Source organism: Leopardus geoffroyi, chromosome A1 (assembly GCF_018350155.1).
Source record: "Leopardus geoffroyi isolate Oge1 chromosome A1, O.geoffroyi_Oge1_pat1.0, whole genome shotgun sequence".
NCBI lineage: Eukaryota > Metazoa > Chordata > Mammalia > Carnivora > Felidae > Leopardus > Leopardus geoffroyi.
The window spans coordinates 238,666,335-238,727,282 of NC_059326.1; the positions used below are offsets into that span (position 1 = coordinate 238,666,335).

At 59.9% G+C, this 60,948-nt stretch overlaps 1 protein-coding gene and 1 long non-coding RNA gene across 3 annotated transcripts; one reads left to right on the forward strand and one right to left on the reverse strand.

The window, feature by feature from the left end:
* The first annotated feature begins 6,054 nt into the window (after positions 1-6,054).
* On the forward strand, positions 6,055-52,392 carry LPCAT1 (lysophosphatidylcholine acyltransferase 1). 2 transcript variants are annotated; one of them, XM_045442972.1, is made up of 14 exons: positions 6,055-6,300; positions 23,100-23,242; positions 28,778-28,992; positions 32,178-32,290; positions 34,550-34,610; positions 35,159-35,217; positions 37,010-37,044; positions 38,196-38,250; positions 40,184-40,266; positions 44,019-44,144; positions 44,677-44,830; positions 47,075-47,173; positions 48,423-48,561; positions 50,418-52,392. In XM_045442972.1, exons 1-14 carry the CDS (start codon positions 6,166-6,168, stop codon positions 50,600-50,602), a joined length of 1,602 nt encoding a protein of 533 aa, XP_045298928.1. In that variant the 5' UTR covers positions 6,055-6,165; the 3' UTR covers positions 50,603-52,392. The 2 variants fall into 2 exon arrangements, with proteins under 2 accessions (XP_045298928.1, XP_045298932.1); XM_045442976.1 differs by lacking the exon at positions 6,055-6,300 and adding an exon at positions 8,142-8,198.
* On the reverse strand, positions 33,520-33,859 carry LOC123579264. The gene is made up of 3 exons (XR_006702709.1): positions 33,761-33,859; positions 33,651-33,716; positions 33,520-33,601 (listed from the first exon to the last, which is right to left on the reverse strand). It is a non-coding gene; the product is annotated as an uncharacterized LOC123579264 (long non-coding RNA).
* Positions 52,393-60,948: the final 8,556 nt, after the last annotated feature.

Sequence of the window (60,948 nt, forward strand, 5' to 3'; positions counted from 1 at the left end):
CCCCACCCCCCAGGGCTGCAGCAGAACCCGTGCCCACGGCCCCAGGCCACCACCTTCTCGGGTCACAGGATGGAACCCGCGTAGGGAAGAAAGACCGTGGCCTGTGTGAAACCCTGGTCACAAGCACGGTGCTGGTTACGAGAAGCTTTCTGGGGCAGTCCTATGAATTCTGAGCACAGAGGGAAGGAAGATCGCCGAAAACACTGTCAGGAATCATTACCTATGGGGAGTTTTGTCCAAAAGGACAACTGAGCCAGACTGAGCTTAAACGTGTTTGCCGTGTTGGTAGGACCCACCCTCCGTGGCGGGGCCCACGCTCTGCGGACCCCCATCGAATATTCCTCTCCAGCTGGGAACAAGGACCAGGGTCGCCTCGAGTTATCAACACATGTTCTAACTGGGGATCGTTCCCCAAAACCACATGATGAACAAAACACATCCCGTGTCCGTTTTGACTGAGCAAACAGCCCAGGGCTCAAGGACGCACCCCCCCCCCCACCATGTCCTGCCTCAAGCACAAACACCCGCTTCCTTGTTTTAAGATACGCTCTCTCCCGCAAGGCTTCAACGTTGAGTGGCTTATCAAAGGCCTCCGATCCAATAAGAGAGTTCTTGGCCTCATCAAATGTTGAAAATATGTACAAGGATCCTCTTATGGCCAATATCCTGACGTGAAGAAGTCAGATCAGGTGATTTCCAGCCTCTGTGATGAGAGACCAAATGCTCTCGCCCGGGATGGTTTCCCTGTTTGCTAAAGCACGAGCCACTTGTGAAAAGCACACCTCCTAGGGGCCCGGGTCACCGCGGCTTGGGCGACAGTGCACGCGAGGTGATGGGAAGAGGGCAGGTGTGCAGGCAGGTGCAGTTTTGCATTCACGTGCCAGTGCCCACGCACGTGACGGCTGGACACCGTGGCTCCCCTGCCCGGCCCACCCCCACCTGCTGTGCCCACTCACCTCTGAGGGCGACTGAGGCACATGACACCACCCAGCTGTGTGACAGGCTCTGTCCAGGAGCCTGCAGCCGGCAAGATAGGGAGGGGAGGAGGGAGGAGGGGAGGGAGCGGCTGGATGGGAGGGGGCAGGGAGCCGGTCCGGCTCCACGTAAGGCGCCACCCGCCCAACCGGGCCCGGGTCTGGGTTGTAGGAGCCTCGCCTGCACTGGGGCGGCGGACGTTCCCACCTCCTCGTGCATCGCTATCTCCCGGCCTCGTTCCGGGTCTCGGGTCCTCCTGCCCGGGACCCCTCTGGTCCCACCAGCAGGAGCTGTTCCTCTCTGCAAAGCGCCAGGACTTGGTGGCAGGCCCCCGGCTAGGTGCCAGGCAGGCCGGGCAGGCTGGCTTCACCCTGGGGGGCCATGTGCTTCTCTATCGATAAGGAGGCATCGCAGGGAGGAGAGCCAGCGGGTTCCAGGGCCCGGACCACTGCCCCCGCCTCACGGCGAATCTCCCCCCTTGGAAACTCGCCCTCCCCCCAACTAAACAAGATCGCTGTCTCTGCAAATTGGCAGAAATAATTCAACACAGCATTTTTCAAAGCCAACTAGAAAGAATTTACTGTAAGCGATTGTTTTTCATGCGGGATGGCTCCTTTGAGAATAACTGTTTTCATATTTGTGGGGTTTTTGACATTTGGGGAAGCGGAATTACATGTAAACATTTGTTCTGCAAGCCCAAAGTGTGAAGAAAGATGTGCTCAAGCACCAAAAAAAAAAAAATGCTTCCATGCCTCTGAGTTTCAAAACCCTCTTAAATTTTGATAAAGACCCATGGAAGAGATCATCACTTCAGATCATGTTTTACATGAGGATCGGTTTTTTTAACGTCAAGGAAAATAAAACAGACGACGTGGCTAAGAAGGGTGCCGTGTGGGTGAGTTTTGTAATCTCCGGGGCCCTTTAAAAGTGCACCTCCATGATGGTCAAAACCTACACATAAAATATAACATCAAGCATTTGCGTCCCTATTTGATGTCAGATGTCTGCATATTTGAGGGAAGTGGTTCTATCTGGAATCCAAGTGTTGTAACAATAGGACCGCTCTGTGGAAAGCTGCCTGCGGAAATGCATGACCATGGGACAGTGCCCACCGGGGAGTCCTGACATGTGGGCAGAAAGAAACACCCCTGGAAATGAGGCCAGAGCCTTCTGTGGCCCTGGCTATGATCTTGGTCCCTCAGTCTGTTACGCCTCAGTTTGACTACCTATAAAATGGCCCTATTTCACTCACAGAAGGTGTCTTGGAAACTATCCTGTTCCAAACAAATGAACTTCACGTAAAATGCACGTGGGCTGCACGGGTGTACTGAGAGCCATACGCACACGAGGGGCCGGGCTAACAGGACCCCAGGTCTTACCAGCCAGACCGGAAGGAAGTGCGGAGCTTTGAACGAAGGTGTCCAGGCACAGGGGACAGCAGAGGGGAGAAACCTGAGGCCACCTGCCGGCAGGGCTGGGAGGCTGCTCCGGGAGGGGCCGTGCCCGAGGGGCCGGGCGGAGGGGCTCCCACCTTCCCAGTGATGGGGGAGGCATTGCCAGTGAACAAGGAGTCGGTCCGTCCCGCCGGCCTGTGGAAGGACCCCTCTGGACGCAGGCCCCGAAGGTCTGCCTTACACAGGCCTTTCCATTTCTGCGTTTTGACACCGGGCCTGCTGACCCTGGAGGGTGGCCCTTCCCGGAGCTAGTAACTCGCCTCTCACGTGCAAACCAACTCACCCCTCCTCTCTGTGGGCTCTCTACCTGCCCCCCGCCCTGCTCACCCGGCCTCCTCTGCGTCCCCCGGGGAAGCCGCAGTGAAGGGCGTTGCCCCCTTCGCCCCGCTGCCTCCTGACGGCCCCTGGTGCCTCCCGGGGAGCACCCCATCCCCATGCCTAGGGAAGCACGAGGAAAACTTCATCCTCTGTCCCACGTCCACGTCTGTGTGTCTTAGAGCACCAACCTGAAACAGACTCCAGGTACCCTTACAACACATTGTCGTGAAGTGTGCACTTAGCACATTCCAGAACAAGGCTTCCAGTGGACTTTTTAGCGAAATAGGACAGACTTAAAAAGAGGCGGCAACAGGAACTCACCCTACCGGTCACCAGCGCACACGATTCCAGAGGCGCAGCGGTTAGAAGAGTGTGGTGCCACCAGGAACTAACAAACCGTGAAACGGAGCATCGGAAATGGCTTCACAAGCACTTGTGTTCGTGCGCAGAGGAGCCACAGGCCGGGGAGGCGAGCGGATGATGGTGTCGACTACGGGGTCTCGGTGTAGAGGAGAAAACGTGCGGATGGGTTGGAAACAACATGAAAGGCAGAACTGAAAAGAATTATCAGAAGGAAATGGAGGAGAACGTCTTGAAATCTGTAAATAACTCTAAAACTCCGCAAACAGACCCAGAACACCCAGCCCCACGCCCGCGAGCATGTCCTGTGCTCTCGGTCCATCTGTGGAAACATTTCTCTCTGAACTGCCTTCCTCAGACAGAAGCGGAGTAGGAACAAGGAGCCACAGGGACACCGCTAGCGCTTCCCAGAGCCTGGCCCGCAGCTCTGTGCGCCAGGGTGTGTTCCAGAAGGTTCCTGGAGAATGCCGCGGGATTTGCCTTCCGAGTCTGGGTCCGAGGGCCCAGCTGGCAGTTTCTCCAAACTAAGAAACTAAGTCCCAGAGATGAATGTCTTTTTCCTTTCACTGAAAGAAAACGGCATATAACCCCTTGCCCAAGCCCAACTTCTCCTAGTCAAGCCTCCAGAACACTCTGGGACTTCTAGAATATTCCATCACAGGATTAAAACTGAAGCAAAGAAAGTATGAAGCAGTGCGAGACAATGAACTTCCCTGGACTCATCCCCTTGGGCCCTCCACTCCTCACCCTACTTGTTCATGGACCCACCCTCCTGGGCCCTCCACTCCTCACCCTTCCTGTTCATGGACCCACCCTCCTGGCCCTCCACTCCTCACCCCTGCTCTCCATAGACCCACCCTCCTGGGCCCTCCACTCTTCACCCTTGCTCTCCATAGACTCACCTTTCTTGGCCCTCCACTCCTCACCTCTGCTCTCCATAGACCCACCTTTCTGGGCTCTCCACTCCTCACCCTTCTTGTTCATGGACCCACCCTTCAGGGCCCTCCACTCCTCACTTTTGCCCTTGCTCTCCATGGACCCACCTCCTGGGCCCTCCACTCCTCACCCCTGCTCTCCATAGACTCACCCTTCTTGGCCCTCCACTCCTCACCTCTGCTCTCCACAGACTCACTCTTCTGGGCCCTGGACTCCTCACCTTCCCTGTCCACAGACCCACCCATCTGGGCCCTCCACTCCTTACCCCTGCTCTCCTGGCTGTTTTCTCCCCTTGTTGGCCTTTGGGGTTTCTCCATGGATCTGCTTGTTGGGAAGGAGTGGAAAAGCCCTCTCCTTGTTGCCTGTCCCTGGATAGCTTCTCACACTGTCCCACCAGCTCCCAGCTGGGCTCTTGTGTCTGTGATCAGGGCAGTTGGCAATTGAATGCTCAGAGGTCAGCAGTGTGCCCACGGCCACGCAGGCAATGGAAACAGCGCCCACTGCAGCCCGCAAGGGCTACCCTGCCATCACGCACAGCAGAAATGTGGGCACTGCACCAGTGTTCTTCTCCAGATTTGAGAAGTGAGGTTTGGAGGAGAGGTCACCTGCCCCAGTCCAGCGTGAGGCTTCGAAAGGGTTTGGGGACCTCGCCCCACTCTTTCGCCTCTGTATAAGTGAGGCTGTGGAGGGTGTCATGGACCACCGCAGAGTCACCGGCCTCTCTTTTGTCCTGTGTTCCTCTCTCCATCTAAACACAGGAGGGCCCCCAGCAAGGTCACACTTCACCGTATCAGCTGGCCAGGGTATGAGCTAGATTATCAGAGGGTTGATCGCTTCCTGACCTGCTGCCCAAGCAGGGACAGGGCTGGGGAGCCTCACAGGGCATGGACACACCCAGGACCCCATGGCCAGGCAGTCCTACAGTAGGGCCTGGCCTTCCCCTAGTCCCAGAGCAATGCAGGGAGCATTTAGACTACTTCCTCATGATTTCAGGCATCATGTGAACCGGGGGGCTGCTGGACTGTGTCCAAGTTGCCCTCCCTCACCCATGCCCGCTGCCTGCTTCAGGGGTCACCTCCTGCCCGTCAGGGTCACAAGGACAGTCACGCACAGAAACTTAGCCCTGCTCACCACGTAGAGTTTGCAGTAAATTTTAGAAATTCATAAAGTTTGATACCTTTTGCCCAGTTAATACTGTGCCACAAATGAGGGATCCCCAAATGCCTCCCCTTTGTGCAAGGGAGTAATTCCATGAACTGGAGTAACGAGCCAACAAGAAAGAATCCTTTGATTCACGACCCCGTTGAACCACTGGGTCCCATCAGCAAATGCCTCTGTGCACCCCTCCAGCGGATGGCACTGCCCGGGTGGGAGACCGTGCGTCTCGGGGCAGGCCAGCTCTCGGGGTGCAGCTCGCGACCAGGACCGGCACAGACCGACCCAGCAGCAGCGCCCGGAAACCTCCTTTCCCTCCCGCCGCCGCCCACGGAGGTCAGGTCCCAGCGAGGGCAGACAAGCAGGAAAAGCGGCGGGAGCTGGGTCTGGGCCCGTCCCTGTGGAGCTTCGACAGAGTCGGCGCGGGCCTCTGCACGTGCGGCCCGGCTCGTCGTGTCCCTCGGGATTTGGGCTGGGGCTGGGGGTCGTCGGGGGCTGCCGCGGGACGGGGCGACGTGGCGGGCCTCGCTGCGCGGGGGGGCCAGGCCCGGCCTGAGGGTCCCCGCCGTCTGGCCACTGCGGGAGGGGCGCCGCCGGAGCCTGGGCGCCCTTCAGGACCGACGGTCCGGGACGCCCCGCCATCCCCTGCGGGTGGGGGCGGGTGGGCGGGGGGGGGAGGGCGGGAGCCGAGGTCAGGCGCAGGGCGCGGGCGGGGCCGCCCTCCGAGCCCTCGGGGGCGGGGCTCTCGGGAAGCCCCGCCTCCGTCCGCCCAGGCCTCGCCCCGCCGGCGCCCCCCGCCCGCCCGCCCCGCCCCCCGCGTCACGCCGCCGCCGGCCTGCGCCTGCGCGTCCGCCCGCCCCGGCCGCCGCGCATCCTCGGCCCGCGCCCCGCGCCCCGCGCCCGCTCTGCGTCCCGCTCCGCGCCCGCTCTGCGCCCGGCGCCCGGCTCCCTGCGGCGGGCGGCGGTCATGAGGCTGCGGGCGCGCGGTCCCCGGGTCGCCCCCGCCTCCGGCGCGGGGGCCGGCGACGCGCGGCGGCTGGCGCCCCCGGGGCGGAACCCCTTCGTGCACGAGCTGCGCCTCGGCGCCCTGCGGAAGGCCCAGGTGGGTGCGCTCCCGAGCCCCTGCGGCCGGGGAGGGGGTCTCGCCGGCCTGGCCCCGCGGCCACCCCGCCGCCCCCCGCGGCCCGCGACCCCCACGCGGCCCTGCCGCTGGCCGCGCTCACCCCGTCCCCGTCCCTTCTGGCTCGCCACCCCCCCCTCCCCCCGGGCCGGGCCCCACATCCCTTCTCCCCACGCCCCCTTCCCGCCATCCCTGCATCCCCGTCGCTCTGCGCCGCGCGGTCCCCCGGTCCCGCGTCCCTTCCCGCCGCTCGCAGGCCCCACGAGGGACAGGCGCGGTCCCCCCGCCCCCGGGATGGGACTTTGTCGCTTGATGAGCTTCTTGTGTGGGGACCTCGTGGCTCGTTCGAGTCCGCGCGAGGTGCCTTGAAGGGAGCGGCAGGATGTCCGCCTCTGCGTTTGCAAGTTGTGTTCTGCGGAGCGTGCAGGGGGGTCCCTCCGGGTTCGTCTGTAACGGAATCGGCTTTATGTACTCTCGGTTCCGTGACGGGAGGAAACAGTGTGCAGTTTTGTTCGTGGCGCCCTCTGGTCCTGGCTGAGGATGGGGCCTGCAGGAGGCAGTGGGGCCCCACACTGGTCCTTTTCCTTCACATCGATCCAGGGTTTCCAAGGTGGGCTCCATTCCCTGACCCGGTGGGGTGCGCCCTCCCTGACCCGGTGGGGGTGCGCCCCCCTGGCCCGGCGGGGTGCGTCCCCCAGTGGGGTGCGCCCACCTTGATCCGGTGGGGGTGCGCCTCCCCCTGACCCGGTGGGGGCTGGCACCCTGACCCGGTGGGGTGCACTTCCTGGCAGTGTTGGGCCTCTGGTTGTTCACTGTGTTCGCGTTTCTGTAAGACTCCTCTCAGTACAGCCTTTGCTTTAGCTCCAAAAGCGTAATAGAAACAGGTACAGATTTAGGACTTTAGCTGTTGTCCAGTTGACGGAGAGTATATTTTCCGCTGTGACAGAACTTTTTCGGGTGACACTTAGATTTCTTTAATGCAAAAAGTTATTCACTTGGAACAATATCAAAGTGAAAAGTTCTTGAACCCAGTCTGAAGTTGTCGTGGGCTGCCTGCTTTTTCTCGAAGCATCCTCTAGGTGGACTTGGTTATTGTGGTGGGAGAGGGAAGGGTGGGCACAAGATTGAGGACAGAGGAGAGAAGGTCGGGTGGCATCCCTTCTGGGGACGGGAGAAAGCAGGGCCATCCCAGTCGGCTCCTGGGCCTTGTCCCTGTGTCTGTCTGGAGCCAGACGCCAGTCGCTGCCTGCCCGTGTGGTCTTTGGTCCCCCTCTGCTGCGTTCCTTGGCTCACGGACTCGAACTCCTCGCCTGCGGTGCCCTACCCAGCTGTGAGGGGGTTAGGAGCGCAGCAGCTTCCTCTGGGCTCCTGAATGGCCCCCCCACCGGCCGACCCCCCTCGCGCCTGTGATCCGTGGCTCTGAACCCTCTGAGGGCGACCCTGGGACTGAGCCCTGACTCTTCTTCCGGGTGGCTTCCAAGGCCCTGCCCCACCTGCAGCCTGACCCCTGGGCGCCAGCTGCTGCAAGCCTGCATCTTCCTGCCTGTGCCTCCTACCTCTGCGTCCCTGTCACTTTTGCAGCCTCGCCCCCGTTACTGTGGACGGACAGGGGCCAGGTCTGTCCTGTCCCACGCTACGTGCTTACTGCTTAGGCGAGGTGCACTGTAGACACTCAGCTAGCTGTAGAGTGAGTGAACGAGCGAAGGGGGCCGGATGTAAGAGCCGGGCCAGAACTCCCCCACACCCCTCAGGCCCCGGTCGCAGGGTCGTGGAGCCTCCGGGGTTTGGAGCAGCTCTAGGAGCTGTTCTTTAGCGCCAGGCAGAGATACTGGTTTTAGATGTTGGCTCACAGCTTCTGGAACACACTCAAGAAAGAACAGGTGAGCGGACTGTTTCAGCCCCTCAGGAAGGGAAGGTTACTTTGTATACACCCGGTTGCGCTCTTTCAGAGGCCGTGTCAGAATATTCGCCAGAATCATCGTGGTGTATTTATACGTTGGTGGCAAAGCTGTGGTTACTGTTCAGCTGTCCCCAGTGTGGTCCGGAGTATGTAACTTGTAAATGCTAACTTCCGAGTTTCGCTTTGCAGAAACATTTTGCTTTTCACAAAGCAGTGCTTTGCGAAGCTTTTTACTTCTCTGTGAAGCTTTTCACTTCTCTGCACCGTATTATGCAAAGGTTTCCACAGAGGAAACTAGCCTGTGCAAGCATACAAAGCCTGCCTCCCGAATTAGTAAATAAACCGATCCAGCAGTGACTGAGACAGCCAAGGGCTGCTCAGAGACTCACCTAAATTCCGAGTGAAGGGAAGGCGGTGAGGGCGCCTGCCCTCACCTGTGCCGCTGGGGAGGGGCTGTTAGTCACCTGCAGGCTAATGACCAGGCCATCTGTCATTTAGTAGCAGATTTAGCAAGGAGCTTAAGTATCTCTTTGGGCAGAAAATAAGTCGTTAAGACATGAAAACTGAATAGCACGGAATTGGTTAGCCTCGTGGTGATTTGCTGTTTTGGGAGTCCCAAAGCGGTGTCTGTCACCTGGGTGTTGGGGGTTACTTCCTGTTGGAACCCCCAGGTGCGAGTGCACCCCACTTCCAGCTCTGATGTTTCCTCATTTCTGAACTCCTGTGACCTGGGCCAGGGTTAGGGTTAGAATGTACTTCCCAGAAAGCAGTCTGGCTTCCTTTACACCTTGGAACGGAGTCCTTTATGTGAGGACACTGCGGGGTTCACCCTCTCCCAGTTAGATCCACAGAGAGCATTGCCATGAAGGCTGAACGCAGGGACAGGCTCCGACCCAGCACATTTGCAGGGAGGCCTGTGTGCAGTTTTAATTTCCCACAGGCAGGTGATCTTTGTCTCCAAGTTCTGTCCAAATACATGAGTTTTGATGAAGGAAGGAAGGAAGGAAGGAAGGAAGGAAGGAAGGGGAAAGAAAGAAAGAAAGAAAGAAAGATGGGAAGAAAGAAAGAAAGAAAGAAAAAGAAAGAAGGAAAGAAAGAAAGAGAAAAGGGAAGGGAGGAAAGAAAGAAAAGAAGGAGGGAAGAAAAAAAAAAAAGGAAAGAAAAGAAGGAAGGAAGGAAGGAAAGAAGAGGGAGGGAGGGAGGCAGGCAGGCAGGCAAGCAGCAGGTGCCCCTGGTTTCAGCCTGCATCCCGAGTCAGGTGTGGCCCTCCTGGGGCCGGGGGTCCCACACCCCGCACACTTCCAGGCCTGGTGGCTTCCAGCTGCTTCTCTGACCTGCCAGGCTTCCGGGCACCCACCCCAATGCTCCCGCTGCCCCTCTGTCTGGGTACTCCACGCACGAGACTGCTCTGCTGAAGAGCGCAAAGGGGTGGGTAGAGGGGAGGGCAGCTTGACTCTGGTGTTCGTGAGCCGCGGGTGGCAATGGAAAGCCGGGAGGAACGTAACATGGGAATGAGGATTTCCAGGACAGCAGGCGTCACGTGGGAAGACACAGAGGGCCGGCTGCAGCAGGGCCCGGGGCCCCCCCCAGATGCCTGGGAGTCTGAGGCTCTGGAGCGGGGCCCTGGGAGCCTGAGAGCACGGCCTCCATTGGTGCACGTGTAGCCCAGTAAGGTGCAGCGTCCTTGCCGCTGGCCGGGCAGCGCAGCCCCCGAGGCAGGGGGTGGAGGCCCCACGCCCGTCCTGGTGTCCCAGGTGAGTAGACTCCGAGGTCCCCGGACGCCCAGGCAGGCTCAGTGCCCATGAGCCCTGCCCTCGGGGACTGGCTGTCTCTTCGAATGCAAGCCTGGGTGGCTTGGTCGGTTAAGCGTCCGACTTCAGGACTTCAGGACTTCGGCTCAGGTCGTGGTCTCACGGCCCATGAGTTCGAGCCCCGCGTCGGGCTCTGTGCTGACCGCTCAGAGCCTGCAGCCTGTTTCCGATTCTGTGTCTCCCTCTGTCTCTGCCCCTCCCCTGTTCATGCTCTGTCTCTCTCTGTCTCAAAAATAAATGAACGTTGAAAAAAAAATAATAAATAAATAAATAAATGCTGCCCTTAAACGCAGACGCAGCAGTGGCACCTGCCTCTTCCAGCACAGGGTCCCCTCGGTTCTCTCACACCTGCTGATGCCCCACGAAGCTGCCAGGGACCGGCCTGGGCAGAGCCACTGGCTCCATCAGTGCTCACGCGTGGGACGTGTTCCGGGTGCCTGGACACCGTGGCCTTTTTACTCCCACGAGTCTCACTTCCGTGTTAGAGCCAGTGTGGTGATTTCTTTTCCCACATAAAGTCTTTCCGAAGAGCATCTTTAGCAGTGTTAATATTTGAAACCCGTAGGACGGGGGCACAGAGCCGGGCTCAGACAGAGTCCCTGAGGCCTGGAGGGCAGGTCTGCTCCATATAGAGCATGCCCAGAAGGGACCCTGCTCCAAGACAGCTGGGAATCCCAGGGCTGAGGGCCTGGTTGGGATCAGGCCCTGAATGTTCCCAGCGCAGGGCCCACAGCAGAACCCCGTCCCTGTGGCGCTAAGTCTCTCACCAGCAGGAAGGAGTTGAGTCCTTAGTCACTTCTGTGCCACGTGACTCACGAGCTCTACGTCCTCGTGGGCCCACGGAGCTCAGCAGCTCCCAAGCTCAGAGTCCCCCTCCCCCGCCCCCCAGAGCAGCCACGGCCACTGTTGCCTCCGGCCCCCACCCCACGCCCTCCCATCCTGTCCCGGCGGCTTTTGCGTGCTGTGCCCAGGAGCGCTTGGACCAGCCCACTCCACACTTCCCCTTCCCCAGGGTAGTTGGGGTAGTGAGCTCCCAGGCCCCTCTCCACCCCTGCCAGGCTTGGTGTGAGACCCACCCTCACCCCGAAAGTGTTACGGTGGGCCGGGAGCTCCCTGCAGCTGGGGGGTCAGAGGCAGGATCCTCCCTACATCTGAGGGAGGACACAGCCAGGATGTTCTGGGAGCTCCCTACACCTGGGGCGACAGAGCCAGGATCCTCCCTGCAGCTGGGGGGTCAGAGCCAGGATCCTCCCTGCAGCTGGGGGGTCAGAGCCAGGATCCTCCCTACCTCTGGGGGGTCAGAGCCAGGATCCTCCCTACATCTGGGGGGACAGAGGCAGGATCCTCCCTACATCTGGTGGAGGGGGAGAGCCAGGATGCTCTGGGAGCTCCCTACACCTGGGGGGTCAGAGCCAGGATCCTCCCTGCAGCTGGGGGGTCAGAGCCAGGATCCTCCCTACATCTGGGGGGACAGAGGCAGGATCCTCCCTACATCTGGGTGGGCAGACAGCCAGGATGCTTTGGGAGCTCCCTACAGCTGGGGGGGGGGGGGGGACAGAATGTACCCTCGAGTCTCCTTGCAGCTGGAGAGGGACTCACACAGCTGGGGGCTGGAGGCGGCATGTGGTTAAGGGGCTCCCTGCAGTTGGGGGACAGGGCCTGGAGGTTCCCCAGGAGCTTCCCGCAGATGGTGCCCTGGAGCCATCATTTTGGGGAAGCCAGCTGTTGGGGGTGAGGTTGAGCGGAGATGTCCTGGGGGCGCTCGGTCTGTGAGGGGAGTGGGGTAGGAGGTGCCTGGACGGGGGTGTCTGCAGCTGGAGGCAGGGCATCGTAGGGCTCCAGGAGGGGCCCCTTGCGAGGGACTGAGGATGTGCTATGACCCTGGGCCCCACAGGCTCTGTGGATATTTGCCGAACGATTGGAAGCCTCTGGAAGTGCTTCAGCTCTTGAATTTCAAGATTCTTCTATTCAGATCCTGCTGAGGGCCCTAGAGATAAGGGATTTCCTGGGGCGCAAGGCCAGGTGTGTCTGTGGGGGTGAGCAGCTGGGGGGACCGTGTCTGTGCCTCTCAGGTGCGTCTGGGGAGGGGAGGGAGGGAGGATTGACAGTTACTTATTTTTCTCAGTCTTCTGCCTCCCTGCCGCACGCCAGCCCTGAGGCCCCCACTGGGCAGGGCAGGTTGGTGCCCCTCGCACGTTCCCTGCCCCTCGGACTGCGCTCTGCTCTGCTCTGCTCGTGGCTGAAGCGGTCCTGACTGTGAGGCGAGCAACGGTAAGCTGCTCCCCAGGACCCTTGCGCCCCCTTCCGTGCCAGGACACGCCCCGACCTGAGACCCTGCTGTTAGGAGCTGCGGGCTGTGTCCTTGGATGGATGGACCTGACCTGAGCGTCACTTTGTCAGGACTGAGCTTCAGGGCCCGGCCCTGCTGTGTCCCGGGGCAGCAGCTGTGGGAGGAGCAGACGCTTCGTGGGCAGGTTAGCTCACAGCTCCTGGTGCGGCTGGAGCACGGGGACTCAGGTGCTCATGCCCAAAGGCCCCGCTGCATTCTGACCCTGTGCTTTGCTTCTGAGCCTCCTTTGCTCAGCAGACAGGGACAGGGGGCCTTCTCCGTGCTCCCTCCCTGCTCCCGCCTACTCCCTGGTTGGTTGGTCAGGTCCTGGTCCCTCCCCTTGACCCCTTAGGTTGGGGGAGGCACTGTGCCTCTGGGGGCGGGGCGGCCCTCCCCTCCCAGTCCCTCCCTCACCAGGATGTGCCGCCCCCTCCCCCCCCCCCCAGCGCCTCACCAGGACGTGTCCCCCTCCAGCTGTGCTCCCAGCCTGGGCTTGTACCCATCTGTGGGGGAGAGGGCTCCTGCCCCTGTAGGTGGGAGCTCTGTGCCTGGAAAGCTCCCTTTCTGAGGATGTGTAATTACAGGGTGTCCTGGCCCCACAGGTGAGACGCCTGTGGAAACAGGTCAGTTGTCGCTGAGTTCCTACAGTCTTTAAATAGGGATCTGGGGCCAATTCCTGCTCTGGATGTGAGCCTCGTCCCTAGAGTGGAACGTCCAGCCCAGAAATCTCACTCTCTATGGTGTTTCTGCTTCTGTCCCACTGGTCTGTTCCTGAGCACCTGCCAAGAAAGCCAGGCCGGGGCGCTAAGTTCTCAGGGTGACCCGGGACCCGTGAAGGGCCTCTGGCCTGCCTGGAATTTCACGTCTGGGGGCGGGGGGCACAGGATCGGCAGCGTGGAGTCACAGGGACCGGGGGCAGAGCTCTGGGCTCTAGCTCAGGGGTCCTGAAGACCCTGAGGAAATGAGATTTTGCGTGAAACTCCGTGGGTGGGAGGGGCGAGGAGAGGCGGAGGCCGGAGGCCGAGGGCGTTTGCTGGCCATCTGAGCCTGGAGGGGCCGGCCACGAACACCCACAACCGCCGCCTCCCCCCACGCAGGGCCCTGCACTTCTTGTCTTTCCTTAAACCCCACCAGGTAGCGGGGAGCTCTCCCGTCCCCTTCCCTGGAGGATAGGTGCTCCCTCCCCTCCCCACCCCTGCCCGCAGGCCAGCCCTCTCCCCCGCCTGCCGCTGCCCGCAGGGCTGTGAGCCAGCCAGGGCTGTCCCCACTGGTGTGCATTCCGTGTGGGCGTCGGGAGCATGCTGGCTCTGGCTCGCGATAGACACTTGGCGTGTGTGCGCTGGCCCAGTGAACTTGTTCTCCAGCGCATGTGTTCTGCCTACTCCTAGCCCCAGCCGCTGCCCCCCCCCCGCCCCCAGGGCTCTCTGCAGGTGCACTTGGGCTGAAACCCTGATGTGGCCCCGACGAGAGCTCAGGGAAGCCCAGACTGGGGGGAGATGGGAGCACACGAGGGGCCCTGGGAGCTCAGAGGTGCTCAGGTAGGAGCGGGTCTTCAGTGGAGGGGGCATCGTGCCGCTGCCCGGCAGCGTGCTCTCAGGGCTGAGCGCCAGCGGGGGAGCCTGGGCAGCTGAGGTGGTGGCCGTGACAGTGACAGTGCGGCAGGGGTCCGTCTTCCTCTCTGCCCCCAGGCCCGTCCGGTCCTTCATTCTCTTGTCTGTGCAGCAGGGACACCGAGGTCCCTGCTTTCCCAGGACTTTCTCCACCGGCCGCTGCGTCCCTCCCCTGCCTGGGGGCCCAGCCCCTGGTGGTTTTTCCTGGGGACCTGGAGTCTGTGTGGCAGGCATCTCCTGATGTCCCCGAGTGCCCTGCCCGCCCCCTCGGGGCCCCCCGTGCCTCTGTCTCTGCCACATTCACCGGGGGCCCTGAACTGCCCTCCTGGCTGCCCGCTGACCACGCACTTGGCTTCACGCCTCTCTCGCCAGCTGGACTGTGTGTGGGCCCTGGTGCCGGGGGCCTGCACACGGGGCCCCATGAAGTGCCTGGTGCCTGGTGACAGACCAGACACGGGCCTGAGCCCCTGCAAGGCTCTGACCTCCGCCCCCGGGCCCTCAGACGCTCGTCAAAGGGCAAGTGAGGAGGACCGTGGAGTGCAGATTCCCTTGGTTACGGGGTGCGTGCCCCGGGGTGCCGTGGACAGAGCAACTCTGATCCCACAGGGAACCGCACACGAGCCAGCCGTCCAGCGTGTCAGGCACGGTGTGTGTGTGTGTGTGTGTGTGTGTCTGGGAAAACGGCTCTGCCGTTGGACTGCGTTGCAGGTTGTAAACTCAGAGTGAATTACCGAAAGACTGTCCTTTTGCAGAAACTCCAGGTTGGGTGAGTGTGCTCGAGATGAGGTTTGAAAGCTCCTGGACAGACAGGACCGGGGCGCCGGACGGACAGGACTGGGGCTGCCTGTGGGTTGAGGGAAAAAGCAGGTTTCAGGAACGCTGTATTTAATTTTAGGTTTGAGTGGGAGAGCTGAGAAAAAATAGCTTCTGTGTAGCGGTGAGCGTGGCCCGACAGTCACACGGCCGGACAGACGGCTTCAGAGTGAGGGACCGTGGGAGCCCAGGGGCGAGAAGACCGTCACCTGCACACATCAGCCAGGAAAGGACGGTCAGTCCGATGGGGATTTGACACCAGAGTAAACAGAATGACAGTCACGCAGGAGGCCCAGTGAAGACAGAGCTGTGCCTCCGACGTGACCCCCACGTCCCTGCGCCGCCCCCGCCCCAGATTTCTAGCCTCGCTCTGTGTTTTGTCTTTTCGTGGAGGGGAGTCTTTGCGTGAGAGCAGCCGCGCGTGAGGACGTGGGAGCATCGCAGCACGGTTCAGGGCGCGGCTTCCTCTGTCTGCTTTCCAGTAGGGAAGCTACTGGAAGGAGGTGGTTATCCCCACCCCTGCCGCGTGCGTTTGGGGCACAGCGTGCTCCCCGTCCCCTGCTCCGTCCGCCTGTGGGGACACAGAGGGGATGTGCTTTCTGAGGTTGGCTTGCTGGGCAGGCATCTGTAGGGCGCTGGGTCCGCGTGGCCACTCTCCTTCCGAGGCTCCGAGGCCGGGGGTTTGTGCAGGGAAGCACTGGACTGCCAGCTGATGGCTCTCCTGTGACAGTTGGTGTACGTTTTCTAAGTTCTTTAGAAGGAAAGGTAGATGTATGTGTTTTGTTGCTGTGTCGGGGGACACTGGCCCCAGGGGACATGGCTCTGCGGACCGCTTCCCTCCTTGACCAGGCTCGGGGGGCGGGGGGACATTGGGCATTGGCTTCCCAGTTTCGGAATATTCTGTCTGTTCTAAATCAGGATTTTCGAAAACAACTTGCTTTCGAATTTTTAAGTAAGTGACAGCAAAGAGAAGAGAGCGATTCCCCAGGTAGGGTTCTCCTCTGTTTATCCCACGTTGCCCTGGCGATCTTTCTGCAGACTCCGTGTGTCTCATCTCTCCTCTCCTCGTGGGAAGAGCCTGGAGCGACCCAGGCCAGCCCCCCAGGGTGCTGTGTGAGGAAACTACAAGACCCACCCCAGACGCCAGGGTGCCCTCAGCCCCTGAGCCCTGTGCAGGCTCTTTTCAGAAGATGAGCCCCCGCTAACCCCTGAGCCACCGGGCCTACCTGATGGGGCTAGCTGGTTCCCTCTCAGTGTGGCTCCCGGAACTGCAGCCCTTCGGGGACTTGGTCCTGAGGCGTCCCTTCAGCCAGTGAGCTGGGTCTCTGGGCTGGGAGCCCCCCAGTGTCCACAAGTCTGGGACTTCCCTGCTTGGCCCTGGGAGCCCGTCCTGCTGGGTGTGGGCAGGCCACCGCTCAGATGGCACCTCACTGCCCGCTCAGGGTGCCCGTGGTCCCCCCGGACCCTCTCCCGTGTTCACTGTATTTGTAGCACCCCCATTAATCCAGGCTCCACCATCCCCCCGGGCCTCGCTCCTTCGTGATCGTCTCCCTTCCCTGCGCTCATTGGGCTCTGTTGTTCTGGAAGAACGTGCCGTCCGAACACTGGGGTCTAACTGATGTGGAGGTGGTAGCCCTGTCTCCTCCCCCGGGAGCCGGTCCCCTCGGGTCTGTCCCTGAAGCTCTTCCCCCAGAAGCCGGTCCCTTCTGGTCCATCCCCGAAGCTCCTCCCCCGGGATCCGGTCCCTTCTGGTCCATCCCCGAAGCTCCTCCCCCGGGATCCGGTCCCTTCTGGTCCATCCCCGAAGCTCCTCCCCCGGGATCCGGTCCCTTCTGGTCCATCCCCGAAGCTCCTCCCCCGGGATCCGGTCCCTTCTGGTCCATCCCCGAAGCTCCTCCCCCGGGATCCGGTCCCTTCTGGTCCATCCCCGAAGCTCCTCCCCCGGGATCCGGTCCCTTCTGGTCCATCCCCGAAGCTCCTCCCCCGGGATCCGGTCCCTTCTGGTCCATCCCCGAAGCTCCTCCCCCGGGATCCGGTCCCTTCTGGTCCATCCCCGAAGCTCCTCCCTCTGGCTGGCCACCAGCACCTGTCACACAGTGACCATCGGCTCAGTGTCCCCTGGTGGCACCATCCGGCTGTGCTGTCAGCAGCAACACCCGCGCGAGCGGCTCCCGGGGAGCTGGGCCCGCCAGCTGCACACACAGGCTCCCTGAGCTGTCACCCGTAGCGCCTTGTCGCACAGCTTCGTGGGAGAGGACGATTGTTCGCAGGACCCCAGGTGCACCTGGCCTCCACCACAGCCGGTGGGCCCCGGGGCCCTGTGTTCAGCCTCATGGCCACGGGTGCCGAGCTGTGGTCTCCCACGTTCGCTTTCTCGTTCGTCTGTGTGTCCAGCAGCCTCCAGGAGGGGTGTGTGTGGCCTGCGGGCTGATGGGGTGCTCGCCGTGTGTGAGCGTCATTCCCCGAGACTTTCTAAGCCGCTGGGTGGAACTAAGTGCAGGCTAGGATCGTGTGTCACTGTGTGTGGCTGGCAGGTGCCTCCGCGTGTGTCTCCGGTTTTCTCAAATCACACGGAGGGTGCGTCTTTCCTTAGTGCATTTGGGAACACGTTCTTGTGTCCTTTGGATGGTGGTGATTATCCTTTCTGCAGTTGAAGCACGCTGGCCCTGGAACCCGCTCTCCCTGCAACCTGCCCTCCCCCCGATAGCACCTTGCACCGCGGGCTGGGGTCCCTCGGTGTGCACTGGGGGCGCACGGTATCTCGGTGCCTGGCCAGCCTGTGCACGCCCTGCGAGGACACGTGTCACTGCAGTGACCTGGCCTGCCACAGGGCGGCACAGGTGGAGACACCGGGGACCCTTCCTCGTGTGCACCCGAGGTCTTTGTCTCTCGTGCACCCTGTCGGCGGTTCTGTGTTGATTGTGAAACACAAGGCGCTTGGACCAGCTTGCGTGACGATGATGTCGGCGGTCCTGGTGGCCTTCATGGCCTTGGCAGAGAGGAGGGAGTGGCCGCCAGGTGAGTCTGAGCGGGGGTGTTGTGACCACAGCTCCAGACCACGGATCCGGTGAGCCCACTGAGAATCGGGGAACGTTTTACATTAGAACCGTCTTCCTATGGGAGGTTTGAGACGGACACCGGTGTGTGTGCTCGGGTGCTGACCCCACAGACCTGCAGCTTTAAGAGCAGGCGTTTATCTGTCCCGGTCCTGGGAGCTGGGAGCCCGAGACCCGGGCTGGGCAGAGTGGGTTCCTCCTGAGGCCTCTCTCCTTGGCGTGGAGGTGCTGTGACTTCCGTGAGTCCTCACCAGCCGTCCCTCTGTGTGTGTCTGTAACCTAGTCTCCTCTTCATATAAGGACACCTGTCCTATGGAATTAGGGTCTGCTCTGGTGACCTGATTGTACCTTAATACCCTTTCCAAGGCCCTGTCTTCAGTACGGGCACGTCGGGAGGCGGGCTGGGGGTTGTGGGCCCACGGTTCAGCCCCTAACACTGAAGCAGAGAAAACGTAGTGAGCCCCGTGCCCACCCTCGCCCACCTCAGCAGTCGCCAACTTCCGGCCACTCTGGTCTCGCCGACGCCCGCTCTCTCCGTGGTCTCACTGATCCGCAAGCAAAGCCCAGACTTGACCTGTAGATGCTCCCGGGTGCGCATGTGTCTCGAGCAGGACCGCGGGCATCAACCCCGGAGCCTCCTTCCAGCTCCTTGCTTTTATTTTCTTACGGTGTGTTTGGGGCTTTTGTCCCTGAGCGTCTTGCTCTGCGTTTTACCGATCGCCTCCCTGTGTCTCCCGTGTCTTCTGATCCAGAATCAGGAGGCTCTGTTTCTGTTGGCTTGTCACGTGGCTCATCCACACGGCGCCCGGCTCACATATCTGTCTCCGTCCACACAGGCCCCTTCACATGGGTGTGTGCGAGTGGTGGGGTTCCGGAAGCCCGTGGGGACAGTCTCGGGATGGACAGCACGATGCCTGATTCTTCGTCCTTGTTGGCCCAGGTGCCACTCGGAGCTGGTCTCCTGGGGTCCGTGGAGGCCCCCAGTGAGGTGGGGCGTGGGCGCCTGGTTGATGGACTTGTGAGCACGTGTGAAGTTCCATTACCTCATCGATGGCTCTTACCGTGGTCACAGTGGCATGTCTGCCGCCGGGGCTCCCGGGCCCAGGGACCTCTGCCTGCCTTCCCCATCTCCGCTGTGCCGCTGGGTTCCAGGTACCCCTTCCACGTTTTCTGCCCCCGCTGGGAGTGCCTTTGTCCAGGAGCCCTGGTTCCCTCTGGCAGGAAATAGTGCTGGGAGCCTGCAGGCGGCCGTGAGGGTCTCTTGGCGCCTGGGTCTGCTCTAGCGGGGACTCCAGACAGAGCATACCGGGCCAGAACAGCTGCTCTGTGACTCAGGGCAACCGTGAACCTGGAGGGCAGCGTCTGTTCCTGGGGACCCCTTTCCGATGGGACCGTGTATCTAAGCCAGCTTCCAAGGAGCGTGAACCGACTCAGCCAGGGACTGTCACCGCGGGCCCCCCTGGGACTGGGTTATAAACCCTCAGCTCATGGGAGGGCCGGCCTGGCACTTTGGAGGGTGACTGGGGCTCCCGACAGGGACAGGCCGCAGCCCTCGGAGCATCTTGGAGGGGACGCGGGTCCCGTGTTAGCAGCCTTTTCCTGCTTGGTCTGCAGCGTTCCTCCCCGTGTGCCCCTGCTGCCCCTGGCCCCCGCCCTGTGCCATTGCTGGGGGCAAGGCTAGCATTCTCTGCCTGAGGCCCCACTGACCCCGCCCTCCCGCCCAGGGCCGCCCTGAGCGGGGCTCCGGTGGGAGCGGGCACTCCCCAGCCAGGGAGTCCAGCACAGAGCTGGGTCTTACTCAGATTGTGGGGAGCGGAGACCCGCTCTCGCCCCGGGGCCCCCCTCTGCCTCCCGGCGCACTCCCACTGGGGAATGGGACACCCCCCACTGGCTCCGGGAAGGAAATACCGTGGCCAGCCTAGTTGCTAATTACAGTGCCTCCCGAACGTTGAGCCGGAACTGCCTGGAAACAGCCCAGTTGGCCCCTTTCGTCTGCTTGTGGCCCTGTTTGTTTTCCAGTCCAGCCAGGACGTTCTGAGCACGCGTTTCCTCGGCCCCAGCACACTTGAGAACGTCCGTGTGGCCGACATGGCTGCCCTGCCTGTGGTCCTGTGGCTGGAAACTCTGAGTGTGCTCCGACAGGCTGGGCACAGGGCATGGCGGACAGCGAGGGCACCGGGAGGTGGCCGGGCCTGGGAAGGACGCAGGTGGGCCAGAAGATGCAAGGGGACAGGAGGTCCAGCCAGCCGGTAGCCTGGAATTCAGAAGTGGCCATAGCCCACAGAACGTTCTGGAAGAGGCTGCAGGAAGCCTTCCGAGTCCTGCCCCTTCTGGGGACCGTTTGCCTCTCCGGGGCAGGGCTGAGCCCAGTGGACATCACGTGGGCCCAGGGCTGGGGCAAGGTCCAGGCAGGGTCACGGGGTCCTGGGGAGCAGCCCGGGAAACACACGGGGTCTTAGCCCAGGTGGCCGGGGCCCGCCCGCACCCCATGGGCCCCCCGAAGGTGCTCGCCTTCCCCAAGCCGCTCACGTGGCCCTCGTAAACCCGTGTCCACCTTCTCCCCGTCCTTCAGGCCCAGCCAGGCGGTCACTGCAGGCCTGTGACGCTCACTCACCACACTGTGCACGAGCCCCGTCTGTGAGCTGAGGGCCCCGGCCCGTGCTGGGCACTCACACGCCCCCTCCCCGCTCGCCGTGAAACTCGGAAACCAGGTGGTATTCTCAGGGTGCGTGTAAGACGTGCGCAAATTGTCGTCACGGTCAGTTGTGGTCACTCACGTGCTGTGTCCCGGCTCCAACAGCTGCTGGCCACCCACGGGAACACGTGTCGTTAACAACGTGAGGAGCGGCACGCGTGCCCTGACTTGGGGTACCGGGCGGGTCTGGGTCAACCCTGGAGGGAGCGGGGCGCCGCCCCCCGGGGACCCCTCGCCGCCCCGTCCCGGTCCCCGTCTGTGGTTCTCAGAGGCACGGGGCGGGGCTGGCGCTCCCACGCCCTCCAGGAACCCGTGTGGTTCCGTCTTTGTCGGCCCAGAGCAGGGGTAGGCCTGATGGCGGGCGAACAGCATCGCGGCTGCACCCTCGCACCGTGAACACTTCCTGGCGGGCTCTGTTCACGTGCTTTGCTGCCCGGTCGTCCCTCGGCCCGTCCCGCGCGGGCAGCAGGTGTAAAGGCCGTCCGGGGCGCCCGCAGCCAGCCGTCCGGAACTTACCGTGGGGCTGGAGAAAGCTGGGCGTTCTCAGTGTGGCAGCGGGAAACGGGGCACTTCTGAAAATACCGCTCTGTGCTTTTACCTCAAGAAGTTAAGAGGGGCGTTAGAGTCAGAGTAAGAGCGGGGTGCCTGTAGGAGCTAAAATTCATACGACCGACTGACTGGCCACGGAGACAGTGAACCCATCCAAAACTGGTTCAGTAAACGGGCTGATAGAGTAGAAAAATGCCGGTCAGCGTCGGCCGAAAAGTTTCAGAGGGCACGAACAATGCTGATTACACGGCAGGGCAGGGTGGCGACAGGCACGGGAGAAGGCCACGGGCAGCTTCTCAGCTCTCTTGAAGACGCGTGCGGGGTGGGAGATTGGTTAGGGGAGCAAAAACCTGCTGGGGACTCCCAGAGAGGGTTGTCTCAGTGGCAGAAGCACTGAAGCGTCACGGGAAGTGGGACACCTGGGTGAGCGACGCGAATAAAATTAGAACGGCGCTTGTGTGTGCATCTCCGTGGAAACTCCCCCGAGAGGCAGCTCGCTGGTGTGCAGAGGGGGCCACGCCACGGGACCCGCCGGAGGGAAGCTGTGGGTCAGGCCTGCCCCCGACTCGACCCAGAGACGCATCGGTGAGCAGACTCAGCAGTTCCTTAAAAAAACCCCCGACTCTTGGTTTCGGCTCAGGTCATGGTCTCACGGTTTGTGGGGCCGAGCCCCACGCGGGACTCGGTGCTGACAGCGGGGAGCCTGCTTGGGGTGCTCTCTCCCTCTCTCTGCCCCCCTTGCTTGTGCTCTCTATCTCTCAAAATAAATAAACATTAAAAAAAAGAAACCCCAGCGCTGTGACCAAGGTTCTCACGTCTGAAAGCAGCACGTGGCAGACGCGGGCTGAGCAAACAAACACTAGAAGCAGGAAGGACAGCGGGTCGCGTTCACCCATTCGTGACGTGGAGCCAACCCAACTCCCAGAAACCCAGGGGCGGGAAGGTACTTTCTCGTCAGCCAAGCACATCTGCTACAGCCCAGAGCAAGTCCGCACTTGGTGGGAAACGTCGTCACCAGCATCAGCCACAGGACGGCAGATGTGATGTCTGTGCTGCGTTCACTTCCTCACCTTGTGGGGCCACTAGACAGTTGAAACTCACACACACGGCTTGTCTCCCACCTGCTGGGCGGTGCTGCTCCTGACAGGGGACCCGGGAGCGCCTGCAGAGAAGCCGCGGGGCCGTCCGGTGCGGGTAACGGACGAGCAGGGGGGCGGCCGTGGGCCCTGCAGCCGGTCGGCGGGGAGCTGGGAGACGTCGCTGTGCACTTTCTCCTGGCCTGTCTTTTCCGTCCTCCCTGCACCGAAACCTACACGTTTGAAGCGTGTGTTACTGCCAATAATTGTAAGTTGCGTCTGTTGATCAGCAATCCTTTGTGAGTTTAAGCTTTGCCATCCGTCCCCTGCCCTGTTTCCTCCCTGATCGCTGAGATGCTGGCCCTCTGAGACCGCGAGGCTCCTGAGCGTGTGTCCCCAGGCGTGTGCCCCCAGGCGGGGACCACAGCCTGGTTCTGTGCGCACGGGCGCTTGGTTTTAGGAACGGCCATCTGTCCACTGTGTTCCTGCCCTGACCCCTCTGGTGAACCATGTGTCCATCCCCACGGAGCCCCTCCCATGGTGTCACCCCGACCAGACTGCCCGTTTGGAGGTGGGCTGGCTGTGCCCCGTTCTCTGCTGGGCTCCCGCCCGTGATGTCCTGGGGCTGGAGAGTCACGGGCGTCCCCAGTGCCCCCTGAGCTCCCGCATCCGCCTCACCGCGGGGAACCTCAGCGCTGCAGAGGCGTCCCCGGGTTGTGCTGGGGCTCAGGCGTGTGCCGGGGCCGGCCCCAGAGGGGCTCAGGTGCGGGACTGTGGGCGCCAGGGTTGGGGGATGGCGGTGCAGCCTAGAGCCTCGGCAGGACGTCCTGGCCACTCGCCGCCACGTGTGAGGGCAGGCATGGCGTTTCCACGCTAGCTCCGGGGCTGGCTTCCCGTGCGGAGTCCGCTGATTCCGGAATGACCTCGCCTCTGTCTTCCCAGATGGCCTTCATGACGCTGACACTCTTCCCCATCCGGCTGCTGCTCGTCCTGATCGCGATGCTGCTCGCCTGGCCCTTCACGTTCTTCGCCACGCTGGGGTCCTCGGAGAGGGAGCCCGAGCCGTCCCCGGCCTCGTGGCGGAAGTAAGTCACCCGTCTGCAGGGCCACCGCGTGCCCCGGCCCCTCCGGCCTTCCTCCCCCGCCTGGGCCTGGAGCACGCCAGGCTGCCCTCTCCCGGCCGAGGCACCGCCGGCCACATGCCCCCTTCCCCTCGGGGAGTGGCCGGTTCCGCCCCTGCCGTGCCCCCACTGCACCCCTGCCCTGAGGGGGTCCTTCGGGGCCGGGCTGCTGTTGGCGTGTCCTCAGCACAGAGACTCCCCGCGGGTTTCCGTGTCCCCAGCCCTGCGAGGCTGTGTGTCGGCCGGCGTCTGTCCTTCTCGCTGGTCTGGTCTCCGCAGGGTCCAGCGACCCTCCCTGCTTCGTACGCCTGGAAGGTCCCTTGCGTTTGCTCCCAGATACTGACAAAGGAGAGCCGTCTGTAGACGGACGAGTTGTGAATACGTGTCAGCCAGAGACCCACCGTGGGCCTCGGGAAGTGAAATCGAATCACAGCATTTCCTTGTTTCTTCCTAAAGCTGTTCGCAGAGCATACGCAGTAGTCAATGAAGGTGGCGAGTGTCAGGAGGATTTCGAGAAGTATTTCCAGCGTCCTGGACGTTGTCGCTTCTGTCGTAAACCCGGAGACTTCCCCGCCCTCCACACCCTGACGCCTCTCGTCAGCCATCCGGGGCCCTTGAACGGTCTGTTCAGAGAGGGTTACTACTAGGCCCGCACAGGGGTCAGCAGAAAGGTGCACACGCCAGTCCAGCTGCACTCGGTTCACCAACAGCTCTGCTGGAGCCCAGCCACACCCGCTCACCCGCGTACCGCCCAGGAGGGTGGAGTGGCCAGGGCAGACGGAGCCCAGGGTATTCGCTCCTGGGCCTCAAGGGGTTTGAGGGGCAGGCTCGACTTCCTGCACCGGGAGCGTGTCTGCTCTCTGCTCTGCAGGAACACCATGCCCACGGCCGGCAGGCAGGAGCTGGCGGGTCCTCGGTGCCCGTGGTCCCGACACGCACCTGTCGTGCTCACACAGGGCACTGACGTGCGGGGCAAAGACGGCCAATTTCGAGTCCAGCGTTTGCTGAGCCAGTGATGACTATGGCGTGGCCATGCTTGGGGACGGTCCAGGTGCCTGGGGGACCCCTCACGCAGGGTCTTTGTGTGCACCCCCTGCCGTGTTTCACGTTCTTGGACCATCGTCGGTACCAAGTGAGCCACGGTCTGTCTCCCTCCCGGAGGTCCCAAAGGCAGGCCGTGACCTGTTCCCATTCTGTCCCCAGCACAGCCCCTGGCCCGGGGACGCCAGGAAGCAGGTCCCGAGGGAGGGACAGCTGCTTGGCGTTCCTGTCCACTGTGGTCACCTGGGTGCACTGGGGTCATCACTGGCTCTGGGGTCCTCGTTCTGACTTTTTGGGTTTCTTAATTCTCTTTGAAGAGCTTGCTTAACCTGGAGGGTGTTTTTCAATGTTTTAGCCCTAAAACAGGGATTTAGTATCAAATATGTAATCAAACAAAATCTAGACCAAATAGAAACCAGAATTTCAGCGTCGCTAGGTTGAGAATCCATAGCTAGAAAGCAGAATTTTTTGTAGTTTTTGACAAATTACAAGTGATTTGACTAAAAATTTTGAGGTTTGAGTCATGATAGGTTGACACAACTTCCCGGCATTTTTGTCTTAATTCCTTCCTTCTTCAGCTCTGTCCCTGGGCTGGGATCCCCTCCTCTGTCCACACACACAGGGCAGATTCTGTCTTTTCAAAGTACGGGACTCCGGGCTGCTCTCCATTCCCCGTGCCCACCCCGTGCGGCTCCACGTGGCTCCTTCGGTGACAGATGGGCCACTGCCTCCCAGGTGCCTCGTGTGCCCAGAGCATGCCTGAGAAGCGTCCTCGGCAGCGAGAAGTAGAGGTGTCTGTGTCCACGGAGACCGCACGTCACTGTGCACACGTGTATGAGTGTGTATACGTTTATATGTGTGCGACCATGAGTACATGCCTGTGTGGGAGTGCAAGCATGTGTGTGCATGTGTCCAAGCATGTGCACGTGCATATGTGTACCTGTATGTGAGCATGTGTGTATGTGTGTGTACAAGCATGTGCGTGTGCATATGTGTATGAATGTGTATATGTGTGTGTGAGCATGTGAGCACATGCATACATACATGTGTGGGCATGTGAGTGTGCATGTGTTGTGTGTGAGCATTTGTGTGTATGTACATGCACGTGTAGGTGTGTATGTGTACGCACACATGTGTATATGCATGTGTGGGTGTGTACATGAGTGTGTGTATGTATATGTGTGTACAAGCATGTGCATGTGTACATACGTGTGAATGTATATGCATATGTGCAAATGTGTGCACGTGTATATGCACATGTGGGTGTGTGCACGAGTGTGCATGCGCATATGTGTGTACAAGCATGTGCATGCGTATGTGTGTGCACATGTGCAAGCCTGTGCATGTATACATGCATGTATAGGTATGTGAGTGTGTATGTGTGCATGTGTATTTGTATACAAGCACATGCATGTGTATATATGTGAATGCATGTGTATATGCAAATGTGGGTGTGTGTGGGTGTGTGAGTGTGTGTGAGCGAGCGAGCCATGCACAGCCCTGCGCTGGGTCTGGTGCTGGAGGGAAAACACGAGTACCATCAACACTGAACTTAAAGGAGAAGGTGGAGACAAGATGCCTGATCCAGGGACTCAGGAGTTAGGAGGAAACGGATTAGCGCACACGGGCCTGTGCGGAAGAGTCGTGGGGTTGGCCGGGAGGTGTGCGGTTTCACGCCTTGCAGAGTCGTGCGGGTCTGGGCGGGCTGATGCTCCTCCGTCGGGGAGGGTCTTTGCCGAATGTAAGCTCCTGCCATTCGGACTTGCTAAAGGAAAAGCCTTGGGCCTCCAGGGAAGGGAGGAATGAACAGTCTCACAACACACTTACTTCCAACCGCAGTCGTGTAAACAACCAGCACATCTTCTTGCAAAACCCGACCAGCGGGCCAGCGGTGGAGGATGGTCCTCGGCGTTGCCTCTTGGGCCCACTCCCGAGGTTAGAAAGGGCCGGTGGTAGTCCCCTTGGGCCACCGCAGCCACGTGCCACAGGCTGGGGAACAGCGCGAGGTTGTGGGGGCTGGAATCGGGCAGATCCGGCTCCTGGCCTGCGCATGTGCTCTCTCGAGGTCCTCACCTGGCGGGCAGCTCCGGTCTGTCTCTCACGGGACACCTGTCCCATCGCGCCACAGCCCCGCTCTTAGAGCCCCATCGAACCTCATTTCCAGTTACAGACTCTCGTTCGCCTGTTGCTAATGGGATGCTGAGCCCGAGCATAGCCTGCACTTCTGCCCCCTCGTGTCCACGCTGCGATGATGCTCTCCTCCTGGGGGTCCCCGAGCCCCCGGCCCCCCATCACACGTTCCTCTTCTGCTGGGTGCAGCGACTTTCTGCAGGTTTGGGCGTTGTCTGTCTCCTCGGCCTGGTTTGGGGTTTTTTTTTTTTTTTTTCCCTTGTTTTTTTTCCTCCAAGATTTTGTGGAGCATCGGGGTTTTTTCTCAGAGGACAAGCAGGAGAAACTGAGGTGCGTTTCATGTCCGGGAGTCCTTGTTTTCCCCTCGGCGTTGACGGGTAGCCTGTCAGGGCGCAGACGACGGGTTCCAGACCTTCCATCCCCGGGGCCGCGAAGATGTGAGTGTGCCGTGGTGCCCGGATAGCCCATCTGCTCTTCTGGAAGTTTTGGCATCTTCTGTCCGTCCTTGGGAATTTGAAAAATTCTCGAAGGAAGTTGTAGGAGTCTGTGGTTTCGTGTTAAATTTTTCGTGTCCAAAGTGCCGTCCTTTCTTCCCTGCCTGTTCCCGGGGCACCCCTGCTCACTCCTCAGCTTCCCAGGGAACTGGCTGCTTCTGCAGCGAGAGACTGGACTTGCCAGACTGCTGCCTCGTCCTCTGCTCCTTTCACAGCGCTCCGTTCTGGACTCTAACAGCTCAAGGACGGTGTGGACCGCAGCCTCTCCCCTGGTCGGTCTCTTCTCCATCACGGGGCTGGTTGTGCTCACGTCTCAGGTTCTTGGGCTCCCGCCTGGGCGATGCAGAAGAATGCCCTTGTGCGTGTAGATCTGTGTCCTGCCTCTCTATTCCCAGGAAACGCTCCGGGCGCCTCAGGCTTGTCGTTGCTGCCTGAGCCTGGCCGGGAGGTGTCGGGCCAGGAGGCCTGCTCCACGTCCGCAGGCCGGCTCTTCCCAGTGGGCGGTGTCCTGGGGATGGCATTCCCCGAGACCTCAGAGAATCGTCAGGGGTGGTGCATCCGCCCGCCCCCCCCCCCCCACCCGCTTCTGCTTCGTGCCCCCTTTGGCCTGTTGGCCTGAGGGGTGGTGGGTGTGTGTCCAACAGAAACATCAGGATTTGGTCCCCACTTCCCACCAGCCCCCCTCTCCTGCACCCGGCTTCCCGGGACTGGCTCCCCTTCCGCCACAGCCTGCCCGGCGCCCCCTTCCTTACGCATCAGCAGGTGTCGGCCGGCTCGGATTCTTGCGCGTGTTCCTGTTAGGAAAAGTAGCGGACGCGCAGACAAACACGCTTAGCAATGTGCGCTTGGACACGTAAGGAAGTGATCACACCCGGTTGTGGCGATGTGGGGATGTGTGAGCCTGGCCCCCAGCAGGTGTACAACCACACCGGGGTTGCTCATCCCCTGCAGGCGACGGCGGCTCGAGGCGGCCCCGTGAGGGACTGCTGCTCAGAGCCCTCGGGCCTCGTCTTCCAGAACTCTCTTGAGGGGATCAGTCCCGTGAGATTTCCGGCTCTTTTCTGTCGCTCAGTCCTGTCATCTGCGTCCACACCGAGGTGACCCCTTCTCGCCGTGGACTGCACCGTGGACAGCCCGTGCCACTGGCCCCGGCGTAGTTCCGGTGACGTGGAAATGCTGGTCAGAGGTTACGACAAAAGGATGTGCAGATTCAGGATGTCTGTATTCTCGTACATCTAAAAATAAATAGGAAGCAAATTCAGTTAATCTAGGCTGACTTTTACTTTTTTTCCAAAGTCATCGTCCACCTGATCTCATCTAGAAAAGGCTTAACAGCGTGGCATCTGGTCCTGGGACCACGGGCAGCCTGAGGGAGGTGGGACCGTGGTTTCTCACCACAGGCCTCTGCTCCTGGTCTCGGCCTGACTTCACTCCTGATTTTACTTGCCTTTTGGATGTTTTGGCGGGCTGATGTTTCTTTAAAAGCTCCATGCTCAGGATGCGAGTCCGTCCCCTTCCAGTGCTTGCGGCCCCGGAGTCTGTGAGGTCGGGACGCTGTGTGTCTTTACACTGCTGTGGAGCGTGGCACAGCCGCTTCCGTTTTCCTAACAAAGTCACAATGTTGCACATCTACACAGAGGGACGAAGGCACAGCACCTGTTTTCTTCCCTCCTCCGGCCGGTGCACGTTTCGGATCAGGCTGGACGGCACCCTGGATGGCCTGACAGGTCAGGTCCGTGTGCACGGGGCCGGCCTCAGGCTCACAAGCCGTGACGGAGCCGGCCTGCGACCCCCCTGCCCTGCCTCGGTTTGACCACAGCACCTTCTTTTGCAGGGTCGTGGACGTCCTGCTCAAGGCCATCATGCGCACCATGTGGTTTGCCGGAGGCTTCCACTGGGTGGTGGTGAAGGGGCAGCAGGCCCCACCCTCTGAGGCTGCCATCCTTACTCTGGCGCCCCATTCCTCCTACTTCGACGCCATCGCTGTCACCATGACGATGTCCTCCATCGTGATGAAGGCAGAGAGCAGGAACATCCCAATATGGGGAAGTGAGTGAGCTCCCCGTCCCCATGTGGGGCGTGAGTCCCCCCCTCCTACTGGGAGTGAGTCCCCTCCCCTTCCTACTGGGAGTGAGTCCTCCCCCCTCCTACTGGGAGTGAGTCCTCCCCCCTTCTGGGAGTGAGTCCTCCTCCCTCCTGGGAGTGAGTCCCCCCCTTCTACTGGGACTGAGTCTTCCCCTCCTACTGAGAGTGAGCCCCCCCACCTCCTGCTGGGAGTGAGTCCCCCCCCCACCTCCTACTGGGAGTGAGTTCTCCCCACTCCTGGGAGTGAGTCCTCCCCCCTCCTACTGGGAGTGAGTCCTCCCCCGTTCTGGGAGTGACTCCTCCTCTCTCCTGGGAGTGAGTCCTCCCCCTCCTACTAGGAGTGAGTCCTCCCCCGTTCTGGGAGTGAGTCCTCCTCCCCCCCTGGGAGTGAGTCCTCCTCCCTCCTACTGGGAGTGAGTCCTCCCCCCTCTGGGAGTGACTTCTCCTCTCTCCTGGGAGTGAGCCTTCCTCCCTCCTACCGGGAGTGAGTCCTCCCCCTCCTACTAGGAGTGAGTCCTCCCCCCTTCTGGGAGTGACTCCTCCCCCCTCCTGGGAGTGAGTCTTCCTCCCTCCTACCGGGAGTGAGTCCTCCCCCTCCTACTGGGAGTGAGTCCTCCCCCCTTCTGGGAGTGAGTCCTCCTCCCTCCTGGGAGTGAGTCCTCCTCCCTCATACCGGGAGTGAGTCCTCCCCCTCCTACTGGGAGTTAGTCCTCCCCCACCTCCTGGGAGTGAGTCCTCCCACCTCCTACTGGGATTGAATCCTCCCCCCTTCTGGGAGTAAGTCCTCCCTCCTACCAGGAGTGAGTCCTCCCCCCTTCACTGGGATTGAGTCCTCCCACCTCCTAGGAGTGAGTCTTCCCCACATCCTACTGGGAGTGAGTCCTCCTCCCTCCCGGGAGTGAGTCCTCCCCTCCTACTGGGATTGAATCCTCCCCCCCTTCTGGGAGTAAGTCCTCCTTCCTACCAGGAGTGAGTCCTCCCCCTCCTACTGGGAGTGAGTCCTCCCCCCTCCTACTGGGAGTGAGCCCTCCCCTCCTACTGGGAGTGAGTCCCCCCCACCTCCTACTGGGATTGAGTCCTCCCCCCTTCTGGGAGTGACTCCTCCTCTCTCCTGGGAGTGAGCCTTCCTCCCTCCTACCGGGAGTGAGTCCTCCCCCTCCTACTGGGAGTGAGTCCTCCCCCCTCCTACTGGGAGTGAGCCCCCCCACCTCCTGCTGGGAGTGAGTCCTCCCCCTCCTACTGGGAGTGAGTCCCCCCACCTCCTACTGGGATTGAATCCTCCCCCCTTCTGAGAGTAAGTCCTCCCTCCTACCAGGAGTGAGTCCTCCCCCTCCTACTGGGAGTGAATCCTCCCCCCTCCACTGGGATTGAGTCCTCCCACCTCCTGGGAGTGAGTCTTCCCCACCTCCTACTGGGAGTGAGTCCTTCTCCTTCCCGGGAGTGAGTCCTCCCCTCCTACTGGGATTGAATCCTCCCCCCTTCTGGGAGTAAGTCCTCCTTCCTACCAGGAGTGAGTCCTCCCCCTCCTACTGGGAGTGAGCCCTCCCGCCCTCCCCTCCTACTGGGAGTGAGCCCCCCCCTCCTACTGGGAGTGAGTCCCCCCCACCTCCTATTGGGAGTAAGTCCTCCCCCCTCCTACTGGGAGTGAGTCCTCCCCCCTCCTACTGGGAGTGAGTCCCCTCCACCTCCTACTGGGAGTGAGTCCTCCCCACTCCTGGGAGGGAGTCCTCCCCACCTACTGGGAGTGAGTCCCCCTCCTGCTGGCCGGCACAGGTCACACCCATGTGACCTAGGCACTTGTCCTGGGTCTGTTCTTTCCTTTTCTTATGGTTCCTTTGCAGCATCGGTTGTTACAACTTTTACATTTCGTGCACACACAAGTGCCCCCAGATGTCGTGACGTGTTGGAGCATGTCATCAGCTTCTGTATCACAGAGGCACTCTAATGTCTGGGGACAGCTCCCCAGCTGTGTCCCAGAGCACTGGTTCCTGTACCGGAAGCCCAGCTGTGCAAGTGTCCCTAGGCCTCGTGACAAATTGCCAAACTGGTGGCTTAAGAGAGCGGAAGCTTCTACCCCCTTCTGGAGCCAGAAGTCCAAGGCTGGGGTGTCCCAGGGCCGCCCTCCCTCCGGAGGCCTTCAGGAAAGATCCCTCCTGCCTCTCCCAGCTCCTGGTGGCCCCGCGTCCCTCGTCACAGGCCGCCTCTGTGTGTGTGTCTTTTATAAGGACGCCTGTCCTTGGATGGTCTAGGGTGGTCTCATCTTCAGATCCGTAACTAGTTATGTCCGCGAAGAACGTTTTCCCTGATAAGGTTTCGTGCACAGGTTCTGGGGGTTCAGAAGTGGACACGTCGGGACACGTGGGCTCCAGGTTTCTCTTCTAAGATGTATCTTCCCACGTTTAGACCCTCTTTCCAGACAACCATCCTCTTTGCTGGTGGGAGCACTGACCCACCCCCTCACCAGGGGGCTGTGTGGCACATGTGGCCTGTGGCGCATGGCTGGGCTTGCGGCTGCCTCACCTGTGCTGGGTGGTGTTCATTTCTCCACCTGGGCCAGAAGTGCAGAGCACAGGTGTGGACAGGGCAGTTCCTGGGCGGCGGTTGGGGGGGCGGGGAGTCCACGCAGCCCCTGGCCCTTCCCCGCAGTCCTTGGTGTCCCGTGGCCTCCTCCTCGTCTTGTGAGGACACCGGGCCTGGGCTGGGGCCCACCCCACTCCGGGACCACCTCGTCACACATTTGCATCTGCAGACGCCCTGTTTCCAAATGAAGTCACGGTCCGAGGTCACTGGGGTTAGGACGACAGCCTGTGTTTTCGAGTGACACGGTGTGCCCATAATAGGGGCGGGTGGGGCTTAAGCCACATGCCTGGGGCCCTTCTGACCCTGGAGCCTTCCCCGTCGTCCTCTGTTAGCAGGGGTGTGGTCAGCCTCATTCTTCTCACTTTATCCTGATGGACAGGCCCACGGGCGCTGTGGTTACTGCGGACCTTGCAGGGTGTGGGGCTGCGTGCTGCCGTGTGAGGGAGCTTTGCCGATGCTCGGTTCCCTCAGGGTCACGCATCGACTGCGGCCTGCCCCTCAGGGCCACTGCTGTCCGGTCCTCCAGTCCTGTGGCCTGTTCCCACACGAGTGCCTTCCTTCCCTTCCAGCTCTGATAAAGTACATCCGGCCGGTGTTCGTGTCCCGGTCGGACCAGGATTCCCGCAGGAAGACCGTGGAGGAGATCAGGAGGCGGGCACAGTCGAACGGAAAGTGGCCACAGGTAGCACAGTCGCGTTTTCAGCAGATCTGTCCCGAGAGATGTGAACTTAGAGGTGGGGCCAGGTAGTGGGGACCCAAAGGGCCAGAACTGGTCTTCCCTGGGGCTGGATTTGTTGTTTCATTTTATTTTTGAGGAGCGTGTGAATTCAGGATTGTGCTAACCTTGGGGTACTTTGGGTCCTGAAATTTTAAAATTCAAACAAGGGAAGCATCGCCATGCCTGTCTCTGTATCGAAAGGCGTCTCCCCGTAAGCTCCAACCGGGCGGAAGCTGGCTAACCTGGGCTCCGTGGTTGGCACAATCCCACGTCTCAGCGGCACGTCGGTCCGTGAGGCCTGTCCACTCCTCGTGAAGAGCCTGGACGGAGCCCCGAGGGAAGGTCCTGACCCGGCTGCAGGCCTGTGTCGGCTGAGGATGGTTTCAGTCACGCTGTGTATCTTCCCCCCAACGCCGAAGGGCTGGGATCCATGGGACTCTGTGGGTTCTAGATGTTCAGAAAGACCCAGAAGGCCTGGCTCTCAGGCACCTGTGCCCCTGGGCGGCCCCACGATTGAGAGCGGCCACGTGGCCACGTGAGCCGTATTTTCCAACGTCGGGAGGACTTCTATTATGTCGCTGGGGTCAGCGTGAGTCCGAGTGATTGCAGCTCCGGCTAGGATGGAGTTTAACCGCGTGTGTGGTGTTGCCGCTCTGGCCCGGCCCGGTTCCTTCCGCCCACGGCCCTCACCTGTGTGCCTTTGCTGCCTGTGTCTCTGTGGGCGCCCGCTCCGCACTGGCAGTGTGTCCCCGGGTGGCAGCACCTGGGCCTCATAGCAGCTGTGAGCACACCCTCGTGAGCAATCCCCCTTGTGAGCACACCCTCCTGAGCACTCCCCCTCGTGAGCACTCCCCTTCGTGAGCACACCCCTCGTGAGCACTCCCCCTCGTAAGCATACCCCTCGTGAACACACCCTCGTGAGCACTCCCTCGTGAGCACTCCCCCTTGTGAGCAAACCCTCCTGAGCACTCCCCCTCGTGAGCATACCCCTCGTGAGCACTCCCTCGTGAGCACTCCACCTTGTGAGCACTCCCCCTTGTGAGCACTCCCCCTCGTGAGCAAACCCTCCTGAGCACTCCCCCTCGTGAGCACTCCCCTTCGTGAGCACACCCCTCGTGAGGACACCCGCTCATGAGCATACCCCTCGTGAGCACTCCCCCTTGTGAATACCCCCATCGTGAGCACACCCCACATGAGCACTCCCCCTGGTGAGCACTCCCCCTCATGAGCACACCCCTCGTGAGCACACCCCTCGTGAGCACTCCCTCGTGAGCACTCCCCCTCGTGAGCACACCCCCTCGTGAGCACTCCCCCTTGTGAGCACTCCCCCTCGTGAGCAAACCTTCCTGAGCACTCCCCCTCGTGAGCACTCCCCTTCGTGAGCACACCCCTCGTGAGCACTCCCCCTTGTGAATACCCCCATCGTGAGCACACCCCACATGAGCACTCCCCCTCGTGAGCACTCCCCCTCGTGAGCACACCCCTCGTGAGCACACCCCCTCGTGAGCACACCCCTCGTGAGCACACCCCCTCGTGAGCACACCCCTCGTGAGCACTCCCCCTCGTGAGCAAACCCTCCTGAGCACTCCCCCTCGTGGGCACTCCCCTTCGTGAGCACACCCCTCGTGAGCACTCCCCCTCGTGAGCACACCCGCTCGTGAGCATACCCCTCGTGAGCACTCCCCCTTGTGAATACCCCCATCGTGAGCACACCCCACATGAGCACTCCCCCTCGTGAGCACTCCCTCGTGAGCACTCCCCCTCGTGAGCACACCCCTCGTGAGCACACCCCCTCGTGAGCACACCCCTCGTGAGCACACCCCCTCGTGAGCACACCCCTCGTGAGCACACCCCCTCGTGAGCATACCCCTCGTGAGCACACCCCGTCGTGAGCATACCCCTCGTGAGCACTCCCTCGTGAGCACTCCCCCTCGTGAGCACACCCCTCGTGAGCACACCCTCGTGAGCACTCCCTCGTGAACATACCCCTCGTGAACACACCCCTTTGCACACTCGCAGGAGGCTGTGTTGTGTGTAGGTCTGCACTTCCAGACTTTAGTAGAACCCGTGCTTGGAGAGGAAATCCGTCCATTGATGCCTTCGTCCTGTGTCTGACCCGTTTCAACGGAGTAGATTAAACATCTGAAGTATGTCAGCAGCAGAGAAAATAGATTGTATTCTGAATTGTGTCTAAGATTCACCTTTTTTTCTTTTCATTCCAAGATCATGATTTTTCCGGAAGGAACATGTACCAACAGGACGTGCCTAATTACCTTCAAGCCTGGTATGTGGGGTTTTTTTTTTTTTTAATTTTTTTTAACGTTTTATTCATTTTTGAGAAAGAAAGAGCATAAGCAGGGGAGGTGCAGAGAGAGAGGGAGACACAGAATCCGAAGCAGGCTCCAGGCTCCGAGCTGTCAGCACAGAGCCCGACGTGGGGCTCGAACCCACGAACAGTGAGATCATGACCTGAGCTGAAGTCGGACGCTCGACCGACTGAGCCACCCAGGCGCCCCTGTAATTTTCTTAATTCTACAGAGAAATTCCTCCTCGAGAAAGCAGGGGAGACCCTTGCTCCCACCGGTGCCTCCCAGATTTCCCACAAAAGTACACCCCAGGCCGGAGACGCTCCTGCGAGACGGGCTGTGAGCCTGGGGTTCCCCTGAGATTTCACAGCTGGCAGCCATGTTGAGGGTCCCTCCAGGCACCTTAATAAGACTTCTGACCAGGAGGGCGAGGGAGAAAAGCTCACGTTAACTCCAAGACCAGCATGAGAGGCGCCAGCGCGGGGCCCGCGGCTCGGGAACCAGGATGCTGCCCTTTCCCCCGCAGGTGCGTTCATCCCAGGAGTTCCTGTCCAGCCTGTGGTTCTGCGGTACCCGAACAAACTGGTAAGCGTGTTTCCCGGGGATTCCGGTGATTTACCTGGGAATGAGAGTTTGAAGACGTTTCAGGCACCGTTTCTAGTCAATCCCGACATTCCAGAACGCTTCAGTATTCGTGCGTGAAGTCCTGTTTTCGTGGGTTGTGAGCGGAGGCCCTTCCTCTCTGTTCCGTCTGATGGTTCGATGTGGGACGGGCCCCCATGTCCCCAGGAGCCTTCACTGCCTGTTTACCAGGAAACACTAAAATTAAGAGTGCTTAAGTTCTGAAAGGCTGGAGACCGCAGGAGGGAAAGGAACTAAGTGACTTGGTATTTAATACGCCGTTGTTGTGCGTCTGGCTCCGTGCAGAGGTCTTTACTTGTGACAGAGCAGAGTAAAAGAAGGGCGTGTGGGGCTCCGAGTGCCTGGGTGATCCCGACGGACCCCCAGCTCAGGGGAGGCAGGGAGCTGGACGAAGCCTCAGCGGGTTCTGGTCACAGGCCCCCGTGCCCTCCGCTGCCACCTCTGTAAGAGCATCTCACTTCTGCCAGAACCCCTGCCAGGGGGACGTCCTTGTACCTCGACAGGCGTCGGGCTCTCGTAGCTGAGACTGGGCCACAGGGACTCGTGTCCTTGGGCCCTGCCTGGGCACTGGATGCGCTGGACTGTTTCTTGACGGAGGACACAGGAGGTGGGTTTGTCACAGCGAGCTGTGTCTCTGTCCCACTGTGTCTTTGTGACAGCAAAACAGAAACTCCCCAGTCGCAGCACGGTGGGGTCTGGAGTTGCTGGCACGGATGGGGGCAGAGTTGTGGGTGACGTGTGTGGGTGACGTCTGTGGGCGTGAGGGGCCTGGCCCACCTTCTGCTGGACCAGACGCTGTGCCTTCAGTGCAGACGGACACAAAAGAGGCCCCCAGAGTGGCCAGTGAGTAAATGTCAGAAGCGGAAGCCACGGAAACCGAGAGGTCGCGGTACGTGACCGGAGAGGTGCGTGCATCAGCCGGCGTCTGAGAGTCAGAGAATCTGTCATCGACGTGTAGAATTCTAGGTTTTCCACTTCTTAAGTTTGCTTTGTCAACTTAGTTTAAGCAAATTGCCTCGCCTGGGTTCTTCTAGAAGCATTCAGCCTGGCTGCTTTGCAGTCTCTTCTCGTTGGTCTGTGTCGTCCTCTTCAGCTGCATAATTTCCCGGAAAACCGCCACTGACCACTTTGCACCCGGTCCTGTGCGGAGGAGGGTGGGCCAGGGCCACGGGTCGGCGGCCGGAGAAGCCCCTGAGGTTGGGGTCGGGGAGGGGAGGGTGTTCAGCAGCCTGTGGGAAGGACTTCAGAAGAAAGCCCACGCGGGGGACCGGCGTCAGGGTAGAAACAGGGCGCGTGTCCTCTGACGTCCCCGCCCAGTGCTGGCACAGCAGCAAAGACCGAGGGCGGGGGGCGTCCACAAGTCTCGGGGTGCGGGGCACGCACAGGCCCCGCAGTGGGGGTACAGGTGGGTGTGGGTTGGAACGCACCTCACGCGGTAGGGACCGCTCCCGAGGCCCGCACAAGGCAGGCTCACGGGCCGTAGACCGAAGCTGCGGGACGGCTTGAACAAGGGACAGGACGAGGGATGCACCGGCCCTGGAGCCGTGGGAGGAGAGGAGTGTGTCTAGAGCGGCCCGGGAGTGGTAGCCACCCACCTGCCCCCTTGTCCCAGAGCAGACTGGGGAAGAAGAGGGCAGCAGCGTCTTGGTGAGAGACGGGCAGGTCGAGGCCAGGACGGAGGGCGGGCCCACGCTGGGTCAGCTGTGACTCATCCTGCTCCTTTCTTGCCCCCCAGGACACCATCACGTGGACGTGGCAAGGACCCGGAGCGTAAGTGAGACACCGCGCGCTCTCACGCGTCCTGTCCTCCCCAGAAAGCACAGTGGCCCCTCCAGCGGCTGGCCTGCACTTTGGCCTGCGCTGTGCACACGTGGGAACTCTGGACGCGTGACCCGCTGCTGTTCAACAGTAGTTCAGTTCTGCCCCCTGGGCAAACCAGGTGTACAAACCTGGCCCGTTCTCACCCTCCTGGCGCCCAGGACCTAAGTTCGTTGTGGGAAGGTAACTGGGAGTGGCTCTCCTTCCCACTTGCGCCTGTCGGCTCGGTGACCACCGTCACGTCAGACACCTGCGGCTGCTAGGAAGGGAGGGGAGCTGCGGGGACGGCCCCCGTCTCAGTCCCCGGGGGCTCCAGGACAGCAGGCCTCCCCACGACGCCAGCATTTGAGCTGCTGTTGGTGGGAAGGGGCTGGTGGAGCCAGGCCCCCAGGCCTTGCCAAGGCATTTGGAATGGGATGCTGGGAAGACTCCCTAAAGGGCAGCGTCTGCGCCAGCGAGGGGTGGGGGGGAGTGATAAAGTTGCGGGGGCTGGAGTGTGGAGAGTGGGTGGCAAGAAGCGAGAGGGAAGCTGGGAAAGGCAGGAAGGGGCTCCTCTGGGCTGTGGCAGTCAGGCTTGGGGGTGGCAGTGACGGGGCAGGAGTTGGGTGTGCACGGAGTTAAGAGGGCACTTGTCCACTGTGGAGGGTGAGCGATGGCCCGAGGACAGGACTCGGATGGCTCCCCTTGTCCAACTTCTGCAAAGAACAGGGTGGTGATGCCGGTCAGGAGCTCTAGGGCCGGGCCCGGAGAGGTCCGCGTCACTGGGGACGGCCAGGTCGGGGACAGCGTCAGGTAGGCGAGGTGTCCTGAGCTGGAGGACACACGGGGGAAACGTGGCACGCAGGGCAAAGGAGAGCTGCAGGGTCGGTGCATTTAGTAGGGACAGGGAAGTCCCCTGTTCAGTAAAGGTAGCCCCATCCTCCTCACTGCTGCGAGGTTCGGGTCAGGCTGAGGGAGGCTCGGCGTCCGCTGAAAGAATTCACTGCACAGTGGTGCCCTCTGCAGGGGAAGGCATCCGGAGGCTCTGCTCCAGAATCGGAAGTAGTTTAAACAAAATCGAGAGTCCTTTAACCGATGCTGTAAATCTGTTTGTTCGTTTTAAGGTTGAAAATCCTGTGGCTCACGCTCTGTCAGTTTCACAATCGAGTGGAAATCGAGGTTTGTATAGATGCGGCGTCCTCTACAATGTCATGTCGGGGTTTATAAAGGTAGGAACCGTAGTGTTGGCGTCGAGGTCTGTGTAGATGCACCGCGATATGGTGTTACGTCGGGCTCTATGCAGATACAGCATCGCACAGGGTTATCCTCTGTGCAGGTACAGCTTAGGCAACCTTCACTGGGGTGTATACAGATACAATGTTGTATTAACGTCTGTACCAACAGATGTGATACAGCGTCTGCAGGTAAAGTTGTACGTTGACGTCTACACGGATACAGCGTTTCACAGTCTGTGACTGGGGACTCTACGGATATGAGTTGAGCATTGTTACATCGTTGTCCGTACAGATGTCATGTCGTGTTGGTGTCGTGCAAACACGTGACGTTACCTGTGTGGACGTGGTGTTAGCGGATACTGGGTCCTATCTGTGTCTGTGGGGATGTGCTGTACGACGTGGGGGTCTCCACAGACACAGTGTTACGTGTTGTCGCGGCACCTAGTATACCGTGTCACGTTGTGTCTCAGTGTTATACGCGTCTGTCTTGCTTTGTAGCTCCTTAGAGGTACTTCCCGTGGCTTTTCATCGATCACATTGTGTCTCTTGCATGATTTTGAATCCATTTACATAGGATTTTAAAAATCCACAACCGTCTTTTAACACGGTTAGCAAATTGGCGCATACGCAGTGAGTTATGTTTTGGCGTTTTTACGTGGTCTGGTACTGGCGAGTTCACGTGGCACATGTCTCGTACTGCTGTTTTCTGTTTGATGTTCGGTCGGATTGCATAACCTGCCTCCCGGCTTGCAGCCCGTTGGGTGTCCCCAAGTCACAACTCCTGTTCCCTCCACTCTGTTAAATAGTCACAATCGTGCAGCCTGCATGTTTCATCCAAGTGCATGAGGGAGGAGGGTTCCTTTTTAAGAAGGGAACCAGTAGGCTAGTCCCGCACCGCAGAGTAGGGATGGCCCGTTCATGGCGTGGAGGGTGTAACGAGACAACTTCCTTCCGGTAAAAGTTGTCGTGTTGCACCAAACTTACTGATGAGCCTGGCTCTCGGCCGGCCTCCGGGTTTGTTACTTCAGGAGAACAGAAGCCACTTGATCACAACAGGCTGAAGCAAAGGGTCCCCGGCCCGCGTCCGAGGGTGGTGGGCCTGCCCCTTAGAACTTTGTGTGTGGCTCGTGTGCCGGTGGCCCGGAAGCAGCCAGTGCAGGGGCCTCGGAGGACCATGCCTCCGGTGTGAACTCCATTTCACTCCTCGTTTCTGATGTTGAGTTCAAAAGACACAACGACTTTTTGAAATCGCTCTAAGTGTCTTTACTCACGCCATGCTTACGGGCGTCCGTGAGCACCTGTTGTGACTTCCACGGCGTCTAGTTCATGGTGCCGGGTGAATGAAGTCACGTGATGAGGACTGGTGGGGTTTCGGGACGTTCTTGTACTGTCAGATGTCTGTGATAAAGAGAGACGCCCGCACACAGTGGGGCGGCAGCAGAGCGTGGGACTCACTCATTTAAAGCGCCGCTCACGCGAATGCACACTTCCGTGGGACGGTTTGTCATAATCTGAAAATGCAGCGGATGTCGAATCTGGTGCTTTTTCATGAGAAAATAGTTGGTCGTGTTACCCCCAACACCAGCTGAGGCCTTTCGAGAGGAAGGCACACGAATTAACTTTTGCTTCCGTAGAGGAAGATTCCGTGTGAGATTGTCACCCAGTGCGCCTGCAGGCAGGGGCGCTCCTGCCGAGGAGTCGTGGGTTGTGAGTGTTCACACACGTGTCTGTGCGTGCGTGCACGCGCACCGTGGCCACTTTGAAGATGGTTCTAACGGAAAGTGCTTTGACAGACCTTAATCGTGTCAGGCTTGCGACCGTCACCTCCGGTGGCCTGGTGATGCCCGTGGAAGTAACTCGGCCTTCTCTGTGCTCAGTTCCTTCCCGTGTACAGCCCCTCGGACGAGGAGAAGAAGGACCCGGCCCTGTATGCCAGCAACGTGCGGCGCGTCATGGCAGAGTGAGTGCTGTCCCTCCCACGCCCCGGGCGCAGGCCCCGCCGCCACCTTGGTGCCCCTGTCACTGCCCAAGGATGGCCCGGGGCTGCCCCTCAGCTGCCGCTTCCTCCTGAGCCCTGGGAGCAAACTAGCCGGTAGCCGTCGGAAAACGGTCTCTGCAGAAGCGAGCGAGGGCCTGTTGAGTGGGCACACGGGCGGGGGGCGCGCGTGGCCACTCTTTTCGCACCTCCGGTGGCCGTGGGGTCACGGTTCTGCCTCTGCTTCGTTGCTTAACTTGGTGAACTCAGACGCGTGGGTAGGAACCAGTCAGCCCGGTGCCGGGTCTGCGCCCGAGGGCGAGGGGCCGCACCGCCTGGGGGCCCACGGGGCTGTCCTGTGTGTCAGCTCTCTGTTCACCCGCTGCAGTAGCCTTCAGCCCTCTTCCTCCCTCTTCCCAAGTCTAATCCCGGAAGATAAAGTGCTTCCGCAAGGAGCGTGCGTGCCCTCGGGGAATTTCTCGCTTTTGTTTCCATATCCTTCCCGGCTGTTGTGGACGGGGAGACATCAGCCTGCGCCTTCCGCACCCCCTCCCCCCGTGTCCCGTCTCCTCTCTTCTACTCCCCGGCAGCAGGGGCTGCCTCTGTGTGGCCACTGAGGTCCCGGGAGGGGTTCTCAGAGCTCAGGGGCTCCGCGGGGTCCCCGGCGGGAGGTCTGCGTGGCCTTGGAGGCGTTTTCACAGGCACTTTTGCCGAGCTGGTGTGGCCTGGGTGTGAAGTCAACCCTGTCCCCTCACTGTATACAGATCACACCCCTGTGGCAACATATTCTGTGGGACTTTATAAAGCAGAATCCTAACCTGAACACAGGTAAATTCGAACTCCGCGTGTCCACACGCCCCTCAGAAAGCTAGGCTGGGGACAGAGCCCAGCAGATGGCTCCGGTCCCCCTGGGTGCCCAGCCACTGGCAGCCCGTGTCCCTCCCACTCTCAGAATCCCGGACACACAGGCAGCAGCTGGCCACCAGGATACGCGTGACTCAAGGCAGGGCGTTCGGTGACACCTTGCTTCAGCCTCTTGGTAAATAATCCCTACGGAATCGAAGGCTTGCCGGGTGTGAATTCTTTTTAATTCCCATTCAAATAAATTAGCCATTAATGTTGATGAGTATCTCACCAACTCTGCCTGTTAACGGAGGACAAGCATCATACGTCAAGTGGCAAAGGGCAGAGAACCCAGAAACGGGGATGTGGGGTGTCACCTTCCTGGTTCCGGACCCACCTGGAAACAGCCCGGGTCCCTGAGGGACAGTCTAAGACGCTCCGGGTACATTCCGGCTCCTGTCCCCACATGGGGATCCTAGTAGCTGTGGGAGAGCCGCTTCAGAACCCGCTTCCTTACCCACGATCTCCCGTGGGACCGTCTTGCCACGAGGGGCTGTGGGAACGGTGGGAGGTGCTCTCGGTCATTAGGGGAGGGGCCCAGGGTCCAACACTTGGTGAGTTTTCTACCATTGAGGTTTCCTTTAATGGGAGACGCACATTTTTCAGAAGCCTGATGCAACGCTTTAGGATGGCTGAGCCCCGCCTCTGACCTCAGGGCACTGTCAGTCTGATGCGAGCGGCCCCTCGCCACCGTTAGACCAGCGGGACTTCTGGGTGAGACCCCCCCTCGCGGGGCGGTGTCCTCTTGGAGGCACCCACCGGCTGCCTGGCAGGGGGACCGTGGTAATACTGTGCTAGCTGCGAAGCCTGGGGCCCCAGGGTCCAAGTAACTGAAATTTGGGGTTCGCTCATAAGCTTTTCTGTTTAGTGCCACGTGTGGACTTGACACGTTGCCTTTCTGTGCACGTCGGCGTGCTGAGCACCCGCCACCCCGTGGCTCCGGTTACGGGCTCGTATGTGGCGGGTGCCCGCGTGGGCTTGCGTGAGAACGCCGGTGCAGACTCTGGGGCGAGGGCTGCAGCCAGGGCTGATGCTCTGGAACCACGCCGCCCCTGCTCAGACCCCCTCATCCTCCCCTCCTTCCTCCAGGTGGGGTCCGTCTGTCCTGCTGGGGCCCCACCAGACACCCCCATCTTGGGATGCAGGAGTGGGTGGGAGGGGGCGCTCGGGAAACCACAAGGGTCCTGGCCCAGAGGGCGTTTTCAGTGGGGTCCTCCCACCCGGCCTTCCCCGGCTTCACCTGCCTAAAGGCTGCCGGGTGCCGGAGTCGCGAGGGACAGCTGTTCTGTGCCCGCAGGATCCAAAGGGACAGAGCGCTGGGCCAGGTGACGAGCCCCTGAGAGGCGGGCTTGAGAACTGCTCATCTGCTTACTAGAAATCTTCACATATTCATGTGCTTTAGTCCAGTTTTTACGAGTTTTTTTTCTTGTTTATTTATTTGTGAGAGAGAGAGAGAGAGTGTGAGCAGGGGAGGGGCACAGGGAGAGGGAGACACAGAATCCCAAGCAGGCTCCAGGCTCCAAGCCGTCAGCCCAGAGCCCGACACGGGGCTCGAACCCGCCGACCGTGAGATTGTGACCTGAGCTGAAGTCGGACGCTCCATTGACTGAGCCACCCAGGAGCCCCACTTTTTAAGACTTACAAATGTGGGCGTACTTCCGATGTGGACGGTTCATCCTGCTTCTGGGAGTTCTTTGTCAGCCCCCAGCGCCACAGACACGCGCGGCTTTCTGGCGCGAACCTCTTCTCCAGCTGCCGTCGCGTGGTTGTCCAGTGGGTGTCCCTTCTTGGGAAACACGTTCCGTCCTTGACGGGCACACCCACCCCGACACCACCTGTATTCATAGCAGTTTCTTCCTGTTGTCAAACTGAAACAGGTTTTCACGGGGCCACAAGAGTACCACAGAAACGTGGCTCGCACGTAAACCTCTTAGACCCAGAGGCAGGGATCGCCGTCCGCAAGCGTAGGTCTTCGCGCACCAGCCACCGTGCGCCTCGTGGGACGTGTGGGGTGGCAGGTGCTGCTGCTGTGTGGACGAGGCAGGAGCCACAGGGGAGGGGCCTGTGAGGTGGGGCCGCTGTGACTTTAGCACTGGTGGGGTTTTGGAGGGGTGGGGGGTCCGGAGCTGACGGCCAGGAAAGAAGTCTTGAGACCCCTTTGGTGCCAGAAGGGGATTTCGCCGAAGCGCGGGGACAGGGCCGTGGGCAGGAAGAGCGTGCTGGGGCGGTTCTGCATCTGGGGGTTCGGTTTGTAAAGGACCCGGGAAGGCTGGCGGGAGGGCTCTCACGTGCCCAGGAGGATCCCAGCAGAGGAGGCCTTGCCGTTGGGAAGCTGAGGCTGTTTTCCCCCTGGGGAGGCATTACCCCTGGGACAGTAGGGGGTTCTGGGCAGGTGTTCCCTCTGCCCGTGGGCCGCAGGTCACGAGGAAGTTTGACGTTACCTGCCACTTCTTCTGGCCTTTGTTCCCACAGCGCTGTGGGGGTGATGTTGGGGCTGCGGGGAACGGAGCCTACAGGCTTCTGGAGATGGGGCTGTTGGTAAGGTCGCCTTTTCTTGTAATTTACTAAGATGTTTGCAAACCGACTGAGACTCACGTCCCGCAGGACCGTGAACTCTATCGGGTAACTGTGTGCTTTTTCCTTCTCTCAGCTTTAGGGCAGCCGGGAGTGCATGAGGAATGTCACCCGTGTCCCACGGGGGGAGGGGAGGGGTGCCAGCTTCGCCCTCAGCCCGCCCCACGCCCTCCCCAGCGCCGGGCTCCCGGGCTCGCCCTGCACGGGCTCCTTGCTGTGCCGCTTGGGTGGGGCTGACGGGGTGCCCTCCTCTCCCGCAGGGCCCTGGGCGTCTCGGTGACCGACTACACGTATGACGACTGCCAGCTGGCCCTGGCGGAAGGCCAGCTCCGTCTCCCCGCGGACACCTGCCTTCTCGAGTTCGCTCGGCTGGTGAGGGGCCTGGGGTGAGTCTGCTGTTTCTCACTCGAGCCGCCGGCCCGGAACGGCCCTCCCTCGAGGCTGTGGCGGATTTGAGGGAAGCTCGAGTAGTTTGCTCAGCGACGGGGAGAGCTCTGGAGGGCACCGCTGAGATGCTGCTTCTAAGACAGGAAGCTTCCAGAAACTTCTGTCAGGCCCTCGCGGGGGCCGTCGAGCAGATAAAAGGGCTTGTTCTCAGGGTTTTGAGGGGTTTTCCAAATACCCGCTTCAGACCCCCAGTGCTCGGCAGCGGTCTCTGTGGGCTCCACCCGGGAGGACCGTCGCAGCGCAGCCGGTGGCCGCCCCCACTTGCCCGAGGGTGGGTCCCCACAGCTGGCGGGGCCTCGTTCCTGTAGACGCCGGAGGCAAAATTATTAGAACGCTTTTTTTTTTTTAATGAACTTGCCTCTTGTTGTAAAAGCAACTTCACTCTTTTCTTGAATTTTCTAACAGCACGTTTCCTGTTCTTAGCATGCTGTAATTTTACTGAAAAATGTCCTTCCTTCTCTTTTTGTGTAGGTTGAAACCAGAAACACTGGAGAAAGATCTGGATAAATACTCCGACCGGGCCCAGACGCAGGGGGGACGCAGGGTGGGCCTCCCCGAGTTCGCCGAGTACCTGGGCGTCCCCGTCTCAGACACACTACAAGACCTGTTCTCCCTGTTTGATGAGGTGGGGCCATAGCCCTGTGAGCGGTTTCGAGGCAAAACCTCCAGCTTTTCCAGCTTTTCCGTGTATATTGTTTTGTTACGATAGAAGCATCTCTTGGAGACTTAGGAAGCAGGGCGGGAACGACCCCTCCGCGCCCGTCCGACCAGCCCGCCCAGAGTTTTCTCCCGTGCTGTTAAAAGCACACAGAAGTCGGACGTTTAAGTTAACGTTTGCTGATAAACATAGCTGTGGTTTGGGGTTTTACGGTGGGACCGCCAAAAACCTAGTAATATCAGTGTCCCCTTCCCCAGAAATCCAGAATTCCCGAATAACGGGCCTGTTTCCCCATGATCAGCACGTGGGGTCACCACGGACCTCCCGTCCAGCGCGAGGACCCCCCAGCACAGCGTCCCTCACCCCTGCCAGCCATGCGTCACAGTCGGGTCACGTGTCGTGGCTGGACCGGGGGTCCACGGCCACCTGCACCAGCTGGGCCCCGGGAGTAGAGCTGGGAGACCACACGCCGGGAGCGGTGGCTGCCACGCCCGCTCTTTCCCGGATGTTGGCGTCGAGGGATGGGCCCCCATGGCGGCCAGTCCCACGGCAGGCCATGTGCCGAGCAGCCCCTTCAGCCACAAATGTGTGTGAACAGCACAGCACGTTCCACGTGAATATCACAGCGTGTCCTCTGTGGCGACGTGCCACGTCCCGTGCGGCCTGGCCCGTGGTGGGACCAAGGAGAGGCAAGCGTGTGACTCGGGCACGTCAGAGACACCACAGGCACTCACAGGTCACGGTGACGGGCGTCCTGCTGACGCGTCGCAGTGCGTGGCCCCGTGTGCCGCCGTCACAAACCGGCGGGCTGGCCTGGAGGGTCCCCCTCGCGGAAAGGCCGCTCGCAGCTGCGTCCTGGCCGCGCGCTCCCGTCGTTGGAGCCCCAGCTGTGGCGGTGTTTTCACGCCAGCGCTTTGCCACGGTGTCGCGTTGGAACACAGCAGCGAGCGGCGCCCCCGGCGCATGCATCGGGTGGGGACCCGCAGACCCCTGCCGCGGCACGCGGCTGTTAGGTCTTACTTCCCACCCCGGGCGCCCAGTGGCCCTGCGACGCAGACACTCCCCGTTCCACACAAAGACCCCCAGACCCAGAAGCTAAAGGGCCGGGAACACACAGGCTGAGGGGCCCGAAGTGAACTCACCTGCCCGGCCCCTGAGCTCGCTCTGGAGGCCACCCCGCCTGGACCACGGGCGTGGCGCCATCCCAGGGAAGCCTGTCCCTTCCCTTCGGGGGACGGCAAGGGACCCTTGTGCCCCCACCCCTGTGCCAGAAGTCTCCCCGCCCGCGAGGCCTCCACCTCCCCGTCCCGGCTCATCCCACGCCCCGTGGCGGCCTGCTCACTCAACAGCAGCCCTGCCCGCAGGCTCCCTGGGGACGTGCAACGTGGGCGCACGGCAGGCCAGGCTGGGTGCCCACCTTTCCACGTGCTCACCTAGGTTCTCGGGGCACAGATGAGAGCCTTGCTGTCTGCTGGGGTTTTCTAGAAGGAGAGCCTTAGGCAGCGGGCACCGCATCGCGTGAACTTTCCAGAGGAGATTCACGTGCTGGTCCCGTAGACTTTGAGAATCAGTTGTAACGTCCTAAAAGGGTGTGTGCTGAGGTCACCTTGTAAAGGCCAGTCGGCCGTGAATGTTCTTACAAAATACTCATTTCGTGGGGCACCTGCGTGGCTCATTTGGCTAAGCGTCCAACTTCAGCTCACGGTCCGTGGGTTCGAGCCCCGCGTCAGGCTCTGTGCTGACAGCTCGGAGCCTGGACCCTGCGTTGGATTCTGTGTCTCCCTCTCTGCCCCTCCCCTGCTCACGCTCCATTTCTCTCTCTCTCTCTCTCTCTCAATAAAACAGATAAACACACAAAAAAATTTTTAATACGCATTTCATGTAAGCAGGTAATAGCAAATCAAGTGGAACTTTTTTTTTTTTTAAGTTCATCTTGAGAGAGAGAGAGAGCGGGTGCACACACGGGAGGGCCCGGGAGAGAGTGAGAGAGAGAATCCCAAGCGGGCTCTGTGCCGACTCAGGGCTCGATCTCAGGAACTGTGAGGCGTGACCTGAGCTGAAGTCAGGAGTTGAACGCTTAACTCACTGAGCCACCCAGATGCCCCTAACCTTCCCGTTAATATCCAGGGATTAGCGTTAACACCCCAGCACCGCCCCACGCTCGCGCGCGGAGGGACCGAGCTGGGCCCTGAGGGTGTGTCTCTTTCCCAGAGCGGAGACGGCACGATGGATCCTCGGGAGTGTGTCGTCGCCCTGTCCGTCGTCTGCCGGCCGGCCCGGACTCTGGACACCATCCAGCTGGCATTCAGGGTAAGTGTGGAGCGCGTATGAGGTTAGTCTGTAGGGACAGCGAGACGCAGATCACGTCAGGCCTGCCGCACCCGTTTACGAGCCCTTGCGGTGCGGACAGACTTCCTCCGTGCCCGGCTCCTGTTCTCACGTAAGCTCGTATCAGCCGTCGTTTGTGAAAACGCCCAAAACGTCCTCGATCCATTTCCTCCTGCAGTTCGTGATCCACACTCACCAGAAGGGCACGGGGTAGGATCTTTGTGCGTTCCGGGGCGCCTGGACAGGGCTGCCCTACGCCATCCATCCGGCGCAGCCCGCACCCGGTCCTCTCTCCCACCGCGGCCTCTTCGTCAGAGCGTCGGCTCAGGCTGCAGAGCGGCTGTGTGCCCAGCGCCGAGCCTTCCACCACATCCCCGGGATTCTGAGAGTCTGAGAAACACCCATAACGGGGCCCCGGCTCACGTGCCCTCACCCGGCCGCCTCCCCAGGACACTGTCAGCTGGGATGGGGCTGGGCCGGCTTCACTCCCCAGAAACACAGTTTTGTCAGGGTCTCAGAACGGCTCCTTGTTACAGATGCACCTCCTATTCTAATTTTTTTTGAAGGTTTCTGTTTTTGAGACAGAGACAGAGCGCGAGCAGGGGAGGGGCAGAGAGAGAGGGAGACACAGAACCCGAAGCAGGCTCCGGGCTCTGAGCTGTCAGCACAGAGCCCAGTGCGGGGCTCAAACTCACGGACCGTGAGATCATGACCTGAGCCGAAGTCGGACGCTCGACTGACTGAGCCGCCCAGATGCCCCCAGATGCAACTCCTATTAGCCAGACTCGTGAGAGCCTGATGTATAAGCCAGGCAGTGCTTGTATCTCAGTGCTGGGGTCCCACTGGACGGGCAGGCTTCTCAGGCCACCGAAGGAGGGGGAGCCCGGGAGAGGGCGGCCCCCGGCTAACGGGCAGACCGACAGTGACCAGCCCTGGGGTGCTCACGCTGCGGTTGACAGCTGGTGCCAGCCCCACAGGGACTCTCTCGGTCACTTGCCAGAACCTAAGCAGAAGCTGTTGGAAAAGGTCGGTGGGTCAGCCACCCCCTCAAGGTCAAGCACGGTGGCGGCACGTCCATTTCGTTGAGCACCCACGTGTCCCACCACCCGGAAGCCCCCTGCTAGGGCAGCTGGGTGTGGCACAGGCCTCCGTGCTCCTGGGAGTGGGAGCCGTGGGGTCAGGGCCTCTGCACAGTTGGGGGAGCGTGGGTGACACCAGCCTCTGCCTGCAGATGTACGGGTCACAGGACGGCTGCGTCGATGAAGGCGCCCTGTCCAGCATCCTCAAGACCGCCTTAGGCGTGGCCGAGCTCACCGTGACCGACCTCTTCCGGGCCATCGACGAGGAGGAGACGGGGAGGATCACATTTGGTGAGCGGCCCGGGCGCAGGGGGAGGACGGCTGGATTGTGCAGGCGTGTGCCCAGGAGGCGGGCTGCGGGAGACCCCATCCGTGCTCGCCAGGGCCCCGCGGTGTCTCGGGCTACACAAGATTGTCCAAAGGAAGATTCTTCCCCAGACCTGGCGGGGATGGGGTAGGGCACTTGGGATCTGATCCCTGCGGGGAATTAATAGGGCCAGACTTCAAGCCCAGGCTCGGAACCCCAGATCCATGCCACCCCCGAGGGCAGCGGGCAGTGTGTGCTGAGGCCGGGCCGTGGCCGCCCACGGGGGTCCGCGATCCGGGTTCTCCGTGGAGGCGGGGAGCCAGCCCCATCAGGACCGACCGCTGCAGGGAGGGGGTGGGGGGTCGGCTCATCGCTTTCGGCCACACAAAGTGGGGCAGCCAAGATCTTCGGGGACTCAGACCTGAAACCCACCCGCAGGCCAAGGAGGAAGGGGGAGGGGCAGTAGGACCCCCAGGAGGCAGCCCCCGCTGCACACCAGCCAGTGCGCATGTCTGGAAGTGAATGTTTCCTCGCTAAAAAAAACAGTAGACATTTGCTCAGGAAAGGTCATTGTTCGTGTCTTGTTTGGATGTGTTTTTAAATTGCGTCCAAATGTCAGACACGTGTGTTGGTTTAGCGCGTGCGTGCGTGTCTCCGCCTCAGGGCAGGTGGTGGTGTCCGGGCGCACTGAGGCGTGGTGATGACGTGCCAAGTGAGCACCTTCCAGAAAAGCCCTCCCACATCCAGGCCTAGAGCGTCTCCAAGCCGTTGGGGCGCCCCGGGGGCACTCTCCACCCCAAGACTGGGTCCCAGGCCTGGTAGACGACGCGGGGGCTCAGAGCCACTCAGGTGATCGGCTGGGAGGGCGACCCTGGTGTCTCCAACGCGTAGACGGGTCACCAGTGGCGCCTGCCTCGCAGGTTATCAGGTCATGGTGTGGACACTTTGTCCAGCCTCTGAGCCGACTCCTGGGTGAACAGCGGCTCCTTTGCACGTGCCAAGCACCCGGAGTACGCCTGCGCCTCGAAGAGCACGTTCGCCTCAGATTTCCCCAAGGCGGCAAAGCCCAATGGCTCTGAGCCCCGTTCATGCGCAGCCCCCCTCCCCCCCATGGACCCCCGCCCTCCCCCCTCCCCCCACATGGACCCCAGCCCTCCCCCTCCCCCCCATGGACCCCAGCCCTCCCCCCTCCTCCCACATGGACCCCAGCCCTCCCCCTCCCCCCCATGGACCCCAGCCCTCCCCCCTCCCCCCACATGGACCCCAGCCCTCCCCCTCCCCCCCGACACGGACCCCCCCCCAGCCCTCCCCCTTCCCCCCCCCCACACGGACCCCCCCCAGCCCTCCCCCTCCCCCCCACATGGACCCCAGCCCTCCCCCCCTCCCCCCACATGGGCCCCACCCCTCCCCCTCCCCCCCATGGATCCCAGCCCTCCCCCTCCCCCCCCCCACATGGACCCCCAGCCCTCCCCCCTCCCCCCATGGACCTCCAGCCCTCCCCCTCTCCCCCCACATGGACCCCCAGCCCTCCCCCCTCCCCCCATGGACCTCCAGCCCTCCCCCCTCCCCCCACATGGGCCCCACCCCTCCCCCTCCCCCCCCCACATGGACCCCAGCCCTCCCCCTCCCCCCCACATGGACCCCCAGCCCTCCCCCCTCCCCCCACATGGGCCCCACCCCTTCCCCCTCCCCCCACACGGATCCAGCGCTCCCCACACACATGGACCCAGCCCTCCCAGGAGGGTGTGAGATGTAAGCTGGTTGCCCATGCAGAACCAGGCATGGGGGCCCCAGGTTCCAGACGTCTGTCCCCCTGTAACCCAGGCGCCCGTCTTTTCAGCCGACTTCCGCAGGTTTGCAGAAGCGTTCCCTGACTTTGCAGAGGACTACCTCTACCCTGACCAGACGCGTCCTGAGAGCTGCCCGCAGACGCCCCCAGCTCCAGCCCCCAACGGCTTCTGTGCTGACTTCAGCCCTGAAAACTCAGGCGTTGGGAGGAAACCTTTCCGGAAGAAACTGGACTAGGATGAAGGTTTCTGGCAAGATGAGGCATCTCCGTGGCCCAGTCACCACCCGCCTCCACGTGGCCGTGCGCCCGCCGGCCTCAGGCCCATCCACAAGACTTGGGCTCGCCACCCTGCTCCTCCGTGGACAGCCCCGCGTGAGGGAGGCCGCGTGGCCGGGTGCCTGTCCCCATCGCCCGGACCATCCTGGCTCGTTTCCACCACGGTCTCTGCCACGTCCCCGTTCGTGTCCCTTCTCGGCGGCTCGCCCGGCGGACGGGCCTCCACGTGCACGCGCGACACACGCTTGAGACCAGGGCGCGTCACGCGCGTTTCCATCCCAGCACAGACCGTCCGCCGACCTTGGGGGTCACAGGCTGGCTGGGCCGCATCTAATTTTAAACGTTTCTGTATCTGGGCGCTCGCGGGCGTTTTATAAACTTCGTTTAGATACTTCGGGAAGCTCACAGCATTTTTAAAAAAAAAAAACAAAACTTGTTTTCTACTTCATTTTTCCTTTCGGGGCTAGAGGATATTTATTTACGGGCCCTTTTGTGATCAGGTCCGAGGCTGTGTGGGGCTTTGACTTCAGCCTCTTGCCGGCCTCTCTCCACCAGGTCCACCCGTGTCTGGGTCCCCCACACACGTGGCCCAGAGCTCCCGTCTGCCTCTTTAACCCTTTTCAGACCCCTCTTTTCTACAGACGTTACCAGCCTGGTGTCTCCGTGTAACGGGACGTGATCTGCCTCCCCGTGCACGTAGCGGCCTCAACGGTGGTGCTGGGCCGGCAGGGGGGCTGCCGACGGGCCGGGCCCGCTGGGAGGCCGACCCTCGTCCCTGCTCCCGGTGCTGGGTCCCCCGTGTTCAGGGGGAGGAGCTGTGGGGGAAGGGAACCGTGTGCAGACCGCGGGAGCCGGTGCCGGGGGGACAGCCCGTGCGGATGGCAGGAGGTCCGGGGAAGGCCGTCAGGCCTCTGGTGAGCCCAAGGGGAGGAGCACGGCCTCCAGACGCAGGAAAGGGACGGTTCCTGTCGCCTCTCCCGCCCAGAGCTCAGCCCAGATCACTCCCTGGACACACAGCTGGAAACCTGTCCTTAAAGCACAATATAAGCCCCGCGGTCTCCACTCCGTTCCCTGAAGCAAAGCCTCTGGGTTTGCCTGGGGGGAAAGTTCTTCTGAATTTCTAAATAAGTTGTATTTTGTTCTTGGGCCTCTGCGTAGGAAGTGACCGCCAGGCCCGAAGTGCAGGAAAAAGCGTTTGTAACCTCCCCAGGAGTTCTCGGTGCGCATTTCCATCCACGGCCACGGCCATGAGTGAAGGAAAAGCCCCCCGGCCTCGGCTGTGCCCCCTCCCCGACCACACCGGCGTGACAGTGCCAGCTGGGCGCCCGCGGCGGCCAGACACAGCCTGGCGGTTCACGGCGATCAGTTATGTGACTATAGATGCATAAAGTTTTGTTTTTAAGAGAGAAAACGTACAAGTGACGGGTGAAGGAGGTGAACAGACTAAGATATCCCGAGGGGAGGCCCCTCCCCGTCTGCGCATGAAGGGCTGTTTGAACGGAATGCCGTGCGCGTTTTCAGGAAAAAAGCCTCTGATAAGCAGACTTGGGATGGATGTTTGTTCCTCCTGTGCTTCCGTGCGGCCTTGCACCTGCGGGCGTTCAGAACGTGGATATGGATGGACCCCTTTTGTGGGAGGTGGGGATGGAGACGACGGGGGCCCCGCGGGGACCCGGGGTCCGGGGTGGGCTCCGTGAAACAGGTTTGGTCTCCACTGGAATGAATAAAGTGTAAAGTCGTACGTACCTGAGGACACGCTTTGTCACACGTCGTTCTTTATTGGAAACGCGACCGCAGACGGTTCTTGGGCCACGACCGAGAACCCATCACGATGGGGTTTCTGGGGCATGTTTGGAAAGCCCCGGAATTGAAATTCTGTCGCAAACGCGCTCCTGGGGCCGGGGGCAGCAGCTGACACCCCGGGGAACCCGAACGTGTGCGGCCGCCCGCCTGCCTGGTGGGTCGGTTCCTGGGATTTCGCAAACGCTCCGCGTGGCGCAGCCGTGAGAAAGGGTCCGGCGCCCGGGCCTCTTCTCAAGGCCGTAAAGGGCTCAGAAGTGGAAGAAGAGAATTCTACGGCCAGGTCACGACAGTCCCCAGAAGTAACCGCAACAAGACGGTTAAGTGGCCGCTCCCTCCAAGGACGGGACGCCCGGTGTGACGCGCCAGAGAAGCCGGCCCCGCGGGGTGGGCTGGGAGGGTGTGCCCGAGGTGGCACTCACCCTTGAAACGGTTTTTACTTCTTTGCCCTGTTTCTTGTCGGAACTGGGTGTTGCCTCTGAAAGGGTTCAAGTCACATTCCGAGCCGGGGGCTTCCGGGTGTGGCGGGAAGCAGCAGCAGCCGCCATGGGCTGTGGGAACCGTGGCGGTGACAACGGGGTGTGCCTACCGCGGCCTCTGGGCACTCGGCACATCCACGTCCCCGCCGGGCACGGGCTTGACGGGGACGCGCACCCTCGGGAAGTCGCCATCAGGGACCGGGGGCAGAAGAGGCGTCTCCGCGGCTCCGGCCAGGCCCCTGCTGCGCCCCCCGGAGCCGCCGGTGGGAGAGCGCCAGACCCCTGGCCTCGGCTGGTGGAGCGGCGCTCCGAACGCTCGACGGGCGCTGCCCGTCCGTCCCCTGTCCGCTCCCGCACGCGCCTCCCGTCCGGGGTGCTGCCCCTGAGCCACCGCTCCCAACAGACGCGTTACCTTCTCCCCGGGACTAACCCGCCCGCGGACCTTCGCGTCCAGTCCTGGGCAGCGTGAACGCGGACGCGGTCACCCCCCCCCCCCAATGTTGTCTAACAGAACACAGAGCTCACGTCCACCGCCGTTCACGTTCCCACCCACAGCACGGGGAGTCCACGGAGTGGGGGGAGTGAGTGAACGGCCGACCACCTGCGGCGTGTGCTCCGTCGCACAAGCACACGCCGTGCACGCGCACACACCAGGCCAGGAAGGCGTCCGCGTGGCCGCTTACGGGGTTTCCCACCCGCACGCACGTGGCCTTGGCTCCCGCCGTCCCCGGAAAGTGAGTGTCCTTACCTAGCGGAGCATCTCCGTCCCGAGGTATCTGGAGCCTTTATCAGCCACGATCTTAGTGATGAAAGTGCCCAGAGGGCCACGGGGCTCCGCCCTCCCCGTCCTGCGGGGCCGCTGAGCTCAGTGCGAGGGGGGGGGTGGGGGTCAGCTGTGTCCCCAAATGGTGGCGCTCCATCCTTAGGAACCATGACCTCAAAGCGAAGAGAAGCGGAAGTGCGTGACCGGCCTCCCGGGAACGAGGGCATCCGGCACGTCCCCCCCCTCGCCCCGGGGGACAGGCCACTTGCAGACCCGGCGGTGTCTGGGCGGCGAGCCGGTCCGCCGGGCGGACGGCACAGGGAGGGGCGGGGAGTCTGCGCAGGAAACACGTCAGCGCTGCTCCCGCTTCCCTGGCCAGAGAACCACGAGCAGGTGGAATCAGCTTGGGGGGGGGGGGGGTGTCTGTCCGGAGGAGGCACCCGCCACGAGACGAAACCACACCAGCCCCCCCCCCCCACCAGGTGTCGGAAGAGCCGCTGCCCTGCCTGGGTCACAGGAGTGTCTCCTGCTAGGAAACAGCCCTCTGGACACGCCCACATCACGGGTGCCGCCCCGGCCCGGGTCCTGGTGCCTCGGGGCTCCTTCGTCCAACAAGGCCAGCTGCTTCCGGGCTGGGGGAGCCCGGTAGGAGCAGGGGTGCAAGCGCACGCCCGGGCTTCGTTTGGCAAAGCCCCGCCCCTAGTGTCGCACACGACCCGCCGTGCGGAAGGAAGCCCCCGGTTAAGTGTGCAGACGGTGCTGGCAGAGGTGCCCAGGGCAGAGGAGACAAACGCGTCCCTGGAAGGAGCGTATTAAAATGAGGACACGGCCTCCCTCGGTGAAGGAGGATCCAGGGTGATCGGCCGGACTCCGGGGAGCGGCAGCACCTCGGGGGCCACATCCGGGACCTGCTTCTGTCAAGGGGGAACCAGTGTGACCACATCGGCCCCGGGGGGGGGGGGGGGGGGGGGGGGCTCCCGGTTGACCAACTCTGCTTCGTCTCAGTCCCCTTCCAGGGCTGCCCTGTGCAGGTGTCCACAGGCTGCGTTGGCTGGGAGTAGAGGCAGCCGCCATCCACCCCGTGTGTCCTGCCCTGGACCGAGTTCCAGAGACCAGACCCTTTGGGGAAAGTATTCTCGAGAAAATAGCAGTGTGTGGTCCCGGGGACACACGGGCCAAAAACAGCAGGAAACATTCAGTGTTCTGTCACTTGTGATGGAGTCCTGGAACAGGGAATATCAGGGCAAAAAAATTACCTGACAAAATAACAGCCAGGATTTTTGCAAATCTATATACTCAGGCATCCAAGAAACACAAGAGGCCACAAGCAGAGTAACTATAACAAACATACAGCAAGCCGCACCGTAAGAAACAAAGACCATTTACAGAGAGACCATTGTGCGAGCAGCCAGAGAAAGGAAACCTCCATGGCCTGCACACGGAGACCGTGTGCATGAGGACTGTGCACGAGGACTGTGCACGAGATTGTGCACGTGGAGACCCTGTGCACGAGGACTGTGCACGTGGAGACCCTGTGCATGAGGACTGTGCACGCGATTGTGCATGTGGAGGCCCTGTGCGTGAGGATGATGCACGTGGAGACCCTGTGCACGAGGATTGCGAGGATTTGAAAGTAGAATAGGACCGACGTGTACCCTAAGCCCCCAAAGAAACAAAAATGTAGAACTAAGAAGCCAATAGCAGAAGTAAAATATATTTGTAAATAATACTTTATCCAAACTAAGCAGGAAAGTGAGAAAAGGGAACAAAGGACAGACAATACAAACAGAAATCAGATAGCAAACGGTAAATTTCGATCCAATCATACCAATAATTATATCAAATATAGACTAAAAAACTCCTAAATAAATTGCCAGACCAAATTTTTTAAAAACCTAGCCATTGCTATTTAAAGGTATATTGACGATGTTTAAACGGGAGGTGCACGCAACGTGCAAACATAACCGTAAGGAAGTGTGTGTGGTCAGACTGTGGTCCCAGTGAGTGTGGAGGTGAGGGGTCACCTTCATGACCATCGAGGGCCCCGTTCAGCCGGAAGACACAATAGCCCCAAAGGGATACGTAGCTAACGACGCAGCTCGAAATATACTTAGCGAACACTGGCCGAATTAAAAGGAGAGATCGAGAAATCAGCAAATCTAGTCGGAGGCTTTAACACAGCTCTCTTGGTAATCAATAGAACCACCAGGGAAAGAGACATAATTATGGAGGAAATTCAAACGACCCCATTTACTAAATTGACTGAATTGCTCTTTCAAGCGCATGTGAAGCCGTGGACAAAACAGACGCGATGCTGGGCTGGAAGGTGCATCTCCGTAAACATGGAAGTATTTGCACCGTGAGGAGTATGTGCCTCCTGGGACCGAGGCTGCAGAACACGGGCTCTGCCGGCTGCAGCCCGGCCCACCTGACCGCACCGGACACCGGGTGTCTCCCGGGGGCCTAGGGGCTCCTCCCCGAACGCGGGGTCAGTCCCTGCCGGGTGATACCGCCGAGGGCTGGTCGAGCCGATTAATTCTTTTGAGGTGAATAGAAGTTAACGCGTCCACAGTTTTGCCCCTAGTGGCTATGGAGGAACCAAGACCGCCTTGGGTCACCCTCCCTCCGGGAACAAGCCGTCGCGGAGGAGACACTGAGGAGGCACCAGCCCTGGACAAACGCTGCGCTGACCCGGCCGAACACAGCTTAAAAGCACGACCTGGAAGAATGAGCGGGCTGTTTGTAGGCGACGTGCCTGTAGCCCCAGTAGAAGTGCCAGAATACTCTCAGGAATGCAAAATTGTGCAGCACCCGACACGGTAAAATTCACAACGCCTGCCATCCAGTCGGAAATCATCGGGATGCAAGAAAAGAGATCTCTCGTCAACAGAACCAGCCCCGGCAGTGACTCGGGTGATCGGATTTGCGGACCAGGCACTGACAGCTTGTCTCACTACACAACCGTATCACCTGCTCAGAAACCTTGTGGAGCCAACACGTAACGTATTCAGTGGAGAATTAAAAATACCTTTTGAAAGACACAAATCTACATTCTAGAGAAGAGAACGACAGTGTTTGAGATGCGAATGCACGTTTGGGATTAAGGGTGGATTTGACATCGCAAAAGACGCGGCAAGTAAACTTGAAGATAAAGCCATACGAACAGCTCAAAACGAAATAGAGAAAAAAGAAAGAATTGAACCTTGCATCAGTGAGCAGTAGGAGCTCAAGCTAGGTCCCCAGAGGAAGAGGGCAAAGAAAAATATTTAAAGAAATAGCTTTCCAAGTCCGATTCAAACTGCAAACCCGTGGATCCAATTTGCTCGGTGAGCTCTAAGCACAGGAACCATGATAGAAACTATACCAGGCACATCATGATGGCTAAAAGACAGTGGGCCGAGGTCTTTAGGGTGGGGAAACACAAGACCACCAACCCAGGATTCTGTACTCAGCAAAAATATCAGAGAAAACAGAGAAATAAATGTTTTTTGAGAGAGAGAGAGAGAACGAGAGCACACACGAGTGAGCGGGGCCGGGGGTGGGGGGGTGGGCGGGGGGGAGACAGAGGGAGAGAGAATCTCAAGCCCAACTCGAGGGGCTGGATCCCAGGACTCTGGGATCATGACCTGAGCCAAGACCAAGATTCAGACGCTCAACCGCCTGAGCCACCCACCGGCCCGAGATGTCTTTAGACTTAAAAAAGCTGAAAGAATTCATCGCCGGCAGACCCTACCTAAAAGAAATACCAAAGTTCGTCCTTAAAGCTGAAGGACAATGATACGGTTTTGAAATCTGGACCGACAGAGAATGAGGTCCAGAGATGGGAATTACACTTCTTTTTTCATTATTTAAATCTTTTTAAAAGACAATCGACGGCCTGAAGGAAACCCGACTCCACGTGCTTGGGTCCCCAGCGTGCAGAGGCCACACGTTTGACCACAACATCACAACGACCAGGAGGGGAAAGCAAGTGCCTGCAAAGTCCTCCCACGGTGTGAGGAGGGGGTCCCATCACTCAACGGAAGACCGGGACAGGCGCTGAAGTAACACAACAAAGAGACGTAGCTAATGATCCCAACAAGAGGGGAAGTTGAATTTTAAAAAAACGACTCGACCCGAAAGAAGGCAGAAAAGGAGGAAAAAGGGAACAGAGAACGCTTTGGAAAAAGAGAAACCAAATGGCAGATGGTAGGTTCGAACCCAACCATATCAACATTCCCATCAAACGTAGATGATCTCAACACCCGCTCCACCCCAGTGACAGGAGAAACGAAGGATTGGGCTGAAAAGCAAGACCTAACTACATGAGGCCTGAAAGAAACACCCTTGAAACAATGGGTTAAAGGGCAAAGGACAGATGCCGACGCTACTGGAAAGAAGGAGGAGTGATGGTCCTAGCATCAAAGTCAGTTTCGGAGCAGAGATCGTTAGGGTTCAGCTCCCCAGGAGGACAGAACGGTCCTACGTGTGTGACCCACACAGAGCTTCACGGTCGGTGGGACCGGGACACGCAGAGCCGCAGGAGACACGGGCGGGTCCACACAATCCACCTGGGGTCTCGGCACCCGCCTCCCAACCCAGATTGGACGAGTGTGCAGAAGTGCACAAGGATGCAGATGACAGAAACCTTAAAACCAGCTTGCCCTGTTTGAGTTTGCCTATCACCCAGTGACACAGAGTGTACCTTTTCAAATGCGTGTGAAGCACCTACCAAGATCGTCCGTACTCTAGAACATGAGTCCCAACAAACTTAAAAGGATCCAAGTGTGTTCTCCAATGAGAAAGTAAGTAAATTAGGTACCGATACAAGAGATACATCCAGAAAAGAATAAAATATACACAGAAAATCCTCAAATATTTGGAGACTAATTTGGCACATCTATAAATGACAATGGTTCCAAGAGGGAGTCAAAAGGGAAATTAGGAAATATTTTGAAATGAATGTAAACAAAAATATTTCAAACTTTACGAACTTTATGGCATCAAAAGCTTAGATTTAAAAAGAATGGGGCGCCTGGGTGGCACAGTCGGTTAAGCGTCCGACTTCAGCCAGGTCACGATCTCGCGGTCCGGGAGTTCGAGCCCCGCGTCGGGCTCTGGGCTGATGGCTCAGAGCCTGGAGCCTGTTTCCGATTCTGTGTCTCCCTCTCTCTCTGCCCCTCCCCCGTTCATGCTCTGTCTCTCTCTGTCCCAAAAATAAATAAACGTTGAAAAAAAAATTAAATAAATAAACAAATAAAAAGAACAAAGGTCACGAACGAGTGACAGCCTCCACCGAAAGCAATCCCAGCAGGATTTTTTTATGGAAATTGGAATGTTGACTCTAAAATTCATACAAAAAATGAAAATGACCCAGAATAGTCAAAACAGCTTTGAAAGAGGACAAAGTTGTGTGACTTTTATTACCTGACGTAAGAATGCATCACAACACAACAGGGACCAAGATAGTGCTGTACTAGTCAGCTCAGCCGCCATAACAAAAACACCAGAGACTGCATGGCTCAAACCACAGCAAGTTATTTTCTCACAGAGGCCGGGAAGTCCAAGACCAAGGTCTGTGCAATTCAGTTCCTGGTGAGAGCTCTCTTCCTGATCGCAGAGGGCCGATGTCTGGCTGTGTCTTCACGTGGTGGGCGGGGAGAGAGGTCATCCCTTGTTACGAGGCCACAGTCCAATTGGACTGATGACCGCATTTAACTTTGCCTCCTAAAGACCCCATCTCCCATATAGTCACCCTGGGGTTAGGGCATTTTGGGGGCGGGGGGACACGATTCGTCCATAGCGAGAGTGGAACCAACAACAAAATGGAGGAATAGGTCAAGGAAACAGCTGAGAAATAACCCCACACCCACATATAGGCAACGAATTTTTCAACCAAGGTGCAAAGGCAGGTCAGTGGAGAAAAGATGTCTTTTCCACAAACGGAGCAGAAGCTACAGGCTGCCCACCTGCAGAATAACGAACTTTTGTCCTTATCTCGACCATGTCAATTAAAATGGGTCATCTACCTAAATGTGCAACCTGAAATTTCAAACATTTCAAAGAAAAACTTGGTGAAAATTTTTGTGATCTTGGGTTAGGCGAATATTTCCCAAATACAGCACTTAAAAGCAAGATCCATAAAAGAAAAAAAAAAAAAGTAAATGAGGCTTCATCAAAATTAGTGTCTTGTTTTTTGACAAACTCCATGAAGAGAATGAAAACATAATCCAAGACTGGGGAAAGGATTTGCAAATTACCTGCCTGATAAAGGATTTATAGCTGAAGCATGTAAAGAACTCTTAAAACTCGAGAATAAGGAAACAATCCAATGTGCAAAATGTTTGAACAGACACGGACAAGAACTTGATGGCAGCCACACACAGGGAGGTTGCTGAAACATCTCTGTCGCTAGAGAAATGACAACTTAAACCAGGAGATACTATTACATGGCAATTAGGACAGCTGAAGTTAAACAGACTGACCATACTAGGTGTTGCAAGGATGCGGACCAACTGAAACTCTTATACGTGGTTCACAGAAAAGTAAAATGGTATAACCACTTTGCAAAACAACCTGGCAGTTTTTAAAAACAGACACACATTCCGACTTCAGCCAGGTCACGATCTCGCGGTCCGTGAGTTCGAGCCCCGCGTCGGGCTCTGGGCTGATGGCTCGGAGCCTGGAGCCTGTTTCCGATTCTGTGTCTCCCTCTCTCTCTGACCCTCCCCCGTTCATGCTCTGTCTCTCTCTGTCTCAAAAATAAATAAAAACATTAAAAAAAAATAAAAATAAAAATAAAAACAGACACACATCTACCAGATGACTCAGCCACTCCACAACTAAGTGGTCACCCAAGGGAAATGAAAGCATATGTCCATACAAAGTCTTGTACACAAATGTACATAGTAGTCTTATTTATAATATCCTAACGCCCATCAACAGGTGGAGGGTGCATGGGCAATGCTGGAAGTATATAGTATTTCAGCAAGAAAAGGAATTAACTGCTGATTCACACCATGACATAGAGGCATCTCAAATATGCTGAGTGGAAAAGAACATATTAAAAAACAGTGCTGGGGCGCCTGGGTGGCGCAGTCGGTTAAGCGTCCGACTTCAGCCAGGTCACGATCTCGCGGCCCGTGAGTTCGAGCCCCGCGTCACGCTCTGGGCTGATGGCTCAGAGCCTGGAGCCTGTTTCCGATTCTGTGTCTCCCTCTCTCTCTGCCCCTTCCCCGTTCATGCTCTGTCTTTCTCTGTCCCAGAAATAAATAAACGTTGAAAA

Excerpts from the sequence above, each read along its gene's own strand:
- LPCAT1 (XM_045442972.1), top strand. The coding sequence starts at position 6,166 with ATGAGGCTGCGGGCGCGCGGTCCCCGGGTCGCCCCCGCCTCCGGCGCG. Across the intron at positions 38,251-40,183 it reads ACAATCGAGTGGAAATCGAG|TTCCTTCCCGTGTACAGCCC; the intron begins GTTTGTATAGAT and ends CTCTGTGCTCAG. Across the intron at positions 44,831-47,074 it reads TGTTCTCCCTGTTTGATGAG|AGCGGAGACGGCACGATGGA; the intron begins GTGGGGCCATAG and ends TCTCTTTCCCAG.